We start from the raw sequence: 60,948 nt of genomic DNA on the forward strand, positions 1-60,948 counted from the left end.
GCACATAATCATGCAATTTAAAAGAATAGAACCGCACAAAAGTGGGAAACAAGCCATCTTCACTTGCAAAATCTTGAGTTCCATCATAACCTTCATCAGAGTTTCCAGCTGAAGATGTACCATCACATGCAACTATTAACAGAGGCCGAGCGTCGGCAAACTGGTCTATGGTTTCATTTGATAGATTAGGGTTGGGGTTCTTTTGAACTTGGAGAAAGGAAACAGGCCCATCGTGGCGGGATGCCAGCTGTCGCACTTCACCAGACTGCTCTACATCCCATACCTGAAAACCAGACTGATATCCCAATAGGAGAACTTGACGGTAAGAGTTTGGGTCAAGCTCTAATTTGTCGAATCCAGCCCAACGCACCTGACAAAAATATTTTAAATTAAACATTACAGAATGTACATCCCTTGCCCCACTCCTCTGGAATACTCCCAAATACTAATGAAATTAGCACATTTAATGTTGCTAAACTAGTTCCATTGTTCTCGGTTTAACAGAGATCTTGATACAGAATATTCCATGTAAGAAATAGTGACATTTTGGGACTGTTTCATAAAATTTGCAAGTTTACTGACAAATACATAAGAAAATAAATGCACTATTGCTAAGTGCTCTCTGCACAACACCCGCCCCCCCCCCCCCAAATCATTACCACAATATCATTTCAGTTTAAAATAATACTTTAGAAAGCATAAGCCTTTATGAGCATTTGGGTTAACAAACATAAGACACCATATTGCAATTAAATAAATAATAAATACATAAAACAATGAAGATAAGGATAACCCACAAAAGCAACAGCCCTTTTCAATTACTTCACATGACTAATAACTTAGATTATGCACTCCACCGAAATAACGCAAAAATTACAAAAAGTAAAGAATCTCAAATTACGAGACGTTATTATTAAATTAAAATGAGCAGAAATTACCTGATCACGTGTTGAATCCTCCGCTGCATTAGCAATTGAAGAAACGATTGATGCACCAGCCGAACGAATTGTTGAAGCGACCGTAGATGCTCCAGAGGAAACAATCCTCACATAACTAGAGAAAGATTTGGCCGAGAGTAGCCCTCTGTTGCTACCATTTCTACCTTTCGCCTCATCGTTTCTCATCCCAATTTCAATTTTAACAGAGGAAACTGGATCAATTCCACGAAATCACAATCCCAAATTTTCTGGTTCCAACAGAAGTGCGAGCTTTCTTCTAATAATCTAAAGAACGACGATTGATGCCAAAAAGGGGCTTCCTTAAATAATACGTTGCTATATCCAGAAAATATTAGATTCCTCTCTAATTAGACATGACTGCTTCGAACTTCTAGTTAAATTTTACACGACCAAAAATATACGACGAGAAAATCAAGCTCGTGTAAGCCCCAATTAGACACGGAAGCAACACCTGTTTCAACTGCTAAAGGATCGGGTAAAAAAAAAATCTCCCTTCTCCTAAAAATAAATTGAATTTTTTCGATTTGGCAGAGTTATTAAGAGAACAGTTTTGTCTGAAAAAGGACTCTCGGTTGGAGAAAAGGGAAGAACTCTCTGGTTGAACTCTAAAAATAATAAAAAAAAAAGTAGGTGGATTGGGGGTCAAGTTGCTTTTTGGTACAATTTTTCCCTTTTTTTGCCCTTTTGATGTTTTGCTTTCTTTCGTAGTTTTACTTGATCTTGTTTGCGAAGTAATGGAAGGGAGGAGATAATCGAAGGGGAAAGGATTATCAGATGGACCTAGTCTACGATAAAAATATGAAGCACTGTGATGGGAATGCGTATCCTCTGCAGTAACTTTAAAAGGAATCTTTTGAGTTAATGAATCTCAACCGTGTGATTTTAAACGGAGCCAATCCGACCACTGCTTATGATATAGAGGGCCTTTTAATATTAGTGCGGATTTAATCTGCACGAATCTTAAAATAGATCGAATAGTTATGTTTCATTAACTCAAAATATTCCCTTTTGAGTTTAATGCAGAGGATACGAATTCACTGTGATGTGGGGCTCGCTTGTTGAACAATACGTGGGATCCACATGTCCTCGAGTTTGTTTGACTACACAAGGTGCATTCTAATTGTTATTCTATAGGAAGTAGAAAAGACAACATGAAGGGAAACTACAGAATGGACCAGGCTTTGTGGTGTGCAGTCGACATGTTGGATATCTAAATCCATTGGCCGGTGAAATACGGTGTAATGAACCAGGTTCATATAAATGTTTTAAGTGAGGGGTGTTGCCGTTTACGTCTGTGTGTCTATCTATCTTCCTCTTTGTTGTCATCTTGTTGTGTCTAAGCCTTCCCTTCCCTCTGTGACCATTGCTTCCTTTGAGACCTTGTTTTGTTTTTATATCTATTATTATTATTTTGCTTTTTATTTCGTTGACCAATAAAAAGGTTCATTTTTATCCATCAAGATGTAGCTTTGTTTGTACAATTTTTAGAGTAAGGCTTGGGTGCTATGGATAGAATAGATAGTATATCGTATAAACTTTAAACTTTGATTTAAGTAGCTCAATAAATTAGTTATATAATAAACTTTTATAATACTAATTTTTACTATTTTTGAAAAAAAATTACTATTTTTTATAATTTGTGAAAGATAGCCAAAAAATAATCTAAAAATCAAAGAAAATTGTCAATATTTTAGACTATTTTTTGCTATCTTTTATAAATCATAAAAAATAGTAAAAAAAAATCTAAATTTTTTTTAAAATTAGTATTCTACAAGTTTATTATATAACCAATTTATTAAACTACTTAAATCGAAATTTGAATTTTATACGATAGATTTTTGAGACCATAGGACTGATGACCTTATGTTATCCATAGCACCCAAGCCTTACTACAATTTTTATACATCTTGTATTATTTTTGTGTCGAGAGTGCTAAAAGTGAACCAATTAAAAGAGAGCTAGACCCGCTACACTAATAGTTACACCGAGGAGCATGTACTTTACAAAAGCACTTACGCTTAAGACTTGAAGCACAAATGATCCGTTTACTTTTTCACTAATGACTAATTATTTATTGAAGTTTACAAATATATAATTATGGCTCGGAACCAATTCAACAAGCAATAATATATTTACCTATTTCATGCGGGAAAAAATAAATAATATATATGATTGCTGTTGAAATAGGTTGCTAGTTTGGCGACATTAAAATATAAAATGAGGGATTTATTCATGATTGTAGGTGTCATATCACTATTAATAGAATTAAATTTTGGATAAAATATGAATTGTTAGAATTTGTATATATCTTCCTTTTATGTGTACATAGAAAGTAACACTGTTATAATTTACTCCATTATAACCATCTTTTTTTTAGAGCTTCCAACTATTTTCTAACTTCCATATTTCAGATTCATCTCTCTAATTATTTTACTATTTATAATAATAAACAATGTTCTCAAACTCCAAAAATAGCAAAAATACCCGTGATAATGAAAAAAAAACATATTTTCTCTGATTTTTCTTTTTGAGTAAAAATGTTTTTATGGTAGAAAAAGAATAATTTTTCTGTCATCTTTCAAGGAATTGGAACTGATGATGTAAGATACACAAATCATGTTATAAATGGTAGAGGATGGTGAGGGGGAAGGAAGAGACGCTAAAAGTCTCAGGACCTGTTCGACTGCTCCTCACAAAATACTGTTCACGTGGGAAAAATAAAATTCACTTAGACTGAATTTTTTTTCCCACGTGAACAGTAAATTTCAGTTCAAAAATTTCATATTCTTATTTCTATTTTCATTCCCACTGTGCAGCCGAACATGCCTTCAGTAAATTGGAAATGAGAAAATTTTATGATGTATAGTAATATTTTGTCATTCACTTACATGTCTATCACAGTAAGTAAAAAAGTTAAATATTTTCTCTCACATTCTGCTAATTTGAAAAATTAACATTTTTTTACACCCATTTAATTCGCATCCTCTGAGATATCTCATATTTTGCATGACTTTTCGGAAAATCTCAACCGTTGTAATACATTCTGTGCGGATCTCAAAGCTCAAATAATACTGGCTTCCTACATCACCCCCGAATAGACACCGGACACGTCGGTCACGCAAAATATGAGATATCTCAGAGGATACACAATCCATTTAGCGTGGCTTGACCCCATTTCTTCTGGGCTTCTGACAGTGGGATCACAAATTCATCTAGATTCATACGCGATCCCATAATAATGTACCAATTTGTCAATTTATGTGGCCCGGAGATTGGCGTCATTGTGAGCACATTTTGGAAACATGGACCACATTTTATCACAGATGTAGCAGTCATGCAATCCTGTTAAGGAAACCCATAAAAAGCCACCAATTCATAGCACCAAATTGGCTAATTTACCTCACTTTTTTTTTTTAATTTCAATCCGGTCCGTTCGTTATAACTAGCATAAATTTTAAAGAAGCACTGCACATTACAGCTTGAGCCTAATTAGTCTGAATTATAATTAGATATTCTGGAGCTAAAACTCGAACTATACATTACCTTCGAAAATCCGATTTGTATCTTCTGAGTTGACTCAAATTTTGAGTTAAGATCTGGACCATTCAATTTAAATTCAAAGTAATATTAAAGGATTATGTGTGTTGTAGGCGTGAGCTGAATTGATCCAAATTTTAATTATACAGTTCAAAAATTAACTCAAACAATACACTAATGTAGAGGATACGGATTCAAAAAATCCGGACTCTAAAAAACCACTGCATTGGATCCGAAATTTTTATTAATACCCAAAAAAATTATAAAATTATAAATTTAGTCACCGGACCTATTTCTTGAAACCGGTTATTTAGTTGTTGGACTAATTTATGAATCCGGTGACTAAATAACTAGAAAGAGAGGCTTGGTGATGTCTGGTTATTTAGTCACCGAAAGGAGCAAATTTAGAGTCTTAACTCTTGAGCGCACTTAAATTTTGATTCTTTTTATTGTTAAAAGAATTTTAGTTTTGGACATGACCGGATGTTGATATATAAAACTAAGATGAGCCTTGTAAGCATTTTATCAATTGTGGTACTAAAGCTCAATAATAGTAGCCCATTGGGCTTTTGGATTTTGGTAGTAATTTTGACATTAAACAATGGAGGAATTTTGTGCATATCACTCAAAAACTATAAAATTACGTATTTCTTCATCTAAATTCTATAATTATGTATTTGATAGTAATTTTGGATGACTTTACATGATATAATATTGTAGCATATTAATTTGTTTGAGATACTTGTTGATAAGCTTTAGTTGGAAACAAAAAAATTCCAATGAAATTTTCTATTCCCCTCTTATCTTTCTCAATTTTTCATCGTTTTAGTATCAACAAATAAACAGATAACAAACAATACCACCTAGAATATTATTACGCTCACGAGTTTAGATGGAGTACAGTTTGTTATGAGTGAGACGGTGGCGAATAAGTCTTAGACAATCCGTAACATGATTGAAGATAATTGCGCAAAGTAGCCAAGATGAAGATCCTTTCAATGATTCTTGGATACTGCTAGATGCATGTCGACAATGCTGTAAATGCATCAGAAGTCAAAACCTTTAACAAACAGAAAACAACCAGAGCATATAATTTGCGTCAGATAGCCAAGATATCATATTCTGTCAATGTAGTGATCAGCTTAGCTAGCTTAGATGGTATTTGGATTTTTTATTTTTTTATTACATAAACCAGAGATTATATTGACATTTATGAACTTATTTATTTTTCACAAACAAAAAATAATATATTTTTCAACTTAGTTATTTATAACTTACTAACTTACCTGATAAATATGACCAAATTATCAGTAGAAAATCCAAAGCAAAATAAACACTAATTAAGGAAATGTCATATTAGTTCTCTCCAATATTTTATTTTAATATATATTTATTTATTGAAATAATTTAGGAATGGTCCTTTTTTACATGAATTAAATAAATGAAGCAATTGCTACAATATAAATAATAAGTGTATCACATAAATATTATGAGTTGTGATTATTTTTCACACAAATTTGTCATTCAAAACAAAGAATATCTCACATGAATCTTGCCACAGTTATACTTCATGCAAAAAGGTATCTCACAGAAATCACGCTACAATATTATATCATGTAAAAGATATCTATTGTTAATCATGCAAAATTACATAGTATTTAAATCATTATTCATAGAGAGTAATTTGAAAGGGATTTAATATTCATACTTTTGATGACCAAATGTGTTCTTTTTTTAATCAATAATTTAATTTTAATCGACCAGTGTGGAATTGAATAAAAAAGTTCGCAAGTGTGAAACTAAAAATAGTGAAGAATTAAATAAACTTTGTGTTGTATACACAATTAATATAAAAAAAAAAAATCAATCAAGGCAATATGCGTTGTTTGTTTTCTTGAATGTCCAAATACCCAAAATGCCCCAGTGTACAAATTAAATAAACTCGCGCGAACCATTAATTTGTTAATGGGCTGACCATGTTAAATATCATTACAACCTTTAAAAAAAAAAAATAACACCCAAACCTAATAAAAATAATTAGCACAACCTAGATGGTACCACTAGTACCAATCACACGAAAATAAACACAATAATTTTTCAAGTTTATCGTTTTGAAAAATCTGGAACTGCCTAAATAATTAGTACTTGTAGCTAAACTTCCAATATTAATATTAGGAGGATTCAAATGTCTCATCGTGCTTCATATTTTATATTTCTGTTTTTAAAGTTCATATCCATATTAAAATATGCTCGGAGACCAAATTTAATATATTTTGTGAAAATTATTTACTATTTTTTAAAATAGATACAAAATCAATTTTTTGGATGATCCAAATACAATGATTTTGTATCTATTTTAAAAAATAGTAAATAATTTTGACAAAATATATTAAATTTTGTCTCAAAGCATATTTTAATATGGATATCTAGTTGAGCAGATCAAATTGACAGTTTTGGCTGAAAATATAGATATAAAATGTGAGGCACAATGAAGGATGAAAGTTACGAGGCATTCAAACCCTTTTCATTAATTATTTAATGATTTATAAAATGTCCTTGTAGCTAAAATGAGTCACATTATAGGGTAAAATATAAATATAACCAAATTAATTTCAACCTCTATGGAAAAATGTCTATCATGTATACCCGTGATAATGAGAAAAAATAACACATTTAATTTGATATCTTTTTCCTTTTTTGGGTTCTCTGTCATCCCTGAAGAAATTGGAAATGATGATGCAAAACGAAGATAGTGAAATTAAAATGGTACTAAGCCTCTTTAATAAATTAAAAATTAATTTTATTCATTAAACTTTATACTTTTTACACGCATTAATATTTTTTAACCTCATTACAAAACACAATCTATCAATCTCAAGTTTCTGATTTTGCTTTTGAATAGCCTAGAAACTCTACATGTGAATGTTGCTTCTTTTAGGCTTCTGGCAGTGGGAACATAATTCATCAAGAGATGTAGATTCATACACGATCTCTTAATTATGTGCCAATCGGTCAAATCCAAAGAGGCTCATAAATTTGTGTCATTGTGACTTGTGAGCACATGTTAGAAACATGGACCACATATTATCATGGATACAAATATGCTGTGATTTTTTGGAATCACAAACCCTGATTCTAAATCCATCCATTCATTTGTTTGGAGATTCGTACATAAAAAAATAAGTATTGTTGAGATTCATGCATTCTAAAAAAATGAAGAGAGAGATTTGGAATTGCATGATCGTGTGATTCCCTTAGAATCACAGCAGATTTATTTTCATATTATCATATATGCATGTAGCAGTAGAGTGCGTATTCTCTGAGATATCTCATATTTTGCGTGGCCGACGTGTCCGGTGCCTATTCGGGGGAGGCGTAGGGGGCCAGTATTATTTGAGCTTTGAGATTATTCGTGCAGAACGTATTTCAACGGTTGATTTTCCAATGAGTCACGCAAAATATGAAATATCTCAGAGGATTTGAAATCGTAGCAGTAGCAGTGATGTAAATCATGTCAAGGAAACCTATAGAAGCCACTGCATTGGGCTGTACGGATTCCATGCCTCAGCAATAGGTCAAATCTCTTTAGCCACTATTTATGATTCTTTTTTTCATGGTTAAAATATTTTTTTAGTTTTGGACACAACCGGATGTTGATATAAAATTTGCTTGATTTTACACTCATTCTTAATTACAAGCATGATATTCTGTCAGTAATCTTTAAAGCTGATATACATAAGACATGTTGACACCATAATTTTTTAATGTATTTCAAGCATTGATAGTAAAAAATTAAGAATGATGGTCCATAAAATCACTTGATCTGATATTCTGTCAACAAACCTTGATTGTTTAATGTATTTCAAGCATTGATTTACAATTAGATAGTTACGAGAGAAATCATGGAAATAAATCTGCTGTGATTCTAAAGGGATCGCAGGACTATGTGATTCCAAATCTAACCTTTCATTTTTTGAAATGAACAAATCTCAACAACACTTATTTTTTATTCACAGATCTCTAGACAATAACAGGATCCTGCGATCCCTTTAGAATATTTATTTCCAGAAATCATACCATGCAATTGTGCATCATACTACCGAACTAAAATAGCCAATCAAATTTGCTCTCCATCTTCATATTAGGAACTCCATTTTTAGTGGGTGAAAAAATAACATACTACTAATAATAAAAAAAGTAAGGCTTAAGGAAAAGTCTAAATAAAGAGGTACCATTTATATATAATATCGGTCTAGATCTTCTATATATACTTATATGATTATATCTAGCTTAATAAGCTGGAAATAAAGAATTCCAATCAAATTTTCATATTTCTTGTCTTTCTCAATACCATATCGAAGAATATGATTACGCTCACGAGCTCCGATGGAGTCCAGTTTGACGTAAGGAAAGAGGTGGCGATGGAGTCTCAAATAATCCGTGACATGATCCAAGATGACTGCGTCATGACCAACATACCAATAGCCAACGTCAAGCAGAAGATTCTTTCAATGGTGCTCGAGTACTGCCAGATGCATGTCGAGAAAGCTGAGATGGAAGCGAATGCATCGAAATCTCAGACAACAGCAGGAGAAGAGAGCTCCTCTAATAAAAAGGATCTCAAGGACTGGGACAAGGAGTTCATCAATGTCGACCTCGACACGCTTTATGATCTCATTTTAGCAGCCAACTATCTCAACATTAGCGGGTTGCTCAATCTCACAACACAAGCCGTTGCTGATATCATAAAGGGAAAAACAGTCGAAGAGATTCGGGCGACGTTCAATATCAAAAATGACTTCACACCAGAAGAAGAAGAGGCGATTCGCAAGGAACACCCATGGGCTTTCGAGTGAAAAAAAAAATTCAAATTTCAGAAAGACTTGTTAAATTAGGAAGTAATTTAGTACCATATTTTTTTTGATTGAAAGCCCTTGGACAAATTTAGTACCATATAGAAGAAGAAGAGGAGGAATCTATTTTAAAATATTATTTTTTATGTTAAGAACGATGTGTTGTAGGCATTTTTTACATCTTACTTTTCTATTTTATTTGCTAGCGTACCTAATTTCTATTTATGTTTGTCCTTATTTTTATCCGGCTATCTGATCCTAATCCAGTACCAAACTGATATCGATCCAGAATTGGTTAATTTGAATAAAATATGGTTTAAAAAATATAACAGTACCAAACTGATATCGATCCAGAATTGGTTAATTTGAATAAAATATGGTTTAAAAAATATAACTAGTTAAAATATGGATATGATTACGAAATTAATAAAATATCCAATTTATATTTGAACTGGAACTGATATTGTAATGCAGTGTTATTAAAAATCGTACAAAATTGGACCCGGTCACCAGTCTGATTCAGTTGTGTTAAAATATCGAAGTTATTAGCTAGACTACATAAAACCGACTTAGCTGACTGGGACTTTAAAAAAATCGTTGATAAAAACAGGACAAAAGACCCGTTTGAAATCATATTTCATAAGACTTGCGGTTTCTTCAAGATTTTTTTCATTTTCTTAGTTTCTCTTCACACGCTAAGATGAAAACTTCTGATTTGCCTCTCCTTTCTCCTTGAATATCATATTTGTTCTCTCCAATTTCATTTCTTCACACACTAGGATTTTGATCAATCTCATTCTCAATTCTCAAGGCTTAGATTATTGAAACAGAAGCACAAAAGAACCTGCAAAAATCAAATATTGTAAGTAATCTCTTGTAATTATTAAATTCGAATTTGTAAATATATACTTGAAAGACCTGAAGTTTTGAGTTGATTTTATTAAATAAATCAATGCATTACAGGTGTTCACTACTACAAAAAAACTATTTTATATCGGTTAGAATCGCGTTCCTTCATTGGGTTCTGGACCAATGCATATCGCCCCGATAGGAAATCCACAGATATAGGCCATCGTCAAAAACTGATGGCGTTATGCACCAACGCCATCTGTTGAAAAATTAGGGACCGATGGAAGTAATAATTTTCCTGTTGTTAAATAAGTTGTTTAATGTAGAACACCATTAGATCTACTTTGTAATGAACCGATAGCGATCCTACATACGGCGTTTGATATTTGATGCCGTTAAGTGTCTAATGCCATCTGTTACTAACTAATTTTGAGACGTTGGTAATTTATGAGAATATATTTTTTAATTGTGCTTTTATTAGGGTGAAGCCGTACGTGTGTGTGTGTGTGTGTATCCATCCATTTATATTTAAAACACGCAATAGTAGGTACCAATCAACAATTAACAAATAATATAAAACCATGCAAGCTAATATGAATAGAAAATTAATATAAACATAAACAACCAATTGTATCATATATATAATTAATACATGCAAGTTGTATTCAACTCATAAAAGAGTAGTTACAAAATTAAGGACCCCCCTAGCTAGATATCACTGATAACAAAATTCAAAACATGGTTGTTGTTCCTAAACATGCACATATTAATCATCATCACTAATAACAAAATCCAAAACATGATTGCTTTACCTAGCTAAACAGAGATTAATTAATCATCAACAGAAGGAGAATAATCCTTGCCCTCAGGTGCTTAAAGAGATGTTACTATATAAGCACCTCATATGAGGCACAAGAGGAGCAAGCTTAATCTTCACTTGTTGTGCCTTCTCCACCTTGATCTCCACCTCTTGTGTTTGCTCCTCTCGTACCTCATCTGCCTCTTGTGGTTGCTCCTCTCGTGCTTCCTCCTCTACATAATACAAATATACATCTAATTAACATACCATAAAACTATTCCTATCTAACATAATTTACTAAAATAAAACTTTACAAGTAATAGCTAAGGTTGCGGCGAAGGAAAATGCACCTGTCGTCAGCTTGATTTTTTTGTTGTGGTGTAGCTCAGTCTCTTCATCCTCCCCCCCCCCCCCCCCCCCCCCCAACCTGCATTTGTGCTTCTTGAAACCCGTTTAGTACAATAGCTACCAATAGAGTCATCAAATAGGAAATAGATCGTTGAGCCTCCTCTCGTGATCCAGCAGGTGTTCCATACTCATAATGAACTCCTTCATTACTAGTAGCAGGAGCTTCACCTGAAATTGGAACAAAAGTTAACCTGATAGCCACTACCAGGGTTTCAAAAAAGAAATTGGAACAAAAGACAAGTGAATATGTATAATGAAAAAGTAACAATGAATATTTTTTGTAAAATTGAAACATAATACAAATGATTAAACTTATTACCTTTTCCTGATACAACCTCCTCGGGTTTTTCCTCCAATATCACGTTGAACTTGTCTATATCAGTCACTACATATCATTAATTAATAAGCATTACCATTATGTTATAATTTAGATAACCATGAGAAGGAGATATACATTAATTAGATAAATGAAGCAATTCACATGGGAATTCGAGATGTAGGTCATCAATTATATCGGACCGCTCATCTTCATATATGAGTTCCAAAAATAGTAACTCATCTTGATAGATTTGTGATCCGAAATAATTGATAACCTGAATCTCCACCCAATTGTTAACTGTGAAAGGGAGTACTACTCACAGATTTGAACTCAAACCTTAACCTTTGTGGTTATTGAAATGATAGACTAAATATTTGATCTAAATCCTTCATGTGGTTGAACTGAAAGGTTCAATAATCCCTTAAAATTGCATTCTTGGGTTATTGAACCTTCAAGTCCATCTACAAAGAAGGACAGATCAACATGCACCAAACCACAATATAAGCTATTTCTCTCTTCCTCTCTATAAAACCCAATTAAATCTAAATATAAGCCTAAGGTCAAGAAACTTAAAACCAAAACTAAAAATAGAAACTTAAAACTAAAACTAAAACTAAAAATCAAAACCCTATATTATGACGTACGTATCTCAGAAAAAGTAAAACTCAAAACATAAAATTAAAAAAATATCAAAATATCTGTAAAAAAAAACTCTAAGACTTTAAACACAAAAAATCATAAACCTAACCCGACCTAAGGTTAGAAAAAAAAATCAAAACTTAAAACTAAAAATAAAAAATAAAAAATTGCTAGACCTCAACCTAAACCTAAACCCAAAATCCCTTAAAAATAAACCTAAACCTAATCAAAGAACTAAGCTCAGAAAAAAAATTGAAACTAATTTTTTTAAATATATCAACATTAATTACAGTAACCCTCTAATAAACTTTACCCCCTACAAAACCCCCTAAAATCTAAGCAATATATAACAGAAAAACACTACAGTAAGATCTAGACCTAGGTATTTAATATATATCAGTAAAAAGCACTAGAAATTAAAACACTACATAAAAATTTAGTAAGATCGCTACCTATGTACACAGAGAGTGCTAGCGAGGAACCTTAGGACTTAGATGAGAGAGAGAGCTCAGATGGCGGCTCGTTATTCCTAGTGAGATAGAGTAAAGTTGCAAAATTTGAAATTGAGGGAGATGGAACGATCCAAAGTAAATATATATTATTCTTTTAGGTTACAAATTATAAAATATAATAATTAATTTGTTTTATTGTTGGATTGTAACCGATGGCGATGTTAAACGAAAAGTCAGGACGTGGCTTTGGAAATCGCATACTTCAATTATAATAAATGTTATGCAAAGTTAGCCTAAAGTATTGCGGATTTTGTGTTGTTAACTGGATGGTCCAATCTGTAATTATTTGAGTTAATATTCGTGCTATCTCAGATTTGACTTTTGGATTTGAACTTGAACTTTTATGTTACTTTATATAGATTCATGCTCTTAATAAATACCCGACAAATCATATATGGGTATATAGATGCATGCACTTAATTAATTAAAGCATCTCTTATATGTTGTGTGTACATATATTATGGATGATTAGGAAATGTAATTGAACAGAAAAATTATTGTTACAAATTCATCATTGTTATTACTATTACTAATTAATTAATGAACACAAAAATTGCGTCACACAGTGATCACCATCGAGAAGATGAAACCACTAATAAGTGATCACCATCGGTTCAAGCATAAGTCGATGGCGTTAATTAAATAATATATATATATATATATATATATATATATAGAGTGGCTAAGCTCAAATCGTTTGTTCCTGGGCTCAGGAACAAACGATTGGGTTCTCTAATTTTCGAAGTTCAAACGGCCGATCCAAACCGTTAGATGTTTAATCTATATTAAAATGTGCTTGGAGACAAAATTTTATATTTTTTGGAATTTTTTTACTATTTATTAAGAGGGTTTGAAAGTCGCTGTTTTTTTATGGTGCAAAATTTTAATAAAAACAGCAACTTTCAAACCCTCTTAATAAATAGTAAAAAAATTCCAAAAAATATGAAATTTTGTCTCCAAGCACATTTTAATATAGATTAAACATCTAACGGTTTGGATCGGCCGTTTGAACTTCGGAAATTGGAGAACCCAATCGTTTGTTCCTGAGCCCAGGAACAAACGATTTGAGCTTAGCCATTCTCTCTCTATATATATATAGCTAGGCTACGGTGAGTTGCGAAGTAAAGCGACTATTTTACTTCACGCTCATATTTTGCGATTTTAAAGTTCAAAACGTCGATCCGAACCGTTCATCTTGTTCTTCATATTGAAATGTGTTTGGAGACCAAATTTTACATTTTTTGGAATTTTTTTACTATTTATTAAGCAATTTTGAAAGTCGCTGATCTGATGGTCCAGAAAATTTTACTGTTTTTTACTGTTCACAGCAAAACAGCAATTTTAAAAAATGCTTAATAAATAGTAAAAAATTTCAAAAAATGTAAAATTTGGTCTCCAAGCACATTTCAATATGGATTAAATATCTAACGGTTCGGATCGGTAATTTGGACTTTCAAAATAAAAATACAGCGTGAAGTAGAAACGCGTTTTACTTCGCAACTCACAGTAGACTACCTATATATATATATATATATATAGTTAGGCTGGGGTGCTATGGATAGCATAGTGGCCTCTATGCTACGGCTCAATATTCGAGTTTTCAAAATCCAAACGGTCGATCCGAACCGTTCATCTTATTCTCCATATTAATATCTGCTTGGAGACCAAATTTTATAATTTTCTGAATTTTTTTACTATTTATTAAGCCACTTTGAAAATCGCTAATCCAACGGTTTTACTGTTTTGTGCAGCCACCGTTGGATCAACAATTTTGTAAAATACTTAATAAATAGTAAAAATATTCAGAAAAATGTAAAATTTGGTCTCCAAGCAGATATTAATATGGAGAATAAGATGAACGGTTCGGATCGACCGTTTGGATTTTGAAAACTCGAATATTGAGCCGTAGCATAGAGGCCACTATGCTATCCATAGCACCCCAGCCTAACTCTATATATATATATATATATATATATATATATATATATATATATATAGTAAGGCTACGCTACTTCGCGAATTAAACGGATTGTTTTAATTCGCGCTCATATCTCTAGTTTCGAAGTCCAAATAGCCGATTCAAACCGTTAGATGTTTAATCTATATTAAAATGTGCTTGGATACCAAATTTTATATTTTTTGGAATTTTTTTACTATTTATTAATATGGTTTGAAAATCGGTATTTTTTTATGGTGCCGAATTTTAATAAATATATATATTAAAGAAGCGAAACCCAACCAAAGGTATATGAAATTTTGTAGTTTACAAAATGACCGTTTGATATGTAACTGTGTGATTTAATATTTGCGCTATCTCACATGCAATGGTTGGATCTAAATTCAAACCGTGCGTTACTTGAGAAGGTTTAATTTCTGATGGATATGGTTGTCTAATCAAAATTAAAGTCACTCCAGCACTCTTCGTCTTTCTTCATTTATTGTGTTGTGATCGATCACCTACATCTTCCAGAGCTCTCTTCTCACTAGTTCCTCTTTGCAATAATGAGCGACTACATAAGTTTTTTGTCCGATGATATACTTCTCAAAATCTTAGAGCGGCTCAAGACCGGAGAGGTGGTGCGTACGTGTGTATTGGTGAAGAGGTGGATCAACCTGTGCACCTCTTTACCCATCCTCGAAATTTGGTTCAGGAATTCTAATACAAAACCTACCGTGGAAGGGATCATTTCTCTACTTCACAAGATTAAGGATATTTACATTCTGGAGATTTTCCCCAGATGCCATCTGTGCCGTGTATGCACACCTATATATATAGCTTGATCGTATCATTTTTACAATTAATTAGAGGAGGGACTAGTTACACCATTATATTTTATGGTCACACATCTTGACACCATATTTTTATAAGTTATTTTTGCGATTTTAAAATTTAAATATTCGATCCAAATCGTTCAACGTGATGTCCATATTAAAATGTGCTTGGAGACCAAATTTTACATTTTTTGGAAATTTATTAATATTTATTTAGAATTTTTTAAAATTATTGTTTTTCAAAGGTTCAAAATTGCCACACATCTTAATAAATACTAAAACAAATCCAAAAAAATGTAAAATTTGGTCTCCAAGCACATTTTAGTATGGAGATCATTTTGAACGGTTCGGATTGTCTGTTTAGATTTTAAAATTACAAAAATGATAGTATCTACATCCCGGAAACTATTAGAGTTTCTAATTTGATGTGATAGTTTCGAATTCAGTTTCAGAGATGTTACATAATTTCTTATTTAGAAACTCTGTAGTAAAGTTTCTTATTAAGAAACTGTTTATAAACTCCACACTGACTAAATGATTGGCTCAAATTATTTCTCCTTCTTAATTTGTTGCTGATGTGGCTTAAAAGAAACTCTAAAATTAGTTTCAAAGATATAAAAGTTACAAACTTTAGAGGCCTTAATTTCTACAAAGTGGTTAACAGTTATTTAATTAGAAACTCTGTTTAGGGATGTAGACTTATAAAAATGTGGTGTTAACCAAGATGTGTCACACAATAAAATGGTGTAATTAGATCCCTCCTCAATTCATTAATGTAATTCTATACATAGGTTATTCTGACTTGTGTTTAATTGTATATAAATTTTATATTAATTCAAAACATGTGTAGGATCTGTTAACACAGAAGTTGCCGGAAATACAACCCAGATTTGAAAACTTGACGGTTCTCACTGTTGCCCTGTGTTTTTATTCATATCTTGAAATGCAATATTAGATCATAGAGACCTGTCCAAAGCTGACAAAGCTTGTACTAGTAGTTGTAAATCCCCTATTATCTTGCCATATAGAGACACTATAGTGCTCCAAACACCTTCAATTAGAGTGTTGTATTAGGGTTGTAAATCCTCTACTAGAGTGCTCCAAACACCTTCAATTGGAGTGTTTTATTAGGATTGTAAATGACTTATTATATTGTAATATACACAACTAGAGTGCTCCGAACACCTTAAATTGGACTGTTGTATTAGGGTTGTAAATGTCCTATTAACATGCCATATAAAGACACCACAAGAGTGCTCCAAACACGTTCAATTGGAGTGTTGTATTTGGGCTGTAAATGACTTATTATATTGTAATATAGAGACACTAATAGAGTGCTCCAAACACCTTCAATTGGAGTGTTGTATTTGGGTAGTAAATGCCCTATTATCTAGCAATATAGAGACACTACTAAAGTGCTCCAAACACCTTTAATCAAGTGTTGTATTAGGGTTGTAAATCTCCTATTATCTTGCCATCTTGAGACACTACAAGTGTGTTCTAAACACAATCAATTGGAGTGTTGTATTAGGGTTGTAAATGCCCTATTATCTTGCTATATAGAGACACTACTACAGTGCTCCAAACACGTTCAATTCGAGTGTCGTATTAGGCTTGTAAATGCTCCATTATCTTGCCATCTGGAGACACTACTAGAGTGCTGCAAACTCGATCAGTTCGAGTGTTGTTTTAGAGTTATAAATGCGCGATTATCTTGCTATATCAAGACACTACTAGAGTGCTCCAAACACCTTCATTTGGAGTGTCATATTAGGGTTGTAAATGCCTTATTATATTGCAATATACAGACATAACTAGAGTGCTCCGAACACCTTCAATTGGAGTGTTGTATTAGGGTTGTAAATGCCCTATTACCATGCCATCTGGAGACACTACTTGAGTTCTCCAAACACCTTCTGTTGGAGTGTTGTTTTAGGGTTGCAAATGCCCTATTATAATGTCTTATAAAGACACTACTAGAGTGCTCCAAACACCTTCAATTGGAATGTTGTATTAGGGTTGTAAATGTCCCATTATCTTGACATCTAGAGACACTACTAGAGTACTGCAAACTCCATCAGTTGGAGTGTTGTTTTAGAGTTATAAATACGTGATTATCTTGCTATATAAAAACACTACTAGAGTGCTCCAAACACATTCAATTAGAGTGTTGTATTGGGGTTGTAAATCCCCTATTATCTTGCCATATAGAGACACTATTATAGTGCTCCAAACACCTTCAATTGGAGTGTTGTATTAGGGTTGTAAATGACTAATTATATTATAATATAGAGACACAACTAGAGTGCTCCGAACAACTTAAATTGGAGTGTTATATTAGGGTTGTAAATGCCCTATTACCATGCCATATAAGGACACCACAAGAGTGTCCCAAACACCTTCAATTGGAGTGTTGTATCAGGGTTGTAAATGCCCTATTATCGTCCCATCTGGAGACACTACTTGAGTGCTCCAAACACCTACAGTTGGAGTGTTGTTTTAGGGTTGTAAATGTCATATTATATTGCCTTCTAAAGACACTACTAGAGTGCTCCAAACACCTTCAATTGGAGTGTTGTATTAGGGTTGTAAATGCCCCATTATCATGACATCTGGAGATCCTACTAGAGTGCTGCAAACTCCATCAGTTGGAGTGTAGTTTTAGAGTTATAAATGCGCGATTATCTTGCTATATAAAGATACTACTAGGGTTGTAAATGCCCTATTATGTTCCCATCTGGAGAAACTACTAGAGTGCTGCAAACTACATTAGTTGAAGTGTTGTATTAGGGTTATAAATGCCCTATTATCATGCCATATAGGGACATTACTAGAGTGCTCCAAACATCTTTAATTGGACTGTTGTATTAGGGTTGTAAATCTCCGATTATCTTGCAATATAGAGCCACCACAAGTGTGTCCAAACTCGTTCAACTGGGTGTTTTTATTAGGGTTGTAAATGCCTTATTATCTTCCCATCTAGAAACACTACTTGAGTGCTCCAAACTCCTTCAATTAGAGTGTTGTATTAGGGTTGTAAATCCCCTATTATCTTGCCATATGTGACACTATTATAGTGCTTCAAACACCTTCAATTAGAGTGTTGTATTTGGGTTGTAAATGATTTATTATATTGTAATACATAGACACAACTACAGTGCTCGGAACACCTTAAATTGGAATGTTGTATTAGGGATGTAAATGCCCTATGACCATGCCATATAAAGACACAACATGAGTGCTCCAAACACATTCAATAGGAGTGTCATATTAGGGTTATAAATGCTCTATTATATTGTAATACAGAGATACTAATAGAGTGTTCCAAACACCTTCAATTGGAGTGTTGTATTTGGGTTGTAAATGACTTATTATATTGTAATATAGAGACACTAATAGAGTGCTCCAAACACCTTCAATTGGAGTGTTGTATTTCGGTAGTAAATGCCCTATTATCTAGCAATATAGAGACACTACTAAAGTGCTCCAAACACCTTTAATTCAAGTGTTGTATTAGGGTTGTAAATCTCCTATTATCTTACTTTCTGGAGACACTACTGTAGTTCTCCAAACACGTTCAGTTGGAGTGTTGTTTTAGGGTTGCAAAGGTCCTATTATATTGCCTTATAAAGACACTACTAGAGTGCTCCAAACACCTTCAATTGGAGTGTTGTATAGGGTTGTAAATGTCCCATTCTCTTGACATCTGGAGACACTACTAGAGTGCTGCAAACTCCATCAGTTGGAGGGTTGTTTTTGAGTTATAAATAAGCGATTATATTGCTATATAAAAACACTATTAGAGTGCTCCAAACACCTTCAATTAGAGTGTAGTATTAGGGTTGTAAATCCCCTATTATCTTGCCATAGAGACACTATTATAGTGCTCCAAACACCTTCAATTGGAGTGTTGTATTAGGGTTGTAAATGACTTATTATATTGTAATATAGAGACAAAAATAGAGGGCTCCAAACACCTTCAATTGGAGTGTTGTATTTGGATAGTAAATGCCCTATTATCTAGCAATATAGAGACACTACTAAAGTGCTCCAAACACCTTTAATTCAAGTGTTGTATTAGGGTTGTAAATCTCCTATTATCTTGCTTTCTGGAGACACTACTTGAGTTCTCCAAACACGTTCAGTTGGAGTGTTGTTTTAGGGTTGTAAATGTCCTATTATATTGCCTTCTAAAGACACTACTAGAGTGCTCCAAACACCTTCAATTGGAGTGTTGTATTAGTGTTGTAAATGCCCTATTATCATGACATATGGAGATCCTACTAGAGTGCTGCAAACTCCATCAGTTGGAGTGTTGTTTTATAGTTATAAATGCGCGATTATCTTGCTATATAAAGACACTACTAGAGTGCTCCAAACACCTTCAATTAGAGTGTTGTATTAGGGTTGTAAATCCCCTATTATCTTGCCATATAGATGCACTATTATAGTGCTTTAAACACCTTCAATTGGAGTGTTGTATTTGGGTTGTGAATGACTTATTATATTGTAATATAGAGACACTAATAGAGTGCTCCAAACACCTTCAATTGGAGTGTTGTATTTGGATAGTAAATGCCCTATTATCTAGCAATATAGAGACGCTACTAAAGTGCTCCAAACACTTTTAATTCAAGTGTTGTATTAGGGTTGTAAATCCCTTATTATCTTGCCATCTCGAGACACTACAAGTGTGCTCCAAACACCATCAATTGGAGTGTTGTATTAGGGTTGTAAATGGCCTATTATCTAGCCATATAGAGACACTACTGGAGTGCTCCAAATACCGTCAATTGGAGTGTTGTATTAGGGTTGTAAAGGCCCCATTATCATGACATCCGGAGATCCTACTAGAGTGCTGCAAACTCCATCAGTTGGAGTGTTGTTTTAGAGTTATAAATGCGCGATTATCTTGCCATATAAAGACACTACTAGAGTGTTCCAAACACCTTCAATTAGAGTGTTGTATTAGGGTTGTAAATCTCCTATTATTTTGCCATATAGAAAAACTATTATAGTGGTTCAAACACCTTCAATTGGAGTGTTGAATTAGGGTTGTAAATGACTTATTAAATTGTAATATAGAGACACAACTAGAGCGCTCCGAATACCTTAAATTGGAGTGTTGTATTAGGGTTATAAATGCCCTATTACCATGGCATATAAAGACACCACAAGAGTGCTCCAAACATCTTCAATTGGAGTATTGTATTAGGGTTGCAGATGCCCTATTTTCTTGTAATAGGGTGTCCCAAACACCTTCAATTGGAGTGTTGTATTAGGGTTGTAAATGCCCTATAATCCCAACTGGAGAGACTACTAGAGTGCTCCAAACACCTTCAGTTTGAGTGTGATTTTAGGGTTATAAATCCGCGATTATCTTGCCATATAAAGACACTACTATAATGCTCCAAGCACCTTCAATTAGAGTGTTGTATTAGGGTTGTAAATCTCCTATTATCTTGCCATATAGAGAAACTATTATAGTGCATCAAACACCTTCAATTGGAGTGTTGTATTAGGGTTGTAAATGACTAATTATATTGTAATATAGAGACAGAACTAGAGTGCTTCGAACACCTTAAATTGGAGTGTTGTATTAGGGTTGTAAATGCCCTATTACCATGCCATATAAAGACACCACAAGAGTGCTCCAAACACATTCAATTGGAGTGTCATATTAGGGTTATAAATGCTTCTTATATTGTTATATAGAGACACTAATAGAGTGCACCAAACATTTTCAATTGGACTGTTGTATTTGTGTAGTAAATGCCATATTATCTAGCAATATAGAGACACTACTAAAGTGCTCAAAACACCTTTAATTCAAAGTTTGTATTAGGGTTGTAAATCCCCTATTATCTTACCATCTTGAGACACTACAAGTGTGCTCCAAACACCATCAATTGGAGTGTTGTATTAGGGTTGTAAATGCCTGATTATCTTGCCATATAGATACAATACTAGAGTACTCCAAACACCTTCAATTGGAGTGTTGTATTAGGATTGTAAATGCCCCATTATCTTGCCATCTGGAGACACTACTAGTGTCCTGCAAACTCCATCGATTGGAGTGTTGTATTAGGGATATAAATGCACTATTATAATGCCATATAGGGACATTACAAGAGTGCTCCAAACATCTTTAATTTGACTGTTGTATTAGGGTTGTAAATCCCTGATTATCCTGCAATAGAGACACTACAAGTGTGCCCCCGAACACCTTCAACTGGAGTGTTGTATTAGGGTTGTAAATGCCCTTTATCTTGCCATCTGGAGACACTACTTGAGTGCTCCAAACACCTTCAGTTGGAGTGTTGTTTTAGGGTTGTAAATGCCCGATTATATTGCCTTAGAAAGGACTTCAGCTTGGGTCCGATGGTCATCGCAAAAGTGCGGGCGCGAATCCTACAGCAAATCCGATGGTGAGCGAACCCATTGGAACCACTTTGGGTCCCATAGCCATCGGACCAAAGCTGTTCTCCTTATAAAGGCATTACTAGAGTGCTCCAAACACCAATTGGAGTGTTGTATAAGGGTTGTAAATCCCCTATTCACTTGCCATCTGGGGACACTACAAGTGTTCTCCAAACACCTTCAATTGGAGTGTCGTATTAGGGTTATAAATGCCCTATTATATTGTAATATAAAGGCATTAATAGAGTGCTGCAAACGCATTCAATTAGAGTGTTTGTGTTTGGGTGGTAAATGCCCTATTCACTTGCCATCTGGAGACACTACAAGTGTGCTCCAAACACCTTCAATTGGAGTGTCGTATTAGGGTTATAAATGCCCTATTATATTGTAATATAGAGACTCTAATAGAGTGTTCCAAACACCTTCAATTGGAGTGTTGTATTTGGGTACTAAATGACCTATTATCTCGCAATATAGAGACACTACTAAAGTGCAAACACCTTTAAATGAAGTGTTGTATTAGGGTTGTAAATACCCTATTATCTTGCCATCTCGAGACACTACAAGTGTGCTCCAAACACCTTCAATTGGAGTGTCGTATTAGGGTTATAAATGCCCTATTATATTGTAATATAGAGACTCTAATAGAGTGTTCCAAACACCTTCAATTGGAGTGTTGTATTTGGGTACTAAATGCCCTATTATCTCGCAATATAGAGACACTACTAAAGTGCTTCAAACACCTTTAATTGAAGTGTTGTATTAGGGTTGTAAATACCCTATTATCTTGTCATCTCGAGAAACTACAAGTGTGCTCCAAACACCTTCAATTGGAGTGTTGTATTAGGGATGTAAATGTCCTATTCTCTTGCTATATAGAGATACTACTAGAGTGCTCCAAACATCTTCCATTGGAGTGTTGTATTAGGGTTGTAAATGCCCTATTATTTTGCCATCTGGAGACACTACTTGAGTGCTGCAAAGTTCATTTGTTGGAGTGTTGCTTTAGAGTTATAAATGCGCGATTATCTTGCCATATAAAGACACAACTAGAGTTCTCCAAACGCCTTCAATTACAGTGTTGTATTAGGGTTGTAAATGCCTTATTATATTGTAATATAGAGACACAACTAGAGTGCTCAGAACACCTTAAATTCGAGTGTTGTATTAGGATTGTAAATGTCATATTACCATGCCATATAAAGACACCACAAGAGTTTTTCAAACACCTTCAATTGGAGTGTTGTATTAGGGTTATAAATGCCCTATTATCATGCCATATAGGGACATTACTAGAGTGCTCCGAACATCTTTAATTTCACTGTTGTATTAGGTTTATAAATCCCCTATTATCTTGCCATATAGAGAAACTAAAAGTGTGCTCCAAACACCTTCAATTGGAGTGTTGTATTAGGGTTGTAAATGCCTTTTTTCTTGTCATCTGGAGACACTACTAGAGTGCTCGAAACACCTTCAATTCGAGTGCTGTATTAGGGTTGTAAATGTCTTATTATCTTGAACTATAGAGACATTATTAGAGTGATCCACACATCTGAAATTGGAGTGTTGTATTAAGGTTGTAAATGCCCTATTGTCTTGCTATATTGAAAGAATACTAGAATGCTCGAAACACTTTCATTTGGAGTGTTGTATTAGGGTTGTTAATGCCCTGGTCTCTTGCCATATAAAGACACTACTAGATTGCTCGAAACATCTTCAATTGGAGTGTCGTATTAGGGTTGTAAATGCCTTATTATATTGCCATATAGAGACACTACTAGAGTGCTTCAAACACCTTCAATTGGAGGGTTGTATTTGCATTCTAAATGCCCTATTATCTTGCCATCTGGAGACACTTCTAGAGTGTTCCAAAAACCTTCAATTGGAGTGTTGTATTAGAGTTACAACTACCCTATTATCATTCCATCTAGAGACAATCCTATAGTCTTCCGAACACTTTCATTTGGAATGTTGTATTAGGTTTGTTAATGCCCAATTATCTTGCCATTTAGGAACATTACTAGAGTACTCAAAACGCCTTTAATTGGAGTGTTGTACTAGAGTTGTAAATCCCCCCTATTATCTGGTAATATGGAGACACTACTAGAGTGCTCCAGACACCTTCAATTGGAATGTTGTATTAAGGTTGTAAATGCCCTATTATCTTGCCATATGAAGACACTATTGGAGTGCTCCAAACACCTTCAATTGGAGTGTTGTATGAGGGTTGTAAATGACCTATTATCTTGTCATGTAGGGACAATACTAGTATGCTCCAAAAACATTCTATTGGAGTGTTGTATTGGGGTTGTAAATGCCTTATAATCTTGCAATATAGAAACACTACTAGAGTGCCCCAAACACCTTCAATTGGAGTGTCGTATTTGGGTTATAAATGCCCTATTATATTGTAATAGAGTGACACTACAAGGGTGCTCAAAACACAATTGGAGTGTTGTAAATGCCTTATTATCTTGCAATATAGAGAGACACTACTAGAGTGTTCTAAACATTTTTAATTGGAGTGTTGTATTAGGGTAGTAAATGCCATATTATCTTGCAATAAAACACAGTACTAGAGTGCTCCAAACACCTTAAATTGGAGTTTTCTTATTAGGCCTGTAAATGCCTTATTATCAATATAGAGACAGTACTAGAGTGCTCCAAATACCTTCAGTTGGAGTGTTGTATTAGGGTTGTAAATCCCCTATTATCTTGCCGTATAGACGTAATAAAAGTGTGGTCGAAAAATCTTCAATTGGAGTGTTGTATTAGGGTTGTAAATGCCCTATTATCTTGCAATATTGAGACACTACTAGAGTGATCCAAACACCTTCAATTAGAGTGTTGTATTAGGGTTGTAAATGCCTTATTATCTTGCCATCTGGAGACACTACTAGAGTGCTCCACACACCTTAAGTTGGAGTGTTGTATGAGGGTTGTACATCCCCTATTAGCTTGCCATTAGAGAACTAGAGTGAACCAAACACCTTCAATTGGTGTATTGTATTAGGGTTATAAATATTAAGCTATCTTGACATATAGAGACACTATTAGTGTGCTCCACACACCTAAAATTGGATTGTTATATTAGGGTTGTAAATGCCCTATTGTCTTGCCATATAAATAGATTACTAGAGTGCTCGAAACACTTCCAATTGGAGTGGTGTATTAGGGTTGTTTATGCCCTATTATCTTGCCAAATAGGGACATTACTATAGTGCTCAAAACATCTTCAATTGGAGTGTTGTATTAGAGTTGTAAATGGCCTATTATCTTATCATCTGGAGACACTACTAGAGTGCTCCAAACACCTTCAATTGGAGAGTTGTATTTGCGTTGTAAATGCCCTATTATCTTGCCATTTAGTGACACTACTAGAGTGCTGCAAACACCTTCAATTGGAGTGTTGTATTAGAATTATAACTACCCTATTATCATTCCTTGTATTAGGGTTGTAAATGACCTATTATCTTGCAATATACTACTAGAGTGCTCCATACACCATAAATTGGAGTTTATTAGGGTTGTAAATCCCGTATTATCTTGCCATCTGGAGAAACTACAAGTGTGCTCTAACCACCTTCAATTGTAGTGTCGTATTTGCGTTGTAAATGCCTTATTACATTGCAATATAGAGACACTACTAGTGTCTTGTATTAGGGTTGTAAATGTTTTACTATCTTGAAATATAGAGACACTATTAGAGTGCTCCACACACCTAAACTTGGATTGTTGTGTTAGGGTTGTAAATGTTGTATTATCTTGCTATATAAATAGATTACTAGAGTGCTCGAACCACTTTCAATTGGAGTGGTGTATTAGGGTTGTTTATGCCCTATTATCTTGCCAAATAGGGACATTACTATAGTGCTCAAAACACCTTCAATTGGAGTGTTGTATTAGGGTTGTAAATGGCCTATTATCTTGCCATCTCGAGATACTACTAGCTTGCTCGAAACATTTTCAATGAGAGTGTTTTACTAGGGTTCTAAGTGCCCTATTATCTTATCATTTGGAGACACTACTAGAGTGCTCCAAACACGTTCAATTGGAGGGTTGTATTTGCGTTGTAAATGCCCTATTATCTTGTCATCTAGAGACACTACTAGAGTGCTCCAAACACCTTCAATTGGAGTGTTGTATTAGAGTTACAACTACCCTATTATCATTCCATCTAGAGGCAATCCTAGAGTCCTCCAAACACCTTCAATTGAAGTGTTGTATTAGGTTTGTTAATCTTACCATATAAGAACATTACTAGAGTGCTCCAAACACCATTAATTGGAGTGTTGTACCAGGGTTGTAATCTCCTATTATCTTGCCATAGAGAGACACTAAAAGTGTGCTCCAAACACCTTCAATTGGAGTGTAGTATTAGGGTTGTTAATTCCCTATTATCTGGCAATATGGAGAAACTACTAGAGTGCTCCAAACACCTTCAATTGGAGTTGTATTAGAGTTATAACTACCATATTATCGTTCCTTCTAGAGACACTACTAGAGTGTTCTAATTACCTTCAATTAGAGTGTTGTATGAGGGTTGTAAATGGCCGAGCCATATAGAGACACTACAAGTGTGCTCCAATCACTTTCTATTGGAGTGTTGTATTAGGGTTGTTAATTCCCTATTATCTGGCAATATGGAGAAACTACTAGAGTGTTCCAAACACCTTCAATCGTGGTGTTGTATTAGGGTTGTAAATGCATTATTATCTTGCAATATATAGACAGTACTGGAGTCCTCCAAAACATTAAATTCGAGTGTTGTATTAGGGATGCAAATCCCATATTAACACTGTGCTCGAAACAGCTTCAAATGGAGTGTTGTATTGGGGTTGTAAATGCCCAATTATCCTTCTATTTAAAGACACTACTAGAGTGCTCCAAGCACTTTCAATTAGAGTGTTGTATTTGAGTTGTAAATGCCATATTATTTTCCCATATAAAGACACTACAAGTGTGGTCCAAACACATTCAATTGGTGTCTTATTATCTTGCAATATACAGTACGAGAGTGCTCCAAACACCATCAATTGGAGTGTTGTATTAGGGTTGTAACTGCCCTTTTATCTTGTCATCTGGAGACACTACTAGAGTGCTCCACACACCTTAAGTTGGAGTGTTGTATTAGGGTTGTACATCCCCTATTAGCTTGCCATTAGAGACACTACTATAGTGATTCAAACACCTTGAATTTGAGTGTTGTATTAGGGTTGTAAATCCCCTATTATCTTGCCATATAGAGACACTACGGGTGTGGTCCAAACACCTTCAATTGGAGCATTGCATTAGGGCTGTAAATACCTCATTATCTTGCAATATAGAGACACTACTAGAAGGATCCAAACACCTTTAATTGGAGTGTTGTATTAGGGTTGTAAATTTCCATATTATCTTGTCATATAGTGACACTACAAGTGTGCTCCAACCAGCTTCAATTGGAGTGTCGTATTAGGGTTGTAAATGCCTTATTGCATTGCAATATAGAGACACTATTGGAGTGCTCCAAACACCTAAAATTAGAGTGTTCTATTAGGATTGTAAATGCCCTATTATCTTGTCATATAAAGGGAATACTAGAGTGCTCGAAACACTTTCAATTGGAGTGTTGTATTAGGGTTGTTAATGCCCTATTATCTTGCCAAATAGGCATTACTAGAGTGCTCCAAACACCTTCAATTGTAGTGTTGTATTAGGATTGTAAATTGGAGTGTTGACATTTGGAGACACTACTAAGGTGCTCCAAACACTTTTAATTGGAGTGTTGTATTAGGGTTACAACTACCCTACTATCATTCCATCTAGAAACATTCTTAGAGTTCTCCAAAGACCTTCAATTGGAGTGTTGTATTAGGTTTGTTAATGCCCTATTATCTTGCTATATAGGGACATTACTAGAGTGCTACAAACAGCTTTAATTGGAGTATTATACTAGGGTTGGAAATCCCATATTGTCTTGCCAAATAGAGACGCTAAAAGTGTACTCCAAACACCTTTGATTGGAGTGTTGTATTAGAATTGTAGATCCCATATTATTTTGCCATATAGAGACATTACAAGTGTGCTCCAAACACCATCAATTGGAGTGTTGTATTAGGGTTGTAAATGCCCTATTATCCTGCTATTAATTGGAGTGTTGTATTAGGGTTGTAAATGTCTTATTGAATTGCAATATAGAGACACTACTAGAGTGCTCCAAACACCTAAAATTGGAGTGTTCTATTAGGGTTGTAAATGCCCTATTATCTTGTCATATAAAGAGAATACTAGAGCGCTTGAAACACTTTCAATTGGAGTGTGGTATTAGGGTTGTTAATGCTCTATTATCTTGCCAAATAGGGGCATTACTTAAGTGCTCCAGACACCATCAATTGGAGTATTGTATTAGGGTTTTAAATGACCTATTATCTTTCCATTTGAAGACACTGACTAGAGTGCTCCAAATATCTTCAATTGGAGTGTTTTATTAAGGTTCTAAATGCCCTATTATCTTGCCATCTGGAGACACTACTAGAGTGCTCTAAACACTTTCAATTCTAGTGTTGTATGAGGGTTACAACTACCCTACTATCATTCCATCTAGAAACATTCCTAGAGTTCTCCAAAGACCTTCAGTTGGAGTGTTGTATTAGGTTTGTTAATGCCCTAATATCTTGCCATATAGGGACATTACTAAAGTGCTGCAAACACCTTTAATTGGAGTATTGTACTCGGGTTATAAATCCCCTATTGTCTTGTCATATAGAGACTAAAAGTGTGCTCCAAAAACCTTCAATTGGAGTGTTGTATTAGGGTTGTTAATACCCAATTATCTAGCAATATGGAGACACTACTAGTGTGCTCCAAAAACCTTCAATTGGAGTGTTGTATTAGGGTTGTTAATACCCAATTATCTAGCAATATGGAGATACTACTAGAGTGCTCAAAATATCTTCAATTGGAGTGTTGTATTAGGGTTGTAAATGCCATATTATCTTGCAATATTGAGACACTACTAGAGTGGTCCATACACCTTCAATTAGAGTGTTGTATTAGGGTTGTAAATGCCTTATTATCTTGACATATTGGGACACTACTAGAGTTCTCCAAACACCTTCAGTTGGAGTGTTGTATTAGGGTTGTACATCCCCTATTAGCTTGTCATTAGAGACACTACTAGAGTGATCCAAACACCTTCAATTTGAGTGTTGTATTAAGGTTGTAAATCCCCTATTATCTTGTCATATAGACACTACTAGAGTACTCCAAAGACCTTCAATTGGAGTATTGTATTAGTGTTGTAAGTGCCCTATTATCTTGCCATATACACTACTAGAGTGTTTCAAACATCTTCAATTGGAGTGTTGTATTAGGGTTGTAAATACCTTATAATCTTGCAATATATAAACACTACTAGTGTGATCCATACAGTTTTAATTGGAGTGTTGTATTAGGATTGTAGATCCCATATTATTTTTCCATATAGAGACATTACAAGTGTGCTCCAAACACCTTCAATTGGAGTGTTGTATTAGGGTTGTAAATGCTCTATTATCTTGCAATATAGAGGACACTACTGGAGTGCTCCTAAGACCTTCAATTGAAGTGTTGTATTAGGGTTATAATTGTCCTATTATCTTGCCATCTAAAGACTACTAGAGTGCTTCAAACACCTTCAATTGGAGTGTTGTATTATTTCCAGGGCTCATCGGTAATACTTACTAAGGAATAAAAATGAGCAGCAGGATGTTAGAGACTATGTGGGAAGAAAATATTTCAATCTGAGTTTATCATTCTAATTTATTGCAATTTTCAACTGGGTTTAGCAGCAGAATGATAAATTAGAATGGTAAATGTTGACATCATTTTTCCAGGGCTCATCCCCTATTATCTTGACACAAATCAATACCCTAGACAAGGGGGGGACTGGAAATGCGGCTATTTTGTGATGAAGAACATGGAGTTCATCATCAAAAAAAAATTTAGATCTTTTCTAAAGTTAATCACCTATTTTTATCTATCTGTCATTCATGCTTTCAGATTCATTTATTATATATATGTATATGTTGTTAATATGTTCGGAGTTTGTTCATGCAGAGCAAATTAAGCATTACACCGTACAAGGAAGCATAACTATATGCGATCTGTACAAAATGGTGCAAGTACTTCTTCGATCATGTTTTACCTTGACAAATGCATGTCTGAATTAAAACTTGGTCAGTTTTTGGTACACATATATGATGTACATTTTTGTCGTTGGTACTTGAGAACAACAGTTAGTTATTGGTACACATATTTGATGTACATTTTTGTCATTGGTACAATCAGTAGGTACAATTGCGTGAAAGCTTTGCTGAGCTTGTTGTGAGAGGATACATACATTTCTGCTGGTACAATTAATGATATACAGTTAATTATATATATGGCTTGTTGGTAATATATAATGTTGTTATATTACAGCTATGTATATTGTTGTTGGGTACAATATGCATTATGCATGTTGTCTATTTATATATTTGGTTGAATGCATGTTTAAAATTGTTGGTTGAAATGATGGGTTTAAAAAAGGGCTAGCAAATGAAGGCTAGTTCCTAATTGGGGTGTAACTAAATATATATATATATATAAATCATCAACGGTTCAAATTAAAAACGGATGCAAAGCTAAGATAACAACGCCAACACAAATAAAAGAAAAAATGATGTTGTATGTGACATTTACCATCGGCAGAAAAAATCGCAAGCAATGCCATAGAAAGCACAGTGACCCATCGTCAATCACACTTACCATCGGTTGCTAAACAAAAGCGATGGCATTGGGTATGTCCCACTCAATGGCCGAACGACCTCTGCCGATGGTATATTAATTAACGCCATCTGTTTTGAGCTGATGTTAGTGTACATTTTCTATCGGAGTGATAAGCATCGACTCGGATCCAGATGACGCAACGCGATTGAAACCGATACAAAAGAGTTTTTTTTGTAGTAGTGTTATAAAGCAAATCATTCCAAATAAGTATAGACCAATTTAATTCCGATGCTCATTGGACATTCCCCGCTCCCCTCAAGCAAATATTAAGGCCGTGCTCCAATTAGAGATACGCGGAGGGACGTGGAGGGAGAGGAAGGAAAAAAACACTGTGCACGAAGGAGGGTGCGGTCTGCCCGATAGTTTCCCCTACTCCAGAAGAAGTGAATGGAAGAGAAAGCAGGTGAAAGTCTACAGTTAGGAGGGAAGAGAAAGGTTACGAAGCATTGATTTTTTATTGTCACCTCCAAATTGGAGTGTAAAAATGTTATTCAGAGGTGGCCTCACCTCCGATTAGTCCCCTTCCTTCTCTTTAATGAGGGTTCTCCCTCTCATTTCTTGAGCACAACCTAAGCAAACATTAGGAACAGTCCAATGAGCGAGATGTTTGCTTAATATCAGTACCTCCCTTTTTGTCTGCTAGATGCTCTATTCTATAACGTCGAGATACTTTTTTTATTATTTGACGTTGCAAGAGTTCAAATCTACTGAAATTCCAGACAAATTCCTGGGTCGTGAAATCTCCCTCTGTGTATCTATCTCTCTCCTCTTTCTCTCTCCTCAATTGAGGATTTGAGGAGATTCCAATTCGACGCCGTAGACCCCCTATTCTTTGAAGTCCACTCCAAAAGTCCTTGGTGGACGCTACAGAATAGAACCAGAATCCTAGTTTTAAATTTTTTTCCCACCTTTCCCATTTTTATTATTATTTTTTTTCCTTTTTCTATAAATAAAAAATTCGGCCCAAGAGTTGTAAAAGAATCAATTAGGGTGCATTAATTTTATGGACATTGTTCTTTTATAATTCCTATCAAAATAAAATTAATATTACAAAACTTTTCTGTATGTTCTTAATGTCCATATAAATGAAACTAAAATGTTGTAAAAAAAATACCCAAGTATATATACTAATATTTTGCAGCTTGAAGGCTTTTGAAAAGTAGACATTTTCTGGAAACAATATTGAAATTGAGGTATTTGAGTCTTTGTCATGAAAAACTTTTCAATTAATAGCTTTGGTCAACATTCAATTAATCAGAAGTCTATCATCTAGAAGCAAAAATAGGGACGAAGTTTCTTTATTTCAACGTTGACTGAAGTTGCATATAAAATACTTGAGCAGTAGTATCAAATCTCTATATCAAAATTTGTTTCCAACCTTGGTCAAGATTATTACTGTCTTCTCCTCTGTTCTTTCTTACGATTTCATTGTTTACAAACTAAGTGCTTCTGATAATAAGTAAATAATGGTTTTTATTACAACATGGCTAATTCTTTTTGAAATATTATTAGTGATTGTGGCTATTATATTGTCAAAGGTTGAGCAGAGATACCGACGAACAGCTCATGAAATAATCGGTAAGTTTTCTTGTGTATTTTTCTGAAATGAATATATATACAAAAAATTAACTATTATTCAAACTAATTTCATGGGTTTATATATTATTGGCTTAATGTACAGGACAAACAAAAACTGACAAGGAAGAAAATTCAGTGGTTAGATCAGGAGCGGTACAGCCAGCACAATATTTACTAGTAGATCTGGCAATCGCCACCAACAATTTTTGCGATGAAAACAAAATAGGAAGTGGTGGTTTTGGGGTTGTATACAAGGTTATATATCCATCTTTCTTTAATATGTTTGTCTACACAGTTTAGGCAATTAGGCTCTTGCTCATTGGCATGTTTCAGTGTCTATCCTGTATAATTATATACTGGTACAGAAGTAACAGACGAGTAACGAGTTTCTGTAAACATTGTCATTTGAACTGTTGAATTTCAGATAATGACGTTTTCAACGAACTATCATGTACAGGGTATAATTGGCGGACAAATTGTTGCCATCAAGAAAATTGCGGGGAGTTCGTTAAAGCTGCTACTTGATATTAAGAAGGAGATTTCACTGCTTTCTTTTTTTGACAATAATAACCTTGTAAAGCTCTTGGGTTTTTGCTGGGAAGCAGGAAATTATCTACTAGTGTATGAATATGTACAGAATGGAGACATTTCTAATTGCCTGAGTGGTTAGCCTATCTTTCCTGAATTTCGATTTCACTTTTCAAAATTTTTGTTTTTTCACCCAACAAAGAATTCAAACAGGTTAATATATTTGAAAGACTGATTTGTACATATCAAACTTTTATTAATTCTGACAGATGAGATAAAGCATCACGCTCTTGATTGGGAAAAACGATTCAATATTATAAAAGGAGTTGCTAAAGGTCTTTGTTGTCTTCATCATGGTTCAGATCATAAAATCATCCATTGTGATATCAAACCAGAAAATATATTGCTCGATGATCAGTACAATGCTAAGATTGCAGATTTTGGTCTTTCAAGAATTCTGAAAATGAACAATACTCACATAACTGATAAAAATATAGCTGGTACATTGTAAGTTCTTCAAAAGTGTTTGAAAAAGGACATTACCTTCCCTATCATTGTTTGTGCTTTTTAGCTATTTTATGTCCCTTTATTTTTATTAAGATAAATTAAATGTACATTGCAATTTACTAAACTAAAAGCACAATCAAGTGCACACACATCTCTAGAACAATAAGATTGTGTTATGTTCATTGCAGTGGATACATTGCACCAGAGTTGTGGTTCAAACAACAGTACTCAACAAGATCCGATGTGTACAGTTACGGTCTATTGATCCTAGAGATTGTGGTTGGATCCACAATACCACAATATGCACAATCCAATCAAGAAAACCTTGTACATATGGTGAGTGATGTTTTCCTTAATACAATCAGTAAATGTCGTGGAGCGAATGATGATTCCAATAGCAATATTAACAGATAATAGGTGAATTTTGAATAGATCTGGAAGCAATACAGAGCAAAGAAGCCACTTGCGGAGGTGATTGACCGGTGCCTATGGGATAAGTGTCCCAAAGACCAAGTAAGCCGTTGTATCCAAATTGGATTGCTTTGTGTCCAAAATAACTGTCGAAAACGACCGAGCATGGAAGCTGTCTTGGAGATGTTAAACAGAAAAACTCATTTGCCAACTCCCTCTTTACCTGCCTTTTTCGAAGGTACTCAACTACTCAGAGTAATTTCTTATTGAATTTGTACATACTCAATTTTAAATTATAAACTAAAACTCATATGCTGTTAAAACATAAATTTCTGTGAATTACAAGATTCACAAAGGCAACGTTCCAAGCAAGAGGAGGAAGCAACCCAATGCTTATGCGTGCAGCATGATAGAAAGAAGTGTCCCGGTGAGAAACGTGCTATGCAGATGCTGTACGCTTCCCTGGCTTCCTCATATATAATGAGAACTGAGGAAACAATAGGTGATACATGGGAATCCTCAAGGGAGATGCACACTGCATCAGTCACACACAAGCGAGTGTCGGTGCCATGGTTTTTATGGAGGCAGAGAACCGAGATAATTTTCAGAGATTCAAAGCTGCCGACTACTTGGTTAGTTCCAAATAGGACAAGGTGTTAAATTTGTAAGAGAGAATAGATGTAAGAAAATAATTTTATTATTGCAATCTTATCTTGAACTTTTACATGTATCTCTCGAATTTTGAAATTTGTAAGAGGAAGAGGAGGAAGCCATCCGATGTTCTCGAATCCCGCTTTTATTCGTGCACGATAGAAAGAAGTGTCCCAACATGAAACGTGTTATGCAGATGCTGTACCAGTACAACAATGATGCTTCCTGGGCTTCCTCTCAAGCTGCTTTCATCACCAACTCTGGAAAGCATCACCGTTCACCCTTTATGCGTAAATTCGAGTTATCATTCTCTGCATTCTCATTGAAGACGTTGCTTGACATGTATTGTTAACCAATCTGAGAGGTGTTCTTTAAAATTCGAAGCTCCGGAAGAAATAGTGAAATACTAAATCTTCAAACTATAGAATATTTTAATTCAAGAGGAATTCTCTGCTTTGCTTTTAGATACTATCCCAAGCAAAATTCTGTTTCTTCACTTGTATATTCTGGAAATTTAATTTTCTCAGTTTTTGCAATTTTGTTTGCTTTTTAGGAATTCGGATCCTCTGCATTAACTCAAACTTTGAGTTAATGCAGAATGAATTTAGACTGTCCGATCCTTGTTGGCACGAATATTAAAGGGGGCCATGCATTCCATTTGGGCCAGATTTATCCGTATTTTGATCGAACGGCTGAGATGCATTAACTCAAAGTTTGATTAATGCAGAGGAAACGGATTCACTCTTTAGATAGCACCTCCCAGTTCACAACCGGATCTTTAAACCCATCAATATATCGTATTTATGCTTATTTCCAATGATTTGGACAAATCAAAATCTCTGTTACCAACACCTCGGTACAGATTATGAATGAAAGTCTTTATTTTCTCCTGCGAGGGATGCATCTACTGCAAATTCACTTAAGCACAAATCTCAAAGCAGATAAAACATTTGGATTTGAGCGGAGGCGGGAAAGAAATCAAAGAATAGTGTTGGTATTCAGAATGATTTTTTTGAATTCGTGGCAGCAGCTGCCAGAGTTGTATTAAATCAGAAACCAAAAATTACATCCTCGCTAGAGTCTAGAAGCATGTCTCTACTATCCTTACTCTTACAAATCAGCATCACATAGAAAATAGAACAGTAGGACATCTACTGGTAAACTAGCAGTAAGAAGAAAAAACAGCGAAACTAGCTGAAACAAAAAGTAGCAGTGCTTGGACCATAGGCGCCCTTCTACCAGAATTCTTTCTGCCACCAAACTGGTTGCCTCATACCACCCCTGAACACCCTTTCATTCCTTTCTTTCCAAATAAACCATGCTACGCAAATAAACCAAGTAGTCCAGGTTCTGACATCTTCATTTGTGCTGATTTTGAAGACTGCTAGGGACTCATACCATATACTCTGTACTGTTAAACCTGGCTTGAAAATTTGAAAACCAAGTTTTGATGAGACACACCACCAGACGTGTACGGCATAGGGGCAGAGAAAAAACAAGTGCAGTGCCAATTCTATAGGGAAATTCTGGCACATGACACATCCCAAATCACATAGAATTTTCCTTTTTCTCAGGACATCTTGTGTCAGAGTTCTACCTGGTATCATGAGATAAGAAAAAAATAAATTTTGGTATCCATATTTGGAAGAAACCACATCTAATCTTGCCTCCAGATATCATAGCATCATATGTATGCTTGGCCGTATAACGGTATAATTACCTGATTGTCCCCACCTCCAGATCAAAACATCCTGCGCATTATTTAGAATAGGCAGGTTGGGATGTGATGGTAAGAAATCAGAAATTGCCGGCATTTCATCAGCCAGTGATAGGGTCTGGTTTTGTGGCCTTGGCTGGCCGTCAGCATGCCGTCTTAAGGGCTGCTCATCCCACTTGTCGTACCAGAAGGAAATTGAGGTACCATCACCTATGGACCAGTGAGTGCACCACAGGAACAGTCCCTCAAGTTTTAAGATTCGGTAAACAAGCCATCTCCCAATTCAGAATGATGCAGTGTCAATTCTTCAAACTTCTAAAACTTTTAATTCTTCCGTACAATATAGAATTAGAGTATGTTTGGTTGCAATTTTAAAATAACTAGAATAGAAAAATTGGCATTTGTCTTATTAGAATAGTTTGTTCCATTTTTTTGTGAATATAGCTTGTTCTAATAAGATAATAAAATTTGATTTCCTATTTTAGTTATTCTAACTTAACCAAATACCAAATAGTTTGTTCTCAAGAATAGCATTTTCTCATTGCAACCAAACATACCATATAGAATTGGGATAAGGTCTTGTACAGAGAATGCAAAATAAGAATAGAAGAATGCTGGATCAATCACAATAATGCAAGAAACCACAGGTTGCATGTTGAGCAGTCCATCTTTTATTTCGGGTGTGGCCCAAGAGTTAGGCTGGGGTGCTATGGATAGCATAGTGGTCTCTATGCTACGGCTCAATATTCGAGTTTTCAAAATCCAAACTGTCGATCCGAACCGTTCATCTTATTCTCCATATTAATATCTGATTGGAGACCAAATTTTACATTTTTCTGAATTTTTTTACTATTTATTAAGTATTTTACAAAATTGTTGATCCAACAATAGCTGCACAAAACAGTAAAACCGTTGGATTAGCGATTTTCAAAGTGACTTAATAAATAGTAAAAAAATTCAGAAACATGTAAAATTTGGTCTCCAAGCAGATATTAATATGGAGAATAAGATGAACGGTTCGGATCGACCGTTTGAATTTTGAAAACTCAAATATTGAGCCGTAGCATAGAGGCCACTATGCTATCCATAGCACCCTAGCCTAACTCGTGGCCCAATTAGATTTAGAGCTATAAACTTACCGGATTTTGATCTAAAAACGAATCCATTAAGGTTTCATTTACACGTGAAGATTTATATTTATAAGAATTAAATTCAACCATAAATTCATATTTATTTGAATTTCGAATATAATTTGAATAAATTAAATATTTTAGTTAAAGTGTCTAAAGATACATAAGAAATAGGAGTGGAGATAATAACTTTTTAATTAGTAATGTGCATACTAAAAACCATGACTTTAATTAAATTAATGTGCTTAACTCCAAATTCTATTAGATTGATCGGTGAGTTTAACTGCAAAATATATTATGTTGTCTTCAAATGACGAATCCAATTCCAAATGTTAATAATGATCTACGTCACGAGAGATGAATTTAAATAACAAATTTATTAACTTCAAATTAATTTAGTATAAAATCAAACTATCAAAATAAAAAAAATGAACCTATTAAAATTAGCTTATAAACCTTTGTTTTTTTAACCTCTTAACTTTACATTAAATTAATTCAAAACCTTATAAATGTAACATGTAAAGTTGTAACTACATTTGTAAAGTTGTAACAAAAGATTAATGAACTTAAGAACACCCTTAGTTCTACTCTATTTAGTATATTAATTTTCATAACAAATTTAAATATAATTTTACTTGATTTAAATACAAATTCAGTGTGATATTTTTCAATTCATATAAGAATTTAATAAATTATAAAATATTATTTTTTAGATTAATATACAAAACGCGGATTATGATAAATAATAAAATTATGAATATTCATTTTTAGTGAGGGCCTGTTCGGCTGCATCTTTTCCTATGGGATTCAAAAGGTTTTTGGGTTTTTTCTATTTTTTTCTGAAGGCCGTTTGGCAGCCATTTTTCTTTCCTTTCTTCCCCACATTTTTTCGCTAGAATAATTCCGACGCTGTGTAAAAAGTTAGGAAAAAAAACGCAAGCTCAGAGCAAATTTTTTTTTTCCACTCTTCTCTCTCTTGATTGGACCCCACAATTATTGTTTTTTCAGAGAGAATATTTTCTCTCTCACCCACGTGTACACTTTCTTTCTCTCTCTCTTTATACTCAAACATGCATACGGCATACCCCCATCATGATATATATAAAGACAACTCTATTTGTGTTGTTTTCAATTGTGGAATTAGTTTTATAGATCAAGCCGGACAATTTTTTTCATTTTTTCTTTTTAATCACATATTTTATATTCAACAGATCTACCTCATATATTAAGTTCTTATATTTATACAAAATTCGTCTAAAATATATTTTCAAAATTAGTTTAATGTTTATTTTTTTATAAATGTTTATAAATATATTTTATAAAATAATAAGTAATAAGTAAATGTTTTTAATAGTTTATTTTTTTGTAAATGTTTTTAATTACATATTTTAAATATTTGCTTGTTTTCTAATTTTTGTAATTACATTTTTGTTTTTTTTGTAAGTGTTTATAAATGTTTTTAATTATATATTTAATTATTTTTTTATATTAAGCTAACTTTAACTTAATTGATTAAAATAAATACATAACATGATACTATACTATTCATAAACAATAATTAAATAAAAAATTATTTATAACTAAACTAAACTAAAACAATTAAATAAATATATATATTTTAAAATAAATAAAGATTTTCCACAATTAATCCCATGATACAAACGAACGCTCATTTTCTCATATCTCATAATTAATCCCGTACATTCTGTACCCGTGGGTTCTCACTTTTTCATAAGTGAATTCTCATTCCTATTCCCATTCTCATTCTGTAATCCCGTGACATCCGAACACGCCCTGAGTGCGTACACAACGGATTCAACTCCTCTGCAATATTGTAGAGGATGAGCCTCACTTTACGGTTTGAGATTAAATATCATCATTTTGGGTTTCGGACTAGTAGAGGGAGCCAGTATTTCTGGTCTTTGAGATTCGTGCCAAGTTAAAAAGAACGGTTTAAATCCATTAATTGTAAAAGATTTCTTTGTGCAGGATTGGAGGAGACGTGAATTCGTACACAACATTATCAACATTACGAGTCTGTGTCCCCCCAGGTACATGAGGTACAATTGATCCCGGTTGGGCCAAACTCAATCCGGAACCGTTGGGAGTTGGGACTTTGGGGGCCTGCTTTGAGATTCGTGCCACATGAAAAAAACGGTTCAGATTTATGGCTGCACCTCAGGTCCCTGTGGTGATACGGATTCCACCATTAGAGCAACAGGCAACAGGCAACAGCCTACAGCCTACAGCGGCACAATAAAAAAACCCATTGTTAAAAAAATATCGAAAATTAAAGGCGGACCCACTAGTCGGTGAACGACAATTTTGTTTCTGACCAGGCACGAAATGTAAATTCATTTAATTTGTTTATTATCGGAAGCAAAAATTGAAACCCGCCATGTCCTTTTCTCCTCTCTGAAGTTAAACTGATTATGGTTCCGTTTCGCTCGATTCAGCTCTTGAATTCTCCTCCATTTCTCTCCAAATTCTCTATCCAAAGAGACAAACTTTCCCCCAATTTAACTTGCCATAAACCCTTTTCCAATATCTTCTTCCCTTCTCTGATCTCCTCCATGGATCCCTCGTCGGATCGAACCGATCCAACCTCTACGACAGATCGCTCGCAAGAGGAGTTACCTGTATCTCAACCTGCCTCTCCAGGTCAATCACCGTCGGAGGATTATTCAGAGGTTTCTTCGGTGGATGAGATCGCTAAAGGGATTGTGCGTCTGGAGTGCGAATCGTCGGCCGAAGGAGGTGTATGCCACGTGTACCTTGTCGGCACAGCCCACGTTTCCCAGGTCCATATTGTAGTTTTCCGATTTTATTTGTTCTGATTTGTGAGTGCTTAGTTGTAAAAGTTGAGGATTTGAAATTTCTTGATTTGTAGTCCTTGCTGGAAATTCAGTAATATTTCTTCTTCCTTCTTCTTTTTTGTTGAATTTAGGTAAACTGGCGTTAGTACGCTAACAAGATTGCTTTTGTTATGGCTCAGGATGATTATAACTGGAGATATACTGTTAGCCAATTTAAGGGTTTTAATTATTGGAATATCCAAATTGCCACTGAGCAATTTACTCATCTCATCTATTTGAGCGAAGAAATGGTTCTCCAACTAAATTAATAAAGCAAAGCTAAAAATTAAGAAATTTGTTTGAAAATGGTGTGTTCAATTAGATGCTTAATTGTAGTCTGACACATGGTGATGATAAGTTGCTAATTCTTATGAAAGGGAGTTTATCGATGGCTATATTTATATATTGTTTTTCAATTAGTTTGAAGATCAGTTTAGACTAATAGTTTGTCAATATGCTTCTCTTCCCTTGGTAAATTAGTTCACCCAAACCTACCAAAATTAATATCTTAACCGCATCACTTGCTTGATAGATTAGTGACTTCAATTGAATACATTCTTTCTACTGCTTACTTGGCTCTACCCACTATGTTGACAATCTTTCTATTACCTTGATAATTTTCTTATATTTCCTTTCCTTTTCCAAAAAAAAAAAAAAATTCAAAAAGCTGCATATTTCTAATGCCTACCTTCAAACCTCCTTAACTGACACTTTATCTCATATGGGATTTAAGCTGGTGACCTCTCCATAACAATCTGCATTAGTTGCCAAAGCAATGGTAGAATAAGATTCAGTTCTCAGGTCAGTTGGGATTTGTCTTCATTTAAGAATTTTCATGGTGCCGGTTTACTTTGCTTTAGGTACTTTGAGGTTATTATTGTCAAGTCAGATTCTTTTTTTTGTCCAAAAGTTCCATTGAAATTATCTGTTGCTATTACTTGTCATGATTAGAATTTTACTGGTAGAAAGCTGGTCCATAAGTTATCTATTTTATTTACTTTTTTGTAGGAGTCATGCAAGGAGGTGAAGGCTGTTATCAGTTACCTGAAACCGCAGGTGCTTCTTCCTTCTCACCCCTTTTTCCATTTTTTGTAGGTCAGATGGCTGCTTCATTTTATATTTTAGATAATATTTATTTTCTGACATAACAGAATTATTATTTATCATAATTTGTTTGTTGGGACTAAAGGCTTGGTTGTTGTTGTTGTTGTTAATTTGTTTGTTGGCTTGGAAAACAGGTGGTATTCTTGGAGTTGTGCCAAAGCAGAGTTAACATATTGACCCCCCAAAACTTTAAGGTGCCAAAACTAAAATGTATGATTAGTAGAATATAATGTTTTGGTCATCAGAAATGTTCTAATATGCTACTCCATTCTTGTTAAATTAGGTTCCAACAACGAGTGAGATGTTTGAAATGTGGAAGAACAAAAAGGCGAACCCTTTTGGCATTCTCTATAGTTGGTTTCTTGCCAAGGTACTTTTATCTTCACTTCTTTCTGAGTGCCTGTTGTCAATGAAATATCATACTGCTGTGTTTCTTGTTACATTTAAAGGTGGCGAGCAAACTGGAAGTACTTCCTGGGGCAGAATTTAGGGTTGCATATGAGGAGGCCATGAGTTATGGAGCTCGTGTTATTCTTGGCGACCGCCCTGTTCAGGTACATTTACTATCTTGGCCCTCATCTTTTCTGATTATTCCTTTCTATCTACTAGGACTCTAGGAGGATATTTTGGTTTATTTATACATGTTACGGTATTATGTGCATAGATAACTCTGAGGAGAACATGGGGCAACATGCCAACGTGGCACAAGATCAAGTTTTTGTATCATATTGTTTTTCAGAGTGTTTTCTTGCCGGGTGCTGATGAAATTGCCAAAATGGTACTATGCACTTCCGTTTTCTATATTCTTTTCTTGTTATTCGCTTTGTTGTTCCTTCATTTCATTAAATGGTTAATTCCTTTTCTATTCTACTTCTTTACAAATAAAGTTGAAGGAAATGGATGATGCGGATGCACTTACAGTTGTGGTACAAGAGATGAGCAAGGCTTTTCCCTCTCTTATGGAGACTCTTATTGTTGAGCGTGACAAGTCAATTCCTGTTCCCTCTTTCGTTTTTTGTATTCCAATTATGGAAACTTTCTAGATATCTCTATATGTTGAATCTTTTTTTTTATTTTTTTTATTTCTCTCTTTTTTCTGCTCTTAACTTTAGGTATATGTCACAAGCACTACTGAGAGTGGCAAGAGAGAATTCTTCAGTTGTTGCTGTGGTTGGAAAGGGGCACTTGTCTGGGATTAAAAAGAACTGGATGCAGCCAGTTGAGGTCATTTGCTCTCTCCTAATATTTTCTTTGAGAAAGGGCACTTGTGCATTTAGTCCTGTCTCTGTTTCTGTTTATTTTTCATGTTATTTGTTCCCCATTTAGTGTGTTTTATTACATGATAAAGACCTCTCTATTAGTACTAAAGTTTATCTCTGAAATGTATTTAACTGGTTCTGATAGGAAATGGCATGGCTAGTATGATTCTTCTAATCCCTAATGTTTAATATTTGCAGGTACAGAGTTTGCTTGAAGTACCTTCAACAAGAAAGGGTTTCGGTGTGTTTAAGATTTTTGCTTCAGTTGGAGTTGTAACAGGTGTAGCACTTGCTTCAGGCATTTATCTTTGGTCCAAGAAATAATATATACCTCTCAGAAGCTAACATGTGCAACTTATAGATTAGATGTTTGTTATTCTGTCTTTTATTTTTTTCTTTTTGACGTTTGGTGATAGCATGTTTCATTTCCTCTAAAAGTGTAATGGCAACTGTTAATGTGAATTTCTACCAATTTTTTGGCAACTTATGTTACAAAGGTTTGTCAGCATGACAAAATAACTTGTATTATAACCAGTACTTGTATGACCCAGCATACCATTTTGTAGAACTTGTAACTATTTTACCACTGTTAGCCCTGAGTTGTAGTTATCTCAGCATATTAGTCACCTTTATTGTACCACGTAAAAATGATGATCTTAAGCTGTTCTTGGCTTATACCATGTATTTAACTGGTGCTAATTTTACTTTTTGACTCCCTACAAAATCAATGCAATTAGCTTATTAAAATTAGATGATTGGGTGTATGAAGTTATTTGTTTTTTTCGCAATTTTAATTTAGTACATATGGTTACGTTATGGATAAAAAAACTAACAATAAAATACTACAAACAGCTACTCATATCATAAATTCAGCAAGACAACCAAATTGAACCAAAACCTCTGCTTAGGCCTTGGATGAAGATACCGCATAGCTAATTTCAAATTTACTAAATAAAAAAAATTTGAAATTTGAATTCCATTTTCTATATTTGTTACTAACACTTCTAGAATTGTGCTTCTAGAATTGTACTAAATAATGGAATTAATGGCAACAAATAAAAAGAAGCCAATTCAAAACCTAGCTACTAGCTTCTAAAAGCAAATTTGTCCATAGAAGTTTACAAAAAAAGAAATATGGAAAATAAAAATGCAAAACTGAAGTGTAAAACTAATAAACTATCAGCTAGCAACTAAAAGAAATCGACTCAGTTCTTCCTCCAAAGGTAAATACCTATCAAAGTAACAATCACAACTCCCACCGAGGCAAAAAATTTAACTGTAGATGTCTGCTCTTTTACATTAGGTACTTCACTCAATGCTACCATATCCACCTGCATTTGCAAATAACAAATGAAGAATAAGTTGGAAACTTGAACTAATATAATTTCAAGTTCATAAAATAGAAAATAACATAGAAATACTGAAACAACACTAACCAGATATGAAGTGGACCAGTATTCTCTGATACCATCTAGGTGTGTCCTTTCCAACACAGCCACAAGAGATGAACACTTTCCGGCTTCCTCCCACAGGTTATATGCCATGTACCTTTTGTTTAAGAATTAGTAGCAAACAAATATATATTAATATAAAACATATATAAAATATACAATAACTTAGTTAAAAAAAAGAGAGAACAAGAAGAATATCCAAATATATATTACATGTGGCGCTCTTTCAGAAGGGTTTCAAAAGCAGGAGGGAAAGCATTGAGTAGTTCATTATCCTCGTCATCAATCCCTCTGTACTGTTAATTATTCAAAACAAAACCATGAACACATAAATACATAAAGAGATTAACTGGAAACTGAGATAAGAGAAAAATTGAGTACCTCGTTCTCTTGTTCTCGACTTTGGGAAAAAAAAATCTTAAATAAAAAACCACAGGCCAAAAACACCTTCTCCATGATTGTCATTCTCGCCCACAATCTATCCAGTGTTATCTATCAGATGAAAACTTTTAGTAGCAACATATGAAATAAGAGAACTATATTAATATGTAAATGAAAATAAACCTAGGGATAATTTATCAGATAAATGTAACAAGTACATAAAGAAACAAAGATTTCCATATTGCACCTACCAAGCACCAGTCTTATCTGGTACGTACCAGTAAGTACCAACTGGTACCAAATTTTGAATGATGCAAATTTAAATTTTATGTATATGCACACACATGCTGCAAGGGCATGAATGTGTCTTTGTATGTGCATACAAGCTGTGGTTTTAACTCTCTGTTGTTTTAGTGTGTGTGTGTGTGTGTGTGTGTGTGCGTGTTGTTTCAAGTTTTGTGCGTGCACATGCATAAAAGCGTGTGCTGTACATACCCTGTGTGGGCGGTCACCGGGAACCACTTTAGCACCAATTTCGATGGCTGCCTCATGTGCTGCCTTGAACTCTGACTCAGCAAGCATCTTCTTTATACCACCCCTCTGTTAATAGTTCAGTAACATATTTCAAATATTATAAATTTGCCAACTGATATTTTGTAGAAATCATAATCAGTGTAACTTCGGTTAATTCCAGAAAAAGATAATATTTCATCAAATCACTGCAAGACAATAAGAAATATGAACTTTATGATCTCTCCCCATTTGATTAAGAGTGGATTACTTTAGGTCTTCCTTTGTGAAGCCAGAAGATGTCTATGGTTACAACTTACAAATAATGAAAAGAAGAGGTCTGTGGACTGGCTATTATTTCCAATTTTAAGTGGGTATTCGTGAAACTTTCATTTTATAGAGTGTACTTGAAATTTTGAAGTTTTACAGTGGCACGATAGAAAAATTGTAATAAATAAAAAATTACCTTCATGAGATACCAACTATAGAGAAAATCTATGAGAGTTTTCTTTCCTCTTATCCACATATAAAATAAATTCTTCAATGTTTGTTCCTGAGGGAAAAAAAGGAGATGTTAGTCCTATAAAAAATGCCATGAACAGTAAAATTAAACAAATATTACTTTTCATTAAAATACAATTCAAGACAGATTGTAAGGGAAAAACTATGCATCCTTAAGCTTAAATTCATTTTGTTACCTGGATATTTTCTTCACTCAACATCGCTGTATACCGTTCATCACACAACTCCAAGAAAACAACCTACATTACATGATAACCCTGAATCATTATATATATTAACACAAAAAGGAATTAATACCTATAGGTTAACAAGGCAAAAAAAGAGGTGTACCTGAGGTTTTATTAATTTAATGACATCGCTTACATCCTTGCATGATTCCTGCAAACAATTGAAATAAATATGAGGGCCTATGTGCAATTAATCAAGAACATTCAATGGCAAAACTTAAACTAAATTCCAAGAAACCAAGAAAAGGTAAAATTGATAAAATGCTTTAATAAGTAAGAAAGTTCAACACTGTTGGTTGCCAATATCAAACAAAAAAGCTGTAATCTTTCATTGATGATTATTATGAAAATCAATAACGCCAATTGACATGCAACAGTCAATTTTCCAGAAAAGATTGCAATCTAAATTCTACATTTCCATTTTAAAGAAAGGCCAAGAACAAAATCTGTACAAATCAAGAACAGGCACCTGTGTGGAGTGGTCGGTCCCAATGAAGGACACGTGGCAGACGCCTCCTTCAGCTGATGAGATGCGCTGAAGATGCACAACTCCTCGCCCAAGCAAATACAAGTTATTATATAGTTGTGCCATGGAGGAGATAATAATTAGAGAAGAGGGATGGTTTAATTTAAACTCCAAGCAATGAATGTTTTATCCAAGAAAGTAATAGAGACTTTTAGAGAGTGAAAACTGGAAGCTGGGAGCAGCTTTATATAATTTTACTCGAGAACAGAGAGCGCTGCGCAATAGGCTTGTATGGCCCGCTTGTCAGAGATAACAAACTAAATGTTTAACCGGTGGCATAACGGTAATTTTGAAGTATTTTCTGACATGCAAACAACAAGGAAACAACTTCAAATAAAAAACAAACAAAAAAAAGAGGAAACAACTCCATTAAAAAAAACTATTAAATAATGTCTATGTGCAAATTATTTTTGTTGAATATGTAATTTTAAGGTGAAGGTATTTAAGTTAACTACATCAAAAATATATTGCTGAGAGATTTTTGTGCGATTACAAGGTCTGTCCTGATTAGCCCGAAATTTTTATTTATAGCACAAATAAAAAAAAAAAATCAAAACACTCTATATTTGAAGGATTTTCACATTTATTCAGGCCGCAAAATCAATCTGCGGTTCATTTAATTATGAGGGGCACAAATTAGCTTAGAGGTCCCAAAACACAAAAATGCACTGTCATATTGAATATATTTATATTTTGAGGGACCTCTAAGCCTATTTGCGGCCCTCCATAAATGAGCTGTAGATTGACTTTGCGGCCCGGATAAATGTCAAAATCCCTCAAATCTATAGTGTTTTGGTTTAATTTTTTTTTTTTTGAAATGGTATAAATATAAATTTCAGCTAATTGGTACTACACTATTAAATTTTCTATCACACTTTTTCGTTTAATTTTACATCACACTATTAAAGATATGTAATTTTATATCACACTATTAAATTTAGTAAACCCACCCCGGAAATTTGAGGAATGTAGAAGAACTTTCTGGACGACCTGAAACTTGCACAGAAGATTCTGAATGTTCTGAAAATCACAATAAATCCCCTCAGATTTTAAATAAAAATAACTTCAAAGAATGTCTAGAAAATTAAAAAAAATATAAATTATCCGAGTATCTAGGAAATTCACAAAAAATTCATATAAATTATCTGAACACTAAAAATAATTACAAAAAAAAAACATACAGAGACTCAGAAATTCGTATTAATTATCTGAACATCCAAAAGTTTTACGTAAATTATGCAAATTGTCTTTGAACTCTAAAAAGTTTCTGAAAATTGTTTGAATGTCTGAAACTTCTCATAACACCTTGAAAATTATTAATGACATAAATTTAAATTGAGTTAAAATTTGAACAATGCCAAACTAGGATGAAACACATTTAATTCAAAATAATAGTGGAACAAATTTAATTCAAAATGAAGATGAAGCAAATTGAATTCAAGAACAAGATAGAACAAGCTAAAACAAATCAATTTAATTAAATAAACACCATCAAACCAATGGAATTTAATCAAATCAAACTAAATCAATCAAATGAAACCAAATTAATCTCAACTAGAACCTGAACTGGCAAAGCACTTAATGTTCAGAATATAATTTTGCACATATTGACAACCTAAGTCGGCATAGCACATTACATTCAGACTCGAACTAGACAAGCTACATCGCAACAAAAATAGGACAGTATTCGCGAGGGTAAAAAGTGAGTTTTCGTGACGGAGTACCATCGTAAATGTAATTTTTCTATTCGCAACGGTACTTTTCACAAGGGAGTACCGTCATAAATGTGTTTTTTCCCTCGCGAATAGTGTCTACTTTGTTATTGTACACCATTTAGCACCATTAATTTAGCCTTAATTTCAAAGACTCAAGAACACTATTTTCTGGATCTTCATCAACAAAAATCTCAAGCTGCACATATACACCATTTAGCCTTAATTTCAAAGACTCAAGAACACTATTTTCTGGATCTTCATCAACAAAATTCTCAAGCTCAACAAGCTACACCATTTAGCCTTCAGAAAACTCAAGAACAAGAATTTCTCGATCTTCTCCAGCAAACTTAAATCAAGCCAAATTACATCTCAATTGGAACCCGAGCTGGCATAGCGCTTCATGTTCGAAGCCTGATTTTGCACGTCTCGACAACCTTAGTTAGCATAATGCATCAAATTTAGACTCGAACTGCACATGCTACACCATTTAACCATTCGAAGACCCCAGAACACTATTTTCTTGATCTTGACCAACAAAACTCTCAAACTGTTATGTCGTTTGAGTCCTTGTAATTTACCAGTTTTAGATAATGAAACGGGCTCGTGCATTTTTTTTTTTTAAAAAAACTCTCAAACTGCGCACTTGCTACACTATTTGTCAATCGTTCTATTAATTAAGAAAGTTCAGGTACTAAATTGCATTGCTGCTATTTAGATTTTATTGCTACTTATAAGAAAGTAAATTAAATTGAATGATTTTAGGCATATTTCTTCTTTTTTTAAACTTCACACAAGCTGTGAAGTTGTGAACAGGGCCAGCTCAAACTCTAGACTTTTGAGCAACTACAATTTTAGAACCTTTTCTCCTAGCCATCTGTGCTAGAGCCCCATCTCAATTTTAACTTCTCTCTCTCATTAGTTTATTAAATTCCTCACTATTTTTAGTCTACACTCCAAAAACCTCTTTTACTCATAATGGCACACTAATTTTGTAAACGAGTTATTTCGGAAAATTCTTATCTTTAATTTCGCTAAATTTCTGATTTTTCCCTTATTAGCTCACAGATTGAAGTTAACTAATTTAAAACATTTTTAACCCCTTTCTCTGTGATACAAGTCCATTCTTTCCTTCGTGACAGAAAAAAAAACTCAAGTAAAGATTCCGGATGATATTTTCTCTTGAAATCTTTCTACGAATTTACTCGAGGTACTATTTTGTATTCTTCGAATCCGCGTACTGGTTATCATGCACTATCGCTATTGTTTTCTTTTTTCTAAACCAATTTTTCTTCATATATCTTCTCTTTTTCCTTATTTTTTATATTAAATCAAAGTTAATTAATAACCACTTTGTCAATTCTAGAAAATCAACACATTGCATCTACTTTTAAACTGTAGCTTTGAGCAAAATTAAGTTTCTCAAAGTAGCAAGCAGATCCCAATATATATAAGCCTCAAAGCACGGGTTCTATGTTTTTGATTTGCAATTACCTTGGAATATGATGCTGTACGTGTGGATTTTTTTCTATGTTTTTAGAAATACGGGCCGGTCAATTTGTTAATGTATTATTTGTACTAAACAAATGTGCTAAACTACCTCTATTATATACCATTACAAGATATATACAGTACCAAATATGATGTAAATATTAGATTCTGATTTTAGATTATTTGCTCCAAGTAACATCCTCTTCATTTCCATTAGTTGTTTCACTGTAAATGTATTATTCCCAAGATTTGAAGAGCAGTGCCATCCTAGTGTTGTCATGCCAAAGACTACAAATCATGTCAAATGCTGCACAATTATATTATCACAAAATTTTGTCCAAGGGCTTCTCCTTTTTAGTTAACAGACCAACCGAGCTACGAAGGGGGGGGGGGGGGGGGGGGGGGGGGGTATAATTATTGTTTATTTTCTAATTTTTTTTTCATTTATCAACAGTGGAGTTTGTTAATAGAGGCAAAAACAATACAGAAGAATACATGTATGATGGATGAAGAGACTGACAGGATAAGCAATTTGTCAGATGATCTGCTCATATATATTTTGTCACTCCTAAAGACAACAGAAGCTGTTCAAACGAGTTTTGTATCAAAGAGATGGAGAAAACTATGGACCTCCTTGTGTTGCGCCAATTTTGACCTATATGAATTTGAAGCTACTAACAAACTAAACCGAAGGATCGGTCTTGACCTAAATGATCTCGAAACTAAGAAAAAACAAAAACACGATAAGTACGAAGAATTTATCAAGATGCATATGACACGCCGTCATGAGGATCCCTACTTGAACACATTCTGTGTAAGATACCAGGGCGGGTTACCTAGTAATTACTGCTCTGAGCTTGTTAGAACCTTGATTGCTTATGCTGCCAAGTCCAAACCTCGTGTATTTTCCACATTAATTCCTTTTCTAAATGTTGATTTATTTGCATGGGCCTTCACTTGCGACTCAATAGAGGAAATGTCGTTGATGATATGTGGCTGGATCCGATATGAGGATTCAATAAAGGTACCAAAGCTTGTAAATCTTCCGCAAATTAGAAGGTTGCATCTAGACATGACATCTTTGGATGAAGAGAGTGTATCCATACTTCTCTCAGGGTGCCCGGTTCTTGAAGATATGTCATTAGAACGGTGCCACGGTGAATTCGCTTCGATTTTTAGGCATAAGTTAAAATGTTTGACTATCAAATCTTGTCATGTGAAAACCTCTTGGGGTATAATTAGTTGGAGTCTTTATAGGGCAACAACTGAATCAAATGTTTGTGAAAACCCAGTAAAATCAAAGACTATAATTGAATGGAGTGATTATCCTTTCAAATTATTGAAGGTCTCTTGGAACAATCTCCCCTGTAAAACAATCCTAGGTAGCACTTCATATTTGGGTTCAACGTTCCTTCGTTACATAGATCAAGGCGACAAATCGGATCTGTTTACAGTGCTTTCATGTGCTCAAAGTCTTGAGTTTGGTACCAACTGTAGGGAGGTACTCGTTTTAATATTTTTTACTTTTTATCATGTTTGAATTGTTACTCATGCAGATAGATATGGGCCATATAACTTTTTTTTTGTCCGTTTGGTTTTTCAGGATATTTTCAAAGAAGAGTTAACAAGGTTCGGAGCATTCCGCAATCTAGAGAATTTATCTGTCAGACTTAGTGATTGGTGCATGGATCCTGAGAAATTCAATCCAGTTACTTGGTTTCTTCTAAATTCACCTAATCTCAACATACTAACTTTATACTTCCCCAAACAACAGAGGGAGTGGATAAAAAAATATACTTTTAACTATCATAGTTATCAGTTTATAAAAAAATATACACTACAGGAGCAGAGAACGGTATTTAAAGAAATCACTTACAATCATTTGATGTGGATGGCACTATCCCAGTGCAAGAAGCTTAAGCTGGTCGAGATGAAATTTCCCAAAAATATTACTAGAGCCCACAACTTCCAAAAGGCCATCTTTCAAAACATGAATCTGGAGAATGTACAAGTTATTATATCAGAGTTTGTAGAATGTGCGTTCCCTCAAATGCAAACTTCATGGGGATGGGTTCAATTTTAATGTGTTTTATTATGCTTGTAATAATGATTTTTTTTTTGTAATCCATTTTTATTTTGTTAAATATGAATAAATGTCTCTATATCTGATTGGGGATGAAGTTCATCTCAATCATGAGAACTGAATAGTAAAATGTATGGACAAAAAGAAAAAAAAGAAAAAAACAGAGACAAGTCAGTAAATTGGAAATGCAACTAGCTTGTAAATTGTAACAACTATATCATGATTTCTGGTAAATATGCCTGGCCTACCAATATTTTCTCGACATATACCAATGAACGCTCCCACATGGCACCTTTCTCATGACATATATAAGCCTTCCTTTCAAAATTTTACTTCTTGGAACAGATTAAGAGATGAATAACACCATTTTTTACATATAAAGTTCATGAGTACTCAAAGAGTTATTATATATATGATCCATGAAGGAGAGAATGAATAGAGAAGAGCGATTATCTAATTTGAACTCCAAGCAATGAATATTTTATCCGAGAGTAGAGACTAGAGTGAAAATTTTGAGGGATATATAGCAACAATATATAATTTACACAAAGTAGGATTGTATGACCCGCTTGTCAGAGAATAAACTAAATGGTTAACCGGTGCATAACCTTAATTTGGAAGCATTTCCTGACATGATTAAAGACCAAAGAGCAAAGAAAAGGCTCCCCTGTTCAAAGTGTGGTTCATTTTTTTTTCTTGTTTTCTACAATCAGGAAACAACTTTTTAATTTAAAGAAAAAAATAAAGCATTCTATAATTTTTATTTGCATATTATTTTTGTTTAATATGTAATTTTGAGATGAAGCTATCAACAACCTCATAAAAATATTGCTCAAAGGATTTTGTGCAATATATATAATGTTGAGGAGTATCATGGAAAACTGTTTGTATGAGTAAAAAGCAAAGGAGGGTTAGGTGTTCTAAACTTAGATAACATGAACAGTACTGCTCTTCTAGCAAAATGACTCATTAGACCTGTAGTTTCAGGTAAATGCATGGAAATCAATTTTACCGACTAAGTATGAACATAATCATAACAGGGTCAAATTTTCTCCTTTTTGGAAGACAATTACTAAAAATAGCACTTTAATTAATCTAGGTTATACGTTCTATCGCCGGAGAGATTAAGTCACAGTGTCTAAATAAGCACGTCCTAACCTGAGAGAGATTAGTCCATGCGAGTTAATTGTGTATTTATTACGTGTCCGGATGAAACTGAATGCATATCCAGTAGGTACGTTACTCTATCCTCTATGTATCATGCATTGCTGGATTTGTGGTCCCCGAGCTCAGTGAATTTCGGGGTATTTACAGGCCATAGGTCGGTATGGGTCTCGTACGGATACCCGACTGGACATATCTCGTAGTCCGGCAAGTCGGTTCGAGTCTCATACGGACGACTCGAACGGGCTTATCTTGTGGGCTAGCGAGTCGACTATAGTCGCGTCCGGACAACTCGAACATGCCTGCTTCTTGGGCTTGTTATCTGGGCTTAGTACTCAACTCATAATGGTTTCAGGTGGATTTTAGTACATGGTCCTATCATTAGCCCTCGAAGTCGGAATGTATCAGTATGATACTTTCGGTTTCAACTAGCTTTTTTGTTGCTTTTGGGGCCGACCTATCTTGATTGGACTCTAAGTGTGTTTTTATTGTTCTCGGGACTGACTCATTCTAGTTAGTTGATGGATCAAAATGGTATTACTACTTTTAAATATTTATAAACTCTAATTTCTACTTACATTTATATCACAAGCGCATGATCATACCGTATAGTATGATTGGGGTGTCGATCAACAAGGATAGTGTATTAAGTTTTAAACAATAAAAACTTCGCACAAGCTGTGAAGTTGTGAGCGGGGCTCGAGCTCTAAAATTTTGGCAACTACAATCTTAGAACTTTTTCTTCTATCCATCTGTGCTACAACCCATCTCAATTTTAGCTTCTCTCTCTCTCTCTTAGTTTACTGAATTCCTCACTATTTTTAGTCTACACTCCAAAAACCTCTTTTATTCATAATGACACACTAATTTTATAAACGAGTTATTTCGGAAAATTCTTATCTTTAATTTCGCTAAATTTCTGATTTTTCCCTTATTAGATCACAGATTGAAGTTAACTAATTAACAACCTTTTTAACCCCTTTCTCTGTGATACAAGCCCATTCTTTCCTTCGTGACAGAAAAAAAACTCAAGTAAAGATTCCGGATGATATTTTCTCTTGAAATCTTTCTACGAATTTACTTGAGGTACTTTTTTGTATTCTTCTAATCCACGTACTTGTTATCACTATCGCTATTGTTTTTTTTTTTTTAAAACCAAATTTTCTTCATATATCTTCTCTTTTTCCTTATTTTCTTATATTAAATCAAAGTTAATTAATAACCACTTTGTCAATTCTAGAAAATCAACAGATTGCATCTACTTTTTCCTTATTTTTTATAAGCCGTAAAGCACGGGTTCTATGTTTCTGATTTGCAATTACCTTGTAAAATGATACTGTACATGTGGATTTTTTTTTTCTATGTTTTTAGAAATACGGGCCGGTCAATTTGTTAATGTATTATTTGTACTAAACAAATGTGCTAAACTCCGTCTATTAAATACCATTACAAGATATATACAGTACCAAATATGATGTAAATATTAGATTCTGATTTTAGATATATATTTGCTCCAAGTAATATCCTCTTCATTTCCATTATTAGTTGTTTCACTGTCAATGTATTATTCCCATGATTTGAAGAGCAGTGCCATCCTAGTGTTGTTATGCCAAAGACTACAAATCATGTCAAATGCTGCACATATATATTATCACAAAATTTTGTCCAAGGGCTTCTCCTTTTTAGTTAACAGACAACCGAGCTAAGAACATGGGGGGGTGGTTATAATTATATATTGTTTATTTCTATTTTTTTTTTCATTTATCAACAGTGGAGTTTGTCAATAGAGGCAAAAACAATACAGAAGAATACATGTATGATGGACGAAGAGACTGACAGGATAAGCAATTTGTCAGATGATCTGCTCATACATATTTTGTCACTCCTAAAGACAACAGAAGCTGTTCAAACGAGTTTTGTATCAAAGAGATGGAGAAAACTATGGACTTTCTTGCGTTGCGCCAATTTTGACCTATATGAATTTGAAGCTACTAACAAACTAAACCAAAGGATCTGTCTTGACCTAAATGATCTCGAAACTAAGAGAAAACGAAAACACGATAAGTACGAAGAATTTATCAAGATGCATATGACACACCGTCATGAGGATCCCTACTTGAACAAATTCTGTATAAGATATCACGACGGGTTACCTAGTAATAACTCCTCAGAGCTTGTTAGAACCTGGATTGCTTATGCTGCCAAGTCCAAACCTCGTGTATTTTCCACATTAATTCCTTTTCTAAATGCTGATTTATTTGCATGGGCCTTCACTTGCAAATCAATAGAGGAAATGTCGTTGATGATATGTGGTTGTATCCGATATGAGGATCCAGTAAGAGTACCAAAGCTCATAAATCTTCCGCAAATTAGAAGGTTGCATCTAGACAAGACATCTTTGGATGAAGAGAGTGTATCCATACTTCTCTCAGGGTGCCCGGTTCTTGAAGATTTGTCATTAGAATGGTGCAACGGTGAATTAGCTTCAATTTTTAGGCATAAGTTAAAATGTTTGACTATCAAATCTTGTAATGTGAAAACCTCTTGGGGCATAATTAGTTTGAATCTTTATAGGGAAACTATTGAATCAAACATTTGTGAAAACCCAGTCAAATCGAAGACTATAATTGAGTGGAGTTATTTTCCTTTCCAATCGTTGAAGGTCTCTTGGAACAATCTCCTCTCTTGGAACAATCTCCCACGTAAAATGATTCTAGGTAGCACTTCATATTTGGGTTCAACGTTCCTTCGTTACATAGATCAAGGTGACAAATCGGATCTGTTTACTGTGCTTTCATGTGCTCAAAGTCTTGAGTTTCGTACTATTTATAAGGTACTCGTTTTAATTTTTTAACTTTTCATCGTGTTTGAATTGTCATTCATGCAGATACATTTGTGCCATATAACTGTTTATTTTCTGTTGGGTTTTTTAGGTCACTTTAAAAGAAGTGTTAACAAGGTTCAGAGCATTCCGCAATCTAGAGAATTTATCTATCAGACTTAGTGATTGGTGCATGGATCCTGAGAAATTCAATCCAGTTACTTGGTTCCTTCAAAATTCACCTAATCTCAACATACTCACTTTATACTTCCCCAAGCAGCAGGAGTTGATAAGAACATATACTTTTAACTTCTTCTTACGCATACGTACTGTGTTGAGGAGAAGGGAGCAGAGAACGGTATTTAATGAAATAGCTTACAATCATTTGATGTGGATGGAACTGTCCCAGTGCAAGAAGCTCAAGCTGGTCAACATGAGATTTCACAAAAATGTAACTAGAGCAGACAACTTTCAAAAGGCCCTGTTTCAAAACATGAAATTGGAGAATGTGAAAGTTATTATATCATAGTTTTTGTATGTGTTCCCTCAAAAGCAGTTTTGCTGCGGGTTGCATTAAAACGTTTTAATGTGTTTGATTATCCTTGTAGTAATGAATTGTTTATCCGCTTTTAATTTAATTCATTATCCTTGTAGTAATTATTTTTGTATCCGCTTTTAATTCTAATCAGACCTCAATAAATCATATAATAGTTTTTAAAACTTAGTAAGGATACTCGACAGTTTGCAGTTTTGAATTCAGGGACTGTAATTTCTTATGAGTAATTAATTGGAAATGAAAAATGGATGTCTACGGTTTTCCTTTACTTGAGATAACCTAGCTAATTCTTCTTTGTGGTGGTAAAACCTTTTCGTAAAAACAATAGAAAATTCGGTTGATTCCAACATTTTTTTCCTAACATTTTTTTGTAAATCCTGAATCAGTTTTCCTCTTTTTTTTTCCCTTTCTTAATTCTAATGCTAGATTTGTCATTCTCTTTTTTTTTTTTTTAAATATTAACTTCAGGCCACATTACCAATTAATAAAGTCAGGGATAAAGTTAGAATTTCAAACTATGGAGGTCAAATACAAATGGGGTCAATTATATGAAAAATTTGTGCATAAAATTTAAGTTAATTTTACAGTGCCATAATATTTTACTCTAAATGATATAGAAAATTACACATATATACAAAAGAATTAAAAAAAAAATGGGTCAATTGACCCCATTCCATAAACTTAAATTTTAACTTCTGAATATCTCTTCAATGACATGGTTGAAAGGATTGTTAACTGAATCATATTACACGGTTCTATGTAATGCAGCAGCTACTGTCAAGCTAACTAGGTGTGCATAGCCACTCTATGATTTTAAATATTTTAATCATGTACATTATTATTATTTTTTAGATTTTATATAGTTGTGTGTCGCTCATAAATGCTAAAAATATGCTTGTAGTTTGGTGGTTTAGAATTTTATTTTGTGATTGTAGAGACTTGAGTTCAAACTTTAACTGTATATTATGTATTTTATGTTTTAACCCCTTCAATTTAAATATTTCAGATTTGTGTTGGACCCCGTGTAACGTATACGGATATTGGAGTCCGCCAACATATAAGATTACCTATTGTATTTCCAATTAGAAGTTAGAACATTGGAAATTATAAGTTAGTGCATTATTTTTTTTAATCTAGTATCCAACTAATTAATGAGTTTGAATTTCCTAAGCTCTATAAATTTGGTTTGCTACTTTTTTACTCTCTCCTGAAGAAAATTTTGAATCCACCCTTGCCTCCACAAACACACACACACACACACCCCCAAACACACACACACCCCCAAACACACACACACACCCAAACATCCAAAAAAGAAAAATACTCGTCAAGCTATTTACTTAATTACTTAGATAATTTAGCGTAAAAAAAATTATTGAAGAGAATCCTAATTGTCATGGGCCCGGCTCTCCCGTGCTGTTAATTGATTGATTTACTTGCGTGAAAATAGTGAGGCAATGGGGTAAAACTTCATTAAGCCCATTTTTTCAGAAGAGCATAATTAAAATGCATTATTGTTTTTTTTCCTATTTATGCTTTACATTTTTGTTTTTGTTTTTAATATCAAACAGGCCGAAATTTTTATAAATACCCAAAAATATAACAAAATTACGAAATCTACCCACTTTTTGAACGTATCTCGGAAATTGCCCAATCCGCTTACTCAGTAACCGGATTAAGAACAAACTTCGTAAGCTATTTAAAAAAAATCACCTTTCCGCTAACTGGGTAACCCAACTCTATTTCCGCTTACCCAGTAACCCAACAAATGCCCTCTTTCCACTTACCCAGTAACCCAACAATTTGCATGCATCCCCCAGTTAGCGGAAATTTGTTCTTAATCCGGTTACTGAGTAAGCGGATTGGGCAATTTCCGAGATACGTTTAAAAAGTGGGTAGATTTCGTAATTTTGTTATATTTTTTAGTATTTATAAAAATTTCGATCAAACAAGCGATCTTAACCACTCAATATGATATCTATATTAAAAATGTATTTGGAGATCAAATTTTATATTTTACAGAATTTATTTAATTACTATTTTTTTAGTTAGCTACAAAATTATAGTTTTTTAGATGGTTCAAAAACAGTGATTTTGTACCTATCTAAAAAAAAAGTAAATTTTTTTGCAAAAAAATAAATATAAAAATTTGGTCTTCCAACACATTTAATATAGAAATTATTTGAGCGGTTCGATCACCTATTTAGACATAAAAAAAATATATATGAAGTATGGATAGAGTACAATATCAATGAGTCATTTTAATCCTATTTTTTTCGGCCTTTTTTTTTAATACCCAAAAAAAAATTATAAAAATAACCTCAGAATTTTTTTTTTATATATGCCCTGACCGCTGGGCTGAGGGACGGGCGAAAATTCAAGCAAGCCGCCTCATGCCCGGGCGGTCCAACCCAATACCAACCCGCCCCACCTCTGGACGGTCCACCCTGCGTGTTTTTTTTTTATTATTTTAAAAAAAAATGCCCCACCTCGGGGCAGTCCACCCCTGTTGTTTTTTTTTTTAGAGATCTCAGTATTTTGATTTAAATAATTTTGTGAAAAAAAGTTGTTTAGAGTGTATGCCAAAAAATAAAACATTTGATATATTTATGAAGTGGTGTCGTAATTCTTTATAACTTTGATTTTTTTTTTTGGTGAACTTTGATTTTATTTGTCAGTTGGATATCACAAGTCTAAATATAACACCAATTAAGGACTTGGCATTTATTCAAAAATTTCCAAGCTCTGACAGCTTTTTGATCTTCTTCTCTTTGTTTATGGTACTAAAACAGTAGTTTAGAGCTACTAAAATATGTTCAAACATCAAATTAGATCTCTATCCATGCACAAATTATTCTAGACTGACCTCTGGTATGGTATCAAGTCCAAACTCAGCAGCCAAGCACTAGGCAAAGGCCACTGGTATAGTGCAATGCACTAAAAATATCAAATTTGACCTTTGCTGGTAAATCAGCAAGTCTGGACTGATACAGGGACCAAACTGCAAAAGTGATTACACCAGCATGTAGAGCATTCAAAAATACACAGAATTGATATAAATTTCAACTTATTTGGATTTTTCTACAGTCAGTTATGAATTTTCAAAGTTTAATTTTCGAAAAAACTTTAAACAGCCATAACTTTGGCTAGGAAACTCAGATTTACCCGTATGAGCACTTTTCGGAAAGGGGAGGACGAGACAGATCCATTTTTCCCAGTGATACACTGGCCATCATCATATCAGAAGCATCAGAATTTCAAAAAAATATCGTTTGGAGCCTCAAAAATCCAATTTAAGTTTTCGTTCGACGGTAGGCATTAAAAAACAGCGATTTTCAAACCATCTTAGTAAATAGTAAAAAAATTCAAAAAAATGTAAAATTTGGTTTCCATGCACATTTTAATATAGATTAAACATCTAATGATTTGGATCGGCTATTTGGAATTCAAAACTAGAGATATGAGCGCGAATTAAAACGCCCCGTTTAATTCACAAAGTAGCGTAGCCTTACTCTACATGTATATATATGTATATGTATATATTTATAATATATACATATATTATAAATAAATGAGTTTATAAAAAAAAATTGTATATATGTATATGTATATGTATATGTGTATATGTGTATATGTATATGTATATGTATATGTATATGTATATGTATATGTATATGTATATGTATATGTATATGTATATGTATATGTATATGTATATGTATATGTATATGTATATGTATATGTATATGTATATGTATATGTATATGTATATGTATATGTATATGTATATGTATAAATGTCTATGTGTATGTATATGTATATGTATATGTATATGTATATGTATATGTATATGTATAAATGTCTATGTGTATATGTATATGTATATGTATATGTATATGTCTATGTATATGTATATGTATATGTCTATGTCTATGTATATGTATATGTATATGTCTATGTATATGTCTATGTATATGTATATGTATATGTCTATGTATATGTATATGTATATGTATATGTATATGTATATGTATATGTCTATGTATATGTATATGTATATGTCTATGTATATGTCTATGTATATGTCTATGTATATGTATATGTATATGTCTATGTATATGTATATGTATATGTATATGTATATGTATATGTATATGTATATGTATATGTATATGTATATGTATATGTATATGTATATGTATATGTATATGTATATGTATATGTATATGTATATGTATATGTATATGTATATGTATATGTATATGTATATGTATATGTATATGTATATGTATATGTATATGTATATGTATATGTATATGTATATGTATATGTATATGTATATGTATATGTATATGTATATGTATATGTATATGTATATGTATATGTATATGTATATGTATATGTATATGTATATGTATATGTATATGTATATGTATATGTATATGTATATGTATATGTATATGTATATGTATATGTATATGTATATGTATATGTATATGTATATGTATATGTATATGTATATGTATATGTATATGTATATGTATATGTATATGTATATGTATATGTATATGTATATGTATATGTATATGTATATGTATATGTATATGTATATGTATATGTATATGTATATGTATATGTATATGTATATGTATATGTATATGTATATGTATATGTATATGTATATGTATATGTATATGTATATGTATATGTATATGTATATGTATAAATGTATATATGTATATATGTATATGTATATATGTATATGTATATATGTATATGTATAAATGTATATATGTATATGTATATGTGTATCTGTATATGTATCTGTGTATATGTATATGTGTATGTGTATATGTGTATGTGTATATGTGTATGTGTATGTGTATGTGTATGTGTATATGTGTATG

The 60,948-nt window shown here is 33.7% G+C and overlaps 4 protein-coding genes and 1 pseudogene across 10 annotated transcripts in view; 3 read left to right on the forward strand and 2 right to left on the reverse strand.

The window, feature by feature from the left end:
* The window catches only part of LOC144544631 (autophagy-related protein 18f-like), a 5,888-nt gene extending 4,157 nt beyond the window's left edge, over positions 1-1,731 (reverse strand). For 5 of the 7 annotated variants that reach the window (XR_013508275.1, XR_013508276.1, XR_013508277.1 and 2 more), the window contains exons 1-2: positions 939-1,728; positions 1-370 (exon numbers count right to left, since the gene is read on the reverse strand). The exon at positions 1-370 is cut by the window's left edge and continues 77 nt beyond it. Coding sequence is in view for 4 of the 7 variants with exons in the window: in XM_078293171.1 (XP_078149297.1) it covers positions 1-370; positions 939-1,124 (556 nt within the window). In the remaining 3 variants the exon portion in view is untranslated. Of the gene's footprint in view, positions 371-938 lie in introns of all 7 variants that reach the window. The other 2 variants (XM_078293173.1, XM_078293175.1) reach the window with 1 other exon arrangement.
* Positions 1,732-8,821: 7,090 nt separating this feature from the next.
* On the forward strand, positions 8,822-9,455 carry LOC144544439 (SKP1-like protein 1B pseudogene; annotated as a pseudogene).
* A 23,076-nt stretch (positions 9,456-32,531) lies between these two features.
* Positions 32,532-34,541, forward strand: LOC144544674 (cysteine-rich receptor-like protein kinase 21). The gene is made up of 6 exons (XM_078293227.1): positions 32,532-32,690; positions 32,893-33,100; positions 33,233-33,470; positions 33,659-33,806; positions 33,903-34,119; positions 34,228-34,541. Exons 3-6 carry the CDS (start codon positions 33,427-33,429, stop codon positions 34,539-34,541), a joined length of 723 nt encoding a protein of 240 aa, XP_078149353.1. The 5' UTR covers positions 32,532-32,690; positions 32,893-33,100; positions 33,233-33,426.
* Positions 34,542-39,754: 5,213 nt separating this feature from the next.
* On the forward strand, positions 39,755-43,180 carry LOC144544448 (uncharacterized). The gene is made up of 9 exons (XM_078292958.1): positions 39,755-40,180; positions 41,243-41,290; positions 41,473-41,532; positions 41,622-41,708; positions 41,788-41,892; positions 42,003-42,116; positions 42,226-42,326; positions 42,451-42,562; positions 42,796-43,180. The coding sequence occupies exons 1-9, from the start codon at positions 39,812-39,814 to the stop codon at positions 42,919-42,921; spliced, it is 1,122 nt and encodes a 373-aa protein (XP_078149084.1). The 5' UTR covers positions 39,755-39,811; the 3' UTR covers positions 42,922-43,180.
* A 491-nt stretch (positions 43,181-43,671) lies between these two features.
* On the reverse strand, positions 43,672-46,449 carry LOC144544515 (uncharacterized). The gene is made up of 9 exons (XM_078293037.1): positions 46,158-46,449; positions 45,792-45,839; positions 45,638-45,700; positions 45,406-45,492; positions 44,925-45,029; positions 44,430-44,540; positions 44,262-44,344; positions 44,034-44,145; positions 43,672-43,928 (listed from the first exon to the last, which is right to left on the reverse strand). The coding sequence occupies exons 1-9, from the start codon at positions 46,278-46,280 to the stop codon at positions 43,803-43,805; spliced, it is 858 nt and encodes a 285-aa protein (XP_078149163.1). The 5' UTR covers positions 46,281-46,449; the 3' UTR covers positions 43,672-43,802.
* Between the last annotated feature and the right edge of the window lie 14,499 nt (positions 46,450-60,948).

The sequence above is a fragment of the Carex rostrata genome, chromosome 26 (genome assembly GCF_964058835.1).
Source record: "Carex rostrata chromosome 26, lpCarRost1.2, whole genome shotgun sequence".
NCBI classification, from domain to species: Eukaryota; Viridiplantae; Streptophyta; class Magnoliopsida; order Poales; family Cyperaceae; genus Carex; species Carex rostrata.

Coding starts and splice junctions, on each gene's coding strand:
- LOC144544674 (XM_078293227.1), top strand. CDS start 33,427: ATGAACAATACTCACATAACTGATAAAAATATAGCTGGTACATT. Junction 33,471..33,658: donor AAAAATATAGCTGGTACATT/GTAAGTTCTTCA, acceptor TGTTCATTGCAG/TGGATACATTGCACCAGAGT. Junction 34,120..34,227: donor TTTACCTGCCTTTTTCGAAG/GTACTCAACTAC, acceptor GTGAATTACAAG/ATTCACAAAGGCAACGTTCC.
- LOC144544448 (XM_078292958.1), top strand. CDS start 39,812: ATGGTTCCGTTTCGCTCGATTCAGCTCTTGAATTCTCCTCCATTTCTC. Junction 41,291..41,472: donor TCAGTTACCTGAAACCGCAG/GTGCTTCTTCCT, acceptor CTTGGAAAACAG/GTGGTATTCTTGGAGTTGTG. Junction 41,709..41,787: donor ATAGTTGGTTTCTTGCCAAG/GTACTTTTATCT, acceptor TTACATTTAAAG/GTGGCGAGCAAACTGGAAGT.
- LOC144544515 (XM_078293037.1), bottom strand. CDS start 46,280: ATGGCACAACTATATAATAACTTGTATTTGCTTGGGCGAGGAGTTGTG. Junction 45,493..45,637: donor TGAGTGAAGAAAATATCCAG/GTAACAAAATGA, acceptor TTTTTCCCTCAG/GAACAAACATTGAAGAATTT. Junction 43,929..44,033: donor ACTGGTCCACTTCATATCTG/GTTAGTGTTGTT, acceptor TTGCAAATGCAG/GTGGATATGGTAGCATTGAG.